Raw genomic sequence first — 65774 nt, forward strand, 5'->3', positions numbered from 1 at the left:
TCAAACGGGGCAAAGATATCCTTAAAACTGTGATGAACTTTGTAAACAAGAAAGAAATATAGTTGGATAGTCTTGTGTCTGTATGTACAGATGCTGCACCTAGCATGGCTGGCAAATTAAGGGGTCAGAACAGCTGAACTGACTGTTTTTGAACTTTCATTGCATTGTGCATCAGGAGGCACTTTGTGTGCATTCTTGTGGAACCAAGCTCAGAAATGTAATGGGACTGGTTGTTCACCCTGTCAACTGGATTCCCGCCCAAGCCCTTAATCACCATCAATTTCAGTCACTGCTCGAAGTAAATTCCAAATACCATGATCTACTAATGCACAGTGCTCACTGGTTATCTCGTGACAACATTTTGTCTTGTTTTGCCGCCTGCATTAATGAGATTGAGTCTTTTTTTGATATGAAGGATGTCAGACACACTGGGCTTTCAGACTGCGACTGGTTGCTCAAGTTTTACTATCTCGTCGACATTACCAGTCATTTGAATTAGTTGAACCTTAAGCTACAAGGGCAAGGAAATATAGTCCTGACTCTGAAACAAACAGGTAGTGTTTGGATTTCAGTCAAAATTGACGGGCTTCATCAAAAATATATAGATGGGAAGACTTGCACGTTTTGAAAGTTTATTAATGTTTTGTAATTCCTATCAGAGTGAGAATCCAAATAACAGCGTGGATTTGCAGCAGCATGCCAGGTTTGTTTCTGAGCTCCTGATAGCAGTCAAGTCTTGTTTTGTTGACTGTTATAAACACAGTGCTCTGTTTATGTTTGTGATTCATCCACATATAGAGTCCATTGAAGACCTGGATTTGACAGTCATTCAGGCATCTCAGTCAGTAATTTGGAAATGGAATTAGCAGATTTCAAGGGTTCAGATATCTGAGTGGAAAAATTCATCATGCTGAATTCTGATTTAGAATGCTTTGCTTGACTACATGCAGAATTGGCAAAACTGCACAATTGAGCTGACATGAAATTGCAACACAAGGATAATCTGATTCTACAAACTTGGAGAGAACTTCCTATCACATACAGCACCATGCAGAATGGCCTTACTGTCAATGTTTGGCTCCACCTATATGTGTGAGCAGGCTTTCTATCATTTGAATTGCATCAAAGGTAATTTGTGCTCAAGAATGACAGAAGACAGCCTGAATGAGTGCATGAAGTTGAATTTGACCAGTTATGACATACATTTCAAAGAAATGTGCAAAAAAAGTGCAGTAGCAGAAGAACCATAAAATAAAGTTCTTAAGTACAATGGACTATTATTTATTTATTTATATTATTAATCATCATCGTCATCATGCCAATTATTAGTAGCATTAGCTTGTATATATTTTCAGTAAGGCAAATGGACATTCTTATACAGCTCTTTGTTGACCACTTGTTCTGAATTGGTTCTTTGGTTTGAAACGGTTGCCAAGCCGTGGATTAGAGCAAGATCCTAGGAGCCAGAACTTCTGAACACTAGTTCAGACTCTACTACTGACTTGCTATATAAGATTGATTGAACAAGTCACTTATCCCGTTCTCTACCTCCCCATATGGAAAATGGGCAGAATAACACCACACAGTGATGCTGAGAGGCTGAATTAATTAATGTTTTGTAAATTAGTTCAGTGTTTATAAGTGTTCATGTTAAATTTGTGAGGGAAACAGAATTTCTAGTTTATAGAAACTTCTAAACTCATTTAATTACAAATGGGAATAAGGGTCAATCAAAATGTTTCATTCTGATTTTTATTTTATATTATAATTTAAAATGTAAAATAAATTTTGAAACAAAAACCCTAAAATGTTAAAATCCAAAAAATGTCAGAAAAGTTTAATCATTATCAAAATATTTTGTTTCAATCTTTTTTGCCTCAAGATAAAATTTTGTGAAAATTGACATTCCCTCGAAAGTTTTGAATGAGAGGAAATGGCTTTTGCCAAGAGAAAAATATTTTTTCTGAACATTTTTTGATCAGCCCCGTTTCTGATTAAATGATGACAGGCTCTACAGAACTCAATTATTATGATTGAGTCATGCATGGTAAAACTGCACCTTTACATAAGATAAAAGAGAAGATCTAATACCTGAGCAAGTACATCTCTAGCTTTGCCAATAGATGCTGTTTTTCTGAATTGATATGACACTTTCCTATATAGTAAGACTTTCTGGTTACAGATAAATAACCAGGAAGCTTAGCACTCAGGACGATCCTCTGTGCCAATGTGATATCACCATGTGCTTATGCAGATAAACATACTGCACCTATGTGCCTCCTTGATTAATGCTGAATCTCTTTCAGCATAGAAATAAAATGTGCCCAATTATTATGTACAACGTGTCATACTATATGCGTGTGTCATTTTATAACTATAAAAATAAAATACAGTCTTTGTACTAGAAAGCTTACATTTTGATTTATACAGAAATCCAAAGATGGGACTTTTAACTATGAAAGGGCTGCTGAATTGTGACTACTCTCAGGAGCTCTACCCTGATTGGTAATTGCATTGGATTAATCATGACATCACAGGACATCATCACCTGATCTCAGAAAAAGAGGAATCATAGAGCCAAATATGTATTCCACTCATCCATTCAAGAATGATAGGCTCAGTTGCATGCCAGTTCCTCATTTAGGAGTCACAGCCAGCCATAAGAGCAAAGAGGTTTTAAAAAGATGTTAAAAATCAGTTATATTTTACCCCGGTGTTCTACAGACAGGCGCTGCTCTTCAGTTACTGGTGCTTAGGTTTCTTAGTTACTCTTACAAAACACTGGCAAGATCTGTTTTTATTCCAGAGTCTGATTACCCTTGTGGGCCATATTCAATACAACCCTTTATTCTATTCCTCATGCAAAACCATATAAGGATGGGAATCAGCCCTTGCAAGCTCAGCTATACAGACTGTCTGCTTAAAGGGAAGTTGTTCTATTGAAAAACTGACTTTGCTGCAACATGATTCTACAGCACACTAAAATAAAAGAGGAAGGTTGCTTTAAGCAGGAAAAAGTGAGGGTTTTCCTAATTAGGTAAGGCATGTTGTCACAATGAGATGTTATTGCTGTTACTGTGCTGGTCTCAATCTGCTATTCAGTGAAAGGCTGGACACAAACTTCAAAACAAGACCACCCGTATGAATTATGGGAAAGATGGGCATGTTTGTCCCACATTGTAAATTTGCCTGTCCTGGAGATTTGGGACTGATTCTTCTACCTCTGGCCCTATTTTTTTTTTAATTCAAAATCAGAAGCTGACCTGTGAGTTGAAAAGCAGACATTAAATTACTGCAAAAGTGACAAAGACCTACTTCATCAGATGCATGTACGTGGGTCTTTGCCCACGAAAGCTTATGCTCAATACATCTGTTAGTCTATAAGGTGCCATAGGACTCCTTGTCGCTTTTGCAGATCCAGACTAATATGACTACCCCTCTGATATTAAATTACTGGGCCCTCAAAAGAGCAGAATGCTTATTTTGTATATAAACCTAGCTCTGGTTCAAAGTGACTCCCAGCATATTGGAACTAGGGATGCTTACGGGGTAACAGTTAACCAGTGATTGGGAGCAGCCTCACCAAGTCCTTCAGTGGGATTCCTTTTAATCAGTTAGACCTAATGTTCAATCAGTTAACTAATTGAACAGAACTTTACATCCCTAATCAGAACCATTCAAGGAGCTAGGATCTGTGCCAAAGAAGCGTTCTTTCCTCATGATGGAAGAGTGGCTGACACCCAAAACAACTTTTTTGTGTGAAAAGTTACTGAAAAGACTCAGTGAGTGATACTACATGTTCCACCAGATGCATGCACTTCTGGAGTCAGAAGTAAACCACTCAGCTGTCAAAAACTACCCCAGGTTGGAATGGAAAACATACATACAACGCCAGGAATTGAGACAGTGAATATACAATGCTGGCTAAGAGACTGGGATAGGTGAACACATTTCTAGCTTTCTTTGCCCCCGAGGGGCCTTTTTTTAATATTGTGCTCAAATTACTCTAAGATCAGCTGTCTGGGTCAATTCTGAATGGTTTACTAATGGCTTCCAGGAGGAATGCAAGCACACATCAGTAAAACAGTGATAGCAATAATTCAGTTAAACAGTATGCCTAATGTACCCAAACTCTGTAGTTCACTAGCTTGAAAAAACAGATACATACAAAGAACGTAAAATAGAGGTGAACACTTTTCTATTTCTTATTTTGACCTCCTAGTGACAGCAGAAATATATGGCATGGCAGTCTCTTCCAATGAAAGAGATTCATTTGTAAAATGTCACAATGAGCAGCAAATCTCCCATAGCTGGATCCTCCTTCCCGCATCTGCGCACACCAGCAGCTCCACTACTTGAGTATTAAGCTAAAACCAAAACAGGACATATCAGGATATGCCCCCATTCCCCATGAATTCGTAAAGTATCTGCTGCCCTAGTGCTTGCTTCATAAAACAGAAAGTGCCCAGGGATAACACAAACTGGATCACTGTAGCAATCTTAAAACTATTAAACTAAAAACCTTTATTCAGGCACTGGAGGCCTTTCAAAGGAAGGTATGATTATAGCTCAGACAGGCATACCAGTGTAGTTGTATCTAACTAGGTTAAAGAGTAGCAGTGCAGACATGGCACCATGAGCTTCAACAAAGGCAAACATTCAGAGTACCTATCTAAACCCCAGACAGGCTTGTACTTGGGCACCTAATTCACACTAATCCCGCTCGAGCCCTTGGGTGCTTCCTGGGGTAGCTAGCCTAGGCCACCTAAGCCACCAAAGCCATGCATGTCTACACGAGCTAGGAATTATACCTCCCAGCTGCTGTGTGTAGACATACCCTTACAGTAGCTTCCCCAACGCGGTCAACTGGTTGCTCCAAAGGCCAGAATAACAGGAATGCACAATGCTCTGCTCACTCTCCCTCTAACAGCAGCAGAAACAGGAGGTCCCATTGATGACTGGGGGGGGGGGGGGAGATCAAGACTCAAGGCAGTCCTAATGAGCAGAGCGGTAGAAAAGGAGGTCCTAGAAGGAGAAGGTCTAAGATGGCAGCAAATTATCATTAGATTCCACCTGCCTTGGACACATTTTAGTATGCCCCATGCCACTACACTCAGGGTGGCATGGGGAATTGGCACACTGCCACAATGCTGGAAATAGTCTTAGATCTGCTTTTGCCATCTTTAAGGCCCCTTTAAGCTACCAGAGCAGCATTGACGGGTTTTAGCAGGTGAAGGACCTAACTTCCTATCCTATATGGTCTGCTGCAAAAACACACCTGGCTAAATCTGCCTGCAATGGATCTCTGATGGAATGGAGGACCAGTGAGGGCTCATGAGGAATGGGGAGGGTGTGCAAATAACTGCTTGACATGACAGAGAGTCTAAGCAGTTGTGGCTAATTCAACAACAGCGGCTTATGGAAGGCTCATTGAGGACTACTGTACACTGTAAATCTCAACCACTTTGGCAGAATTTCACTCTGCAAGTCTGAAGCCACTTCTTGACTCTCAACCACCAACAAAGGTGTTTTTGAATATTCATCAATATTTAGCAGTGAAATGTTTTTTCACTCTCTTTATAGCTAATCTAAGCCATCTCCAAAGACTGATGTAAGGTACCAATTGTATTATAATCTCAGACACTCCAAATTAGTAATCATAACAGCAAACAGCAATTAAATCTTCTTTATATACACAGCACTGACATGTTCAAGATTATATGGGGTATTCAGCATTACATTTTCTGGCTGCCGATCCACCATACAGGATTGCTTTCGCAGTTGCCTTTGCTCATTAGGCTAATATTTATTGTACAGCAGTGTCAAATGGTAATTCTCAGACACAGCAGCAGTATCTAAATGATAAAGTCACAGCTCTTCCTCTCCCCTCTTTCCTTTGCGGAGTTTCCTCCGGAGAGTGGGGAACAAGCGGGCTTCTCACTCTTGTCACATGAAACAGTTCAGAGAGCTCTGGTGTTTTTCACCAGCGTTTCAGCCTCAAACACTAAAACTGAATTTCCTTTTTCTAGCCAGGAAGGGCACCGAATGGCTCTCCCTCTCCCCTTAGTCTTTGCTGTGTGCCCTCTTCTTACCTTCAGCAGCAGAAGAAATACATGTTGCAGCTTTTTCTTGAGCAGCAGTAGCAGCTCTATGGCAACCACAGCTTGGAGGCAGAAATCCGTTGCACCTCTCACTTTCACTCTCCTCATTCAGTATACAGAAGCATGATGTGTTTGCCCAGTACATTAGCAAATGCAATTTCCATCTGCATTTTGCAAGTGATTTTGTTATTTAGGATTCCCAAGATGTATTTCCCGCTAGCTAGATGATGGTCTCACTACAAAGCATTAAAGGACATCAGAAAATTCCTTTAACTTACTCAGAATAAACCATGTATAATCTTCATTTGTGATACATATGGGCTTTCCCAGATTTAGTCAGACACATATGAAAAATAAAATTCTAGTAGCTTTGGGTCAATGGCCAATAGATAACATATCATGTCCAAGTGAGGTCCTTAAATGTTTTAAATATTTTGTGTATAAACTGAATGAGCCTTTGTTCACTGAGACACCTGTACGAGAGCAGTGATTTAGTTGTGACATTCCTGGAGGAAGAAAAGGAGTAAAGCCAGGCAAAGGTCCTCTAATTTCAGACCAAGGTTAATTGAGCATCAGAGTATATTTGGAAATAATAAGACAAGCTACAGAACAGTACTTAGCAGAGAAACCAACTATTTCATGACTGGGAAGTTAGGGTACGTCTACACTTGCTCCCTAGTTCGAGCTAGGAATGCAAATGTAGGAGACCGAAATTGCTAATGAAGCGGGGACTTATGTATTCCACGCTTCATTAGCATGATCTCGCCGGCACGTTACTCTGCTCAAAAGCTGTTTCTAAAGTGAAAGTGCGCGTCGGGACGCGTTAGTTCGAACCAAATCCCTTGGTTCGAACTAACGTTACTCCTCATTTTAGTAACGTTAGTTGAAACCAAGGGGTTTGGTTCGAACTAACGCGTCCCGGCGCGCACTTTCACTTTTGAAACAGCTGTTGAGCGGAGTAACACGCCGGCGAGATCATGCTAATGAAGCGCGCGATATTTAAATCCCCGCTTCATTAGCAATTTCGGTTGCCTACATTTGCATCCCTAGCTCGAACTAGGGAGCAAGTGTAGACGTACCCTTACTGAATATCTACTATCAAGAAAAGAAACAGATTGGTTAGAAAGGACATTTCCCACGTTCCCTCACTTACATATTAATCAAAGAATGGAGTGCAATTAAATACCAAATATGATAGCAAATAAATCACTATATGAGACTCGGAAACATACATCATGAGAGGCTTTTAATGAAAGTGCTGTGACAAGCACACAGGAGATAAAGTAATCAATATACAGGCAGTCCCCGACTTACGCGGATCCGACTTCCGCAGTTACGAACGCGGCTTTTCTCGCCCCGGAGGACACGGACTGCGGGACCTCACAGTCCCGCCGCCCATGTACTCCGGGGCGAGAAAAGCTGCTCCGCGTCTCCCTGGTCTACAGACCAGGAAGACGCGGAGCAAAGCCGCAGAGGGGCTCGGGCAGCGGAGCAGCCCAGGCGCACCTGGGCTGCCCCCCTGCCGGCTTCCCCCGAGGCTTTGCAAAGCCGCGGAGGGGCTCCGCTGCCCAAGCCCCTCCGCGGCTTTGCAAAGCCTTGGGGGAAGCCGGCAGCGGGGCAGCCCAGACGTGCCGCGGTTGTCCCGCTGCCGGGTCCTCAGAGGCTTTGCTCCCTGTCTCCCTGGTCTGCTGGTCTCCAGCAGACCAGGGAGACGTGGAGCAAAGCCGCGGAGGACCCGGGCGGCGGGACCGGGGTGCGTCTCGATCTGCCGCCCGTGTCTTCCTGGTCTGCTGGAGGGGGGGGGGCGCAGCTAGTACGCCCCCCCCCCCCCCCAGCAGACTAGGCTTTTCTCCAGACGCCTGTGGCAGAGCAGCTGGGGTGCTGCCAGTTGGTCCCGCAGTGCCGCTCTGGGCGCTACTGGACCAACCCGGCAGCACCCCAGCTGCTCTGCCCCAGGCGTCCCCAAGTCAGCTGCTGCTGAAACTGACCAGCGCTGACTACAGGAAGCCCGAGGCAGAGTTGCTCTGCCCTGGGCTTCCTGGAATCAGCCACTGATCAGTTTCAGCAGCAGCTGACTTGGGGATGCTTGGGGTTCTTAAGTTGATTCTGTATGTAAGTCGGAACTGGGGGGTCAGTTTCAGCAGCGGCTGAATCTGGACGCCAGTTCCGACTTACATACAGATTCAACTTAAGAACAAACCTACAGTCCCTATCTTGTACATAACCCGGGGACTGCCTGTACTTCTGTAGTCCAATGAGAATTGTCATTTCTGGTTCCTGCTGTGTAAGGAACAAAGGCTACGGCTACTGCTGATTGCTCTGACATCTTGTGCTAAAGTGCATGCCCTGGTTAGCACTAATAATTACCAGTGTAACTACTTGCTAACTCCTTAATTTGCTGCACCACTCAGATCATTTTATGCATAAGGTTCTGCACATTACAATAAGACTACACCTTCTAATTTGCATTGTAGCAGAGGGAGTTTGGTAGACTGCTGGTTTTTCAGTTTTGTTTCCCTGACATCAAAGAGATATTTGGCATGTGACTATATAAAACAGGAAAAAGTTTAAAATTATTGGATGGCGATTGTGGTCCAAAACTGAGACATCAGAGCAGTTTATTATTTGAGTGATGCCAAGCCCTTGTGCTGTGCTTTGGTAATTAATTTGTGAAACTGCCTTCTGAATCATTTACAACAAGCACTGCTATAAACACTGTTGTGTGCAAATGGCAGCTTTTTCCACAACATAACCCTATGACAGCCATGTTCATGTATCCGCACCTATCACACTGCTGAGTCTGTATAAGTGCATTCTAAGGAAATCTGGGAAGCAGGTATTACCTAGTGCCTGAGCTACAGACAGAGAGACTGACTGTCCATCACCTTGCATCTCATGTAATATTTACATCTCTTTGTCTGTGGACAGTCAGGATCATTGTGCTCAGAGGCCATGCACATAGTGTGGCACAAGCAGCCCTCTAGGAAGTCCTACCACACAGACAGCTGGAAAGGATGTCACATTCCACAAAAACATCCCATAAACTGTACGTTAGCAAGTTACATAAGACAATTAGTGAAAGCTTAGCTGAAACACTCTTTGCTCTGTGGGCACACTTATCACCTAAACCACTAACCAGTTTTAAAAGATACAATACATAGAGAGCGTTAGATAGCAACAGTTTCATCCAAAGATCTCAAAGAGTTTTTATAAACCTCAGATAATTAAGCCCACAATGTCTCTTGTTATTTATTAATATTTAGATCATGGTATTACTGAACGGCCCCACTCAGAACTGGGTGCTCCATTGGGGCAGACAGCATAAGAACACACACAACCAAAACATGATTTCTGCCCTGAACTCACAATCTAGGAAAACCCTGTGAGATAGGAAAGGATTGTTAGTCCTATTTTATAAGCCAAGGGAAACTGAGGCATAGTTATAATTACTCACCCACAGTAAGTGTAATCTCCTTGTAATTGTCATTTGATGTGCTGAAATACCACAGCGCCTACTTTCCTGTCCTCCTGGATGTGCCTCAACTCTGTTCTGCTGAGCCAGATCCTCCAGCCTCCACCAGTATGGACACAGAGCTGGGATGACAGCCCTGGCAGTATAATACAAACACTGAGGTCAGATCAGCTCTGGAAGGATACGTCTACACAGCAGCATTGTTTTGGAATAACTGACATTATTCCAAAATAACATAGTGTACATCTACACTACAAGCCTTTGTTTCAAAATAATGTGGAGCTGGAGGACTTCTTACTGCAACTCATGGTAAACCTCATTTCACGAGGAGTAAAGGAAGAGTGATCTTCCTTTAATTTCCTGCTGTGTAGAAAGCACCAAAAGCCACATTAAGCTATTTTGACTTCAGCTGCTAAGCAATTGACATGGCTGAAGTTGCATAGCTTAATTAGATTTGGCCCTGCTGTGCAGAAGGATCAGCCAAAAGGTCTTGTCTCAGCAACCAAAAGTACAGTTTGAATGGGGTCTGAACACCAAATAATAAATCTTTTTTATTCTGTATAAAGTTTTATACAGAATAAGCTCAGGTTCTTTGCCCTCTTTCTCAGAGAAAAGACTTGAGAGAAATGCACAGACTCCTTGCCCCCACCCTAGATAACAATTACTTAGTCTGGATTTATTAATAAATAAAAATAGTTTATTATTTTAAAAAGTATAAAAAGTAGGATTTAAGTTGGGATAAGGAACCTTTTTTTGGATCGGGGGTCACTGACCCACATAAAAATAAATTGGGGGCCACACACAAGTGAAAAGCAATAAATTAATTAATTTTAAAAACTCACTGACCTGGCCCCCAAGCGAGGAGAAAAAAAATCTTCACAGACGTGGCCGCCAATTGAGAAGCAAAAAATAAAAGGGGCTCAGGGCTTACTCCCAGCATCTGATTAATGCTTCTGGGGCCTGGAGCTAGTAGATTCTGTAAGGCCCCCTTGGACTCTAGGGTGGGGCCAAAAAGGGGAGGGAGTTCAGTTTGTGGGAGAAGGCTGCTAGGGTGAGGGCTGGGAGTGGGGGATGTGGGATCTGGGCATGAGGTAAGGTGCAGGAGCAACTGGAGTGGAGGTGAAAGGGTGGAGGAGCAGGCTGAGGCTGTGTCTACACTACAAAGTTCTATCGGAAAAAGATACGCAAATTGCAAACCGCAATTTGCGTATCTTTTTCTGCCTTTCTTCTGAAAGAGATTTTTCCAACAATTGGCCCATCTACACTAGGCCAAATGCTGGGAAACAAGCCTCTTTCAGAACTTCCCTTCTTCCTCATAGAACGAGGTTTACAGAGATGCCAAAAAAAGTGTCTGCTTTTCTGAAATTTTTTTGGAAAAGCAGACTGGTCCTTGGATGCGACAGAGCTTTTCAAAAAATACTGCAGTTTAAACGTACCCTCCGAGTGTGGGGTCTAGGTGGGAGGAGAGGTGTAGGAGGGGACAGGGGATTGGGACACTTACCTGGTACAGCTCCCCTGGTGGCATAAGTAGCTCCATACTGCCCTTCGCTTGCAGGCACTGCTCATGTTGCTCTCATTGGCTACAATTCCTAGCCAATGGGAGTGATATGTTCAGTTTATACATTTTCTCCCATTTAGTAGAAAAGTACAGCCTCCAAGATGGGTCTCAGCAGCAGGTGACATGGCAACATGTCTTGGAAGGACCAGCCATAACTCTTGTTTTCTTGCCAATGGGCAATCAAGATACTATTAATGGTCCACTTAGCAACAACACAGGTTTATACTCAATATTTCTAACTTCACATACAAATATGATACATGCATACAAATGGGAAAACCACATTTAATAGATTACCTTACATGAAGCATTTTGCAGAAAGCCTATTCCAGTTATGTCATATTCATAAGCATGTTTTCATACAGCATATGGAATTTCCTGTGACAGTGAGTCTGTAACAGTGTTGGGAACAGAATTCAGGAGTTCTGATCTTCAGTTCCCTACTCTCACAACTACACCACATTTTGTCAGAAAAATAAAGGCTCAACAGAAAATTTTGATCCTGTAGAAATAAATGTAGGTTAGCCCATGATGACAGTGCATGTTTGGGCTTTGAATATAGTGTTTATGGTTAAGGATGCAGTGATCTGACTTTGTTGTTAACCATTACTAGTTGTGATAGGTTGTTTAAATGCTACAAAATACTCAGTGAGGGAAGTAAAAATGTCCTAGGGACTGGAAACTTTTGCCTTAGTTGGCTGACATATGAAGAGCAGAACAAGCAAAAAGCAACTTACAATTCCGACAAGTGAATACCTCGTGTCATTTCTTTTCTGGTGGTTATGAAGCTAATTTTTTTAATGTTCTGACAATAAAAGTCTGGAAAGTCCGTTAAACCCTGATCTTTTCTGAACAGTGTTTTACCAATTGATAAAAACCTAGTCAGTTGTTACTTTTAGCCTGACAGTAGCCTGATTAAACCACTCACGCATATGTTGTTACTTTTTTAGCACCATAGTTAGTGAGACACTTGTAAGTTGAGTTATTTTGCCTTCACCTAAAACAGCAAAGTTATCTATTATTATTTTATGGTGTAAATATATATTATTATGGTGTAAATAATTTTAAGAGCACACTATTTTATAGGTTTGATTTCATAATTAATGTTGGGTGTATAATCTACTGCAACCAGAAGTCACACAAAAATTAAACTTCATAGTATACAGTAATGTAACAAGATTTCTTTTCTTCACTCAACAGTTGCCATCAATTTTGTATCTACAGACAGGCCTGCTAAGGGAGCATTGGAGGTAATTGCCCCAGGGCCTGCCGATTCAAAAGGGCCCAGGTCTCATAGTCTCTGCTGCTTCTGCGGAGAGAACAGTGGTTGTTTGAGCCCCAGGCCCTTTAAATCACCATTGGAGGCCCTGCCCCTTCTGAGGGCATGGAACCAGTCCCCCCGTCCTTGCCCAGGGGCCCAGAGAATCTGTCAGTCCCCCAATGAAGTCTTGTACAATTTAAATTATTATAATTCTAATTACCAATGAATAATCAATAGATTTTACCAATAGTAGGACAGATTTGTATGGCTGCAGAACAAACAAAAGACCCCAAAAGGAATCAACATTGTGAGCAGGCCCAACGGTAGCAGTTGTTAGATAAGTAGTAGTCTATGTGACTACTTTGGTACAAACTGAAGTTAATTTAATTTGGCAATTATTAATTCAAATATCATCTGTCAACACCAAATTGAACAAACATGAGAATAAATATGTTACGTGAAGGATTAAATTGTACTGAGGAAAAAAACAAGTCAATGTCAAGATTGTGCTCAAGTTAATATATATGTTCAAATGTACCTTTTCTTGGAATTTTTGAGGCAAACACCACTCTTATTTTTTGCAGACTGCTTCTGACAAATGCACACGTAGCACACTAGGGTAGTGCAGAAGTCTTCCTTGGCCTGCAAAAACAGATGTAAATGCAGTACTCTTTCCAAATACTATCAGCAGTCGCTTAATTTTTCTAGCTTTCTTTCCTCTTGCATTGCAGTCTAAAGGACAAACTCTGCCTTCAGACACATGCACACAACTCCCATTAACTAATTATATTTTGCACTCTAAAATATCTTACAATTAAGGATCTCAACATTCTTCACAAACATTTAATTTGCCCTCACAAAACCCCTGTGATGGAAGTATTGGTATTCCCACATTACAGATGAGGAAACTACAGTGCAGAGTAGACAAAGAGCTGATCCTGGTTCCATTGAAACCAATGACAAAACTAAGGATGTTAAGTAGCGAGTAAATGACTAATCATATACTCAATCCAAACATGTACTCGATACAATTTGGATCAAGTACACAATTAGCTGATAAGGGTCTGCTGTGGCTCTGCAATTTAAGTGCAATAGTAGCTGAGTGTGCAGGCAGCCCAGTTTCTACTACATTTAACTGCACAGCCACAGCAGGGGTACATCCGGGACCTGGCGTGAGCCAGGATTGAAGCAGTCCGGGTCTGGACTACTGTGCCGCTGCCTTTTAAATGCAGTAATAGCCACACAGCTCTTACTACATTGAACAGGCAGAGCTGCAGCACCACTACACCTCTGCCTCCCCTGCCAGCCCCGCTCACACACTGCAGAGACAGTGCTGGGGAACCAGCTTTTAGGCCAGTTCTCTCCAGCACCAGCTCCTGCTTCCCCACCCCTTTGCTGCCTCTGATATAGAGGCAGAAAGGGGGAGAGGAAATGTGAATAGTTGACTTGACTACCCAATAAGCCTATGCTTATGGGTAGTTGACTCATCGGCTACTCTTTTATACAGCTGCTCCCCAAGTTGCGAACGGTCGAGTTACGACCGTTCACACTTACGACCAAAGCTCCCATGGAGCGGTCATAAAGGTGGTCCCTGAGTTACGAATGTGACCCGTGCTTACAAACAGCGCAGTCGCATGTAACTCAATGGGATCCGAGTTACGAACAGCTCGAGTTACGGTCAAGTGTTTGGTCCGTAGCTTGTTCGTAACTCGGAAAGAGGCTGTATTCCTAGACAAAACCACTGACTTCAATGTCAGGTTTCAGAGCTGTGTTAGTTTGCAGCAAAACAACAAAGAATCCAGTGGCACCTTAAAAACTAACAATTTTATCATGGCATGAGCCTTTGTGAACTGTAACTCAGTTCCTCAGATGAATGAAGTTAAAGACAAAGGAAACAGATAATAGACACACAGACTCCAATTCGTCTGATGAAGTGGGTTTTACCCATGAAAGCTTATACCCAAGTAAATATTAGTCTTTAAGATACTACAGGACTCCTTTTTTTTTAAGAGATGGGAGCATTACAACAGAGATAACTCAATCAGGATAGATGTGGATAAGAAGGTGAGACTATCTAAAATGGAAAATTACTTTATAGTAGAAGCAAAATGCAGGACTATGTAGCACTTTAAAGACTAACAAAGATGGTCTTTAAAATGCTACATAGTCCTGTATTTTGCTTCAGCTACACTAGACTAACACGGCTACATTTCTATTACTACTTTATAGTAATGAGTGAGCCATTCCCAGGCCCTGCTCAGACCTATTCTGATTATGTGAAACTTGCATATGAAATCCAGCTCAACAGTTTCATGTTGCAGCTTTTTTTTTTTTTTTTTTTTTTTTTTTTTTTTTTAAGTTTTTAGCTTGAGGGTGACAACTTTCAAGTCTGTAACTGCATCCAGAGATGTCAAAATATTCTCCCACCAGTTTTTGTATGTTGCCATTTTTGTCTGATTTGTGTCCATTTATCCTGTTGCATGGAGATAGTCTGTTTTCTCCAATATACATGGCAGAGGGGCATTGCTAGAACATGATGGCATATATTACATTAGCAGATGTGCAGGTGAACAAACCTTTCATGGTAGGGTTGATGTGATTAGTATAATCCTATGATGTATGGGCAGAGTTGGCAACAGGTTTATTGCAGGGACTGGTTCCTGTGTAAGTGTTTCTGTTGTGGGGCATGAGGCTGATGGCTGAGTAGATGTTTCCGGTTTGGGGTGCTGTCCATAAGAGAGGACGAGTTGCTGTGCTTTGTGACTTTGTTCTCACCCACAATCATTTCAGATTTGGGGACAATTTATCATTTCAAGTCAGCAGCACTACTATAGGTACCTTTATGGCCCCACAGTATTCCAACATTTTTATGGCTGACATAGAGCAAAGCTTCCTAGCTCTTGTCCCCAAGTGTCCCACTTCTGCTTGTGCTGCCTAACATTGGTAGCACAGGAAAAACAATTATTTAGTGACTCTTTTATATCCCTTCTGCCTGCTGATGTCTTTCATTCTGTCTTTAGGCAAGAGGTTTTTGAGATGTGTGAGGTCTAGAATGATTATTAAGGTTTAAAGTTGTCTGGTAGGAATAGGTAAGAATTATATAGCGTTAACAATAAATCCTAATGGACGTCTAAGACAGGTGACAATAACTGACCTGTTGGCACATTCCTATGTGATAACTGATCAAGAGAATACTGTAAATACATATAATCCCCAGGCAAGCCATGTGTGCTACGTAGCATTTTTTTAAAAAAAACATTCAGATCAGATATCAGACAAAAAGAGAAACTGGCTGTGCTGTTCTCCCTACAACTAGGGACATTGCTCAAACACAATAATAATAGCAACACGTTCTATAGTGCATTGTCAGTTACCTTTCTATAAAAGAGACAGAATGGTTACCAAAGTGACAATCCTGAACTTTCTTTGGGTTGTGTCCCAGAGATGCAAAATGGCTTGAGAATCTCCTTTTTATTAATTTGCACATCATGGAAATTAGTCTCTTCCCCCCTCTCATTTGGTGAAATTAAGTCAATGGATTTTTTGGCAGGAAAGATTGGATTCCCCGCTACATATCTTTCTGACAAAGAGGGTTTCTTTGAGAAGGGAACAGAGAGTTTGTTTGTTTTATAAATCTAGCCTTGTAGTCCCATCATAAAAAGCTCAGGATACATCTGTGGACAGCAATGACCATCCAAGCTGATGTAGTGAGAAAGACTGTTTTCATTCTCTGGAAGTTCTCACCGACTCATTCGGTTTAGGATTTTACTGCAAACAGGTAGGCATCTGAAAAATTAAGGACTACATCATCTGTAGGTAATGTATGCATAGGTGACTCATGACAGCACTTAGAGGTGCACTGATCTCCTATGCCCCCATCAAAATTCTAATGGCTAACTTGGGTGACCCTTCATGCCCCCTCCCTGTTCCTCTGCATGGCCCTCCCTGCAGCCCCTCCCTTCCAGGCACCTGTTGCCTATGTATACATGCCAAGAACAACCATAGCAAATATCTTATGCTTGTGGCTGCTTGCAGTCTACAGGGACCTTATAACCTATGTGGCAATGCTCTGGCCCCCATGGATCCCCATGGATCCTGCATGTCTAGGCAGTTATTGTATGCCTCAGAGGCTCGCTGTGGTCCTCCACACTGCCTTTTATCTTTGCTTGAGGCCAGAGTCACAGCTTACTGAACCATTCTCATCATTGGCAGTCAAAGAAATGGGAGGAATCCCTCTTCTAATCCTGGCCTCCTTTACCCAGGAACAGACTTTTTTTAGTAGTTTGCGGAGGTTTGGGGGAACCCGGGCCTGCCTGCCCACTACTCCAGGCTCCAGCCCAGGGATCCTACATAGCAGCCATTGTCAGGCTATGTCTACACTCGCGGCTTCTTGCAAGAAATATGCAAATTAAGCGAAGCGTGGAATATCACCGAGCCTCATTTGCATACCTAATGAGCCACCATTTTTGCATAAGAGGCTTTTGCTCCAGAAGGAATTGTCTACACTGCTCCTTCTTGTGCAAGAAAAACCCTCTTGCGCAATGCAGTTATTCCTGAAAATAATCGGCGTAATGGCATTGTGCAAGAGGATTTTTCTTGTGCAAGAAGGGGCAGTGTAGACAGCTCCTTCTGGCGCAATAGCCTCTAAAAATGGTGGCTCATTAAATATGCAAATGAGGCTCCACAATATTCTACACTTAGCCTCATTTGCATATTTCTCACATAAGAAGCCACGAGTGTAGACATAGCCTCAGGGTTTTTCCCCCTACCACCAATATAGCAGCCTTTTCCCTGGGCTATTTCCCCAAACGCTCCACTGATACCTGAGCAAATCTTTCCTGCTTCAACCCAAATATTCTCACTGTTTTGTACTCTCTAGCCACCCCCTTCCTCCTCTCAGTCCTCCACTCTTCTCCTTCCCCCTCCCTTACCTGCGGAAGAATCCTTTTAAAATAGCCCAGCAGGCCTTAATTTGCTGCAGGTGCCCACTTAGTTTGCTACTTCAGGCAATCTCTTAAATAGACTCAAGTGCCTGCCTGCAGTCTCTGGCAGTTTATTTAGACAACAGAAAACCATTCACCCAGCTACCCTCCACCAAACTACTGTAGCCAACTTCCCTGGGTATATTACACCTATGAATGTACCAAAAGGTAGTTGAGTCCAATGGTGCTCCGTTCAAATGAGAAATAAATCACCAAATCATATAATAAATCAAAATAGTCATGCAAATAGCTAGTGTATGGGTCTGCGCATGTTGGAGCCATGCTGCCAAATCCTGCTCTCCCTGAAATCAATAGGAAAAAAAACACTCTGACATCAGTTGGAAGTGGATTGGGTCAAGTGCTCTCATAGGAGCAAAACTAGAACATAACTATCCATATTCAAAATTAATAACTTTGCTTATTTACACCTATTTTTCAAAATATAGCCAGTGCATGAGCTTTCAAAGAAGTTTAATTATCAGGAAAGTTTAAGGCACATGAGGTAAAGGCAGACACAAAGGTTCTGATTATTGCCTGGAATCATTTTTTTTTTTAATTACAAATTAAATTATGCAGAAAATGATGACTTAGTTCCTTGCACCTCCTGCCTTCCACAGAAATCTTCCCATTTACCTATGGATTTTTAGTCCTCATTATCTCTTTCTATATAAAATGTTTTTCATGCCAGGTGACAGAATGACATTATTTCACTCTCAGGCCATGAAAGCAGTCAGAAAGAGGAGGGGTTGGTAAGCGTAGTGAGCATGGGGCACAGCCTGCTAGTAACATTAAAATATACAGTTTTGTGGTTTCCTTACAACATAAAGGTACACTCTGTATATTTGGATTTATCTAACTAAACAGAAAGAAATGGCGTGTTCACTATCTTTTAGCTTTATCTAAGAGTCCATTAGCTCTAACTAGAAATCTAATTGTGCCAGTGTGACCTTTTGGCGTTCAACCCAGACCCGTAAGAGGTTGCCACCACTTGTCCTGTAACCCCAAGTGCTGTGACTCACAGCCTGAACACCCACAGTCAGCAGGTAAGCATGCAGTTTCCTGAGTATCTGTGTGCTAGAACTCCAGCAGCCAGCCTACACTACCACAACCCTACACTGGTCTCCATCTGCGTTGTTTACTACTTTCAGGTTAACCCCAACACACACCAAGTTCTGAAATTTCCCCAAACTGTGCCAAAAGTATCCAGCCCTCTCCTGGAATACTCAGAAGCAATAAGATTTGTTTTCCTTTAAAGAAACAAAAGCACAACTCATTATTTTACCTAGAACTAATAACCACTTCAGTTCAAATTAAGGTTGTCAGCTTTTCCAGTAGGACAGACCAGATGCCATTGCCATGAATGGCATCTAATCTGTCTGGTCAGGAATGTTGGCAACCCTAATTCTGGGCTGAGTTAGATTATGTAACAAAATGTAATAAAAAAGTGATAGGTCTTATGTGAGTTCAATTACAAGAGATAAAGAAACGATTACAAGAAAATAAAAGCAAAAATAAGCTTTCTAGAGATGAAAACTTAAACTACAATCTTTGTTCAAGGTAGATTTCTTACCCATGTTTCTTCTTTCCAGACATAGTTGATTTTCTCTTTGTCAGGGCCTTTTACGGAACTACAGGACTTTGCTTTTCTTCCTATGCGAAAGATAACTTGGGATTCTTTGCCCCTCTCTTTTACAGTCCAGTGAACTTTAGAAATGTATCTTTCTCAAAGAAAAGTGCAATTAATCTAATGGAGAGGTTCCATGCTGGATTCTTTCTCACTGGTGCTTTCTATAATACAAATTGATGGGTCCCTCCAACCTCTGTTATGTCAATGTCTGCCAAATGTCTGCAACTGAACTTGGATGGAGCCATCAGCTTTTCCTTTGCTTGGAAAAACAATGTTTACCAACTTTCCCAGACTTTTCTGGTCCAAACACATTTTAATCACATATTTCTTTCATATTTGTGCAGTCATTTGGGTCTCACACACATAAGTGATGCAGGATTCAGTCTGTCAGTGGGTTTTCTAATATTATCTTACACAACAGATGCAGATTATAACATATCTTACATTAATTGGGATATACTGAACTGGTCAGGCCAGCTGAAACTCACTACCCCATTTCCCCTGCAATTTGTTCTCTGAGATGCTTCCACACGGGGTTCTACAGCTTCTCCTTCCCCTTGTCTTGCTCCAGTATTGCCAAAGCCATGCATTCAAAACTATCAATCAACCCACCCCAAAGACACCACAAGATTGATTTAAAAATATCAAAAGATTTTTTTTCTTTCAATTCTTTTTGGGGTTCTTTGGCTGCTGGTCTCATTTTGAAGACTTTCAGAGGATGGTTTTCCAGCCTTTCCCCACAAGGGGTAGACTTTGGTGGGTGGGAGGAGGGAGATAAATGAATGCCTAGAGTCTCCCATAATCCCATGACTCCTGGAGCTCGGGCTTGGCACCAGCATTATAAGACTGGTGATAAAATCCTGTCATGTGGGCCTTCCCCACTGCTGATGCTCAGGCTTTGACCCATTAATCCTTCTCAGCAAGTGCCACGTTCCCCCTCTCCTCCTGGGACCCACATACCCTCCACCCCCAGATCCCTTCCTCTTTCTTTGCCCCTTTCTCTAGGACTCAGCTACCCCGCTCCTCTTTCCCCCCTCCCCCACTCTCGCTCTCCTCCCCCTCCCGCTCTGAGGCTGTCTGCAGCACGGGCGGCCAAAGAAACCCCGTGCTCAAGCGGTGGGGGCACGAGCAGGATGAGGAAGGAGTGAGACACTGTCACAGCGCCAACTGCTGCAATATCCTTCCGCCTTCGCGTCACACAAAAGAGTCCCCATCTCCGCCCGATCTTTTGGCCGTTGCAGCCTCACGAACCCCACGAGAAATATCATACTCCGTGGTCGTGGGGCTATCCGTGACACAGGTAAACTCTAAACGGGGCATGTATATGGCTCGGGCTGTGTGACGATAGACATATGCCTCCGCTGTGAAGGGCGGAACGAGTTCCGGCAGCTGGATGGCTATATAAAGCCGGCGCCGGGAAGGCGCTGCCTTTTCAGTTGAGGGCAGAACAGACGTGGGGGCTGGAGACCGGAACATGTCAGGTGGTACTACGGATTATAGCAGGTATTCCTGGGTTTGGGGGGCGAGTTCGTGTCTTATTTTCGTTCTGAGGTGATTTTAAAAGGAAGGCGGGGGAGGAGGAAGCGTGTGCGATGTCGGCTCGCTGCCGTTGGTGGGAAGTGCCAGCCCCGGTGGGTCCCTCTCGCGCTCGTCTGATCGGCCAGTTCTTCCCGCAGCTTGTCCGTTGCGGGGACCCGCCTCTCCACAACCCCCACTCCTGTGGCCCGACCTCATTCGACTTCGAAGGAAGCCGGCCATGGCGTTTCGGCTTGCAACCCCTTCTCCCGCCCCTTTTGGTTCATTCCGGCGCTTCCTGAACCCGGCTTCGGGCGAGTTCATTTTCACGCAGAGGGGGAGGGGCGCGGCCCTCCGGGCGCGTTCCTCCGCCTGCGTAGTGAGTCGGATTTGCGCAATCCCCGGGGGTGGGTGGAGCTCTCGCGAGAGTTGGCCGGTGGTGGCTGAGCAAGGCGGGGTGCCGCGGGAAACTCTTTGCTCTGGGTTCTACAGACGAGCTGGCCCAGGCGCGGGCCGCTCTTGCCTCCACCCTCGCCAGGCGGGTGCTGCAGCGCTCAGAGCAGATCCCGCCATTAGGGTGGGAGTGCTGGGGGGGGGGGCGCACCCTCTGCCACGTGCCGCTTCCGCGGCGAGGGAGGTGCTGCACGTTGGGGCCTGCTAGCTCTGCGTGCCGTACTGCCCTTTGGGGTGTGCCGCACCTAGAAATATATAGGTGATCTTACACCAGCGATGGGCAGCCTAAGCCTATGATTGGCCCTCCATCTCCGTGGGGGCTGCAAGATTTTTGGAACCAAGACAGTTTCCTGGGATAGGATAGTTTTGCTAATTTCGTATGTGTCTGTAATTTGCAGGGTGTATCCCTCAAACCATAGCAGTGCCTCAGATGAATGCAGAGGGAGTGTATGGCGGTCTCAGGCAATGTGTGCAATCAGCATGAATCTCACTTTAGTAATACCAGTAGGAAAAAACCTGCACAGGGCAGCCCCTGGCTGCGGGCGACAGTGGAGACTTGGGGTAATGGCATACATATGAATGAGGTGCAAAGGAGATGTAGTTTCCAGGCTGGCAAAATGCTAAAGCATTTGCTAGCATAATCAATCAATCAATCAATCACTGGTTTAAGTTCTAATGGAGTGAGAAATGCTAGTGGTATCCAAGCAAAATGCAGGACAATGTAGCACTTTAAAGACTAACAAGATGGTTTATTAGATGATTAGTGGTATCCAAGATATAGAGATCCTGTCCTACATGGCATTTGTTAGCTGCAAAGAGTGTTAACAGCCTGCTTTTTTGGCAACAGAGACCATGGCGGCCCAGAGGGAATGGACCCTGATGGTGTCATTGAGGTGAGCAGCAGCATAATAGCCTTTAGACCCAAATTCAGTATGGACATAGGTAATAGAGTAATAATCTGCCTCTTTTCCTTCTTACAGAGCAATTGGAATGAAATTGTTGACAATTTTGATGATATGAATTTAAAAGAATCCCTTCTCAGGGGTATTTATGCTTATGGTTTTGAAAAGCCTTCAGCTATTCAGCAGAGAGCTATTATTCCATGTATTAAAGGTAGGCAAGCACAAAAAAATCTTATGTCTGGTCATCAATAGCAGATATACATGTTAGAAAATAGGTCCTTTTTAAATGTATGTACTTTATGCACTTGTATTTAAGTGTGGTGATGGCATACTACTTTTAATTCTTGCTTGATCAAGGGAGATGAATGGAGAGGTCTTAATTGCTGATCACTTACTTCAAAAGGAATAGAATTAAACTAAATATGAATTACTTGTGGGAGGAGTAAATATATATCCTACTTTTTTTAGGGTATGATGTGATTGCTCAAGCTCAGTCAGGTACTGGCAAGACAGCCACATTTGCTATTTCCATCCTGCAGCAATTGGAGATTGATCTCAAGGAGACCCAAGCACTAGTATTGGCCCCTACCAGAGAACTGGCTCAACAGGTATTGATAGTGTAGTTAAAAAAAGCTGCTTGCGCGTTGCATAGGTTTCGGGTTTCACAACTGTGAAGGACAGTTAACAGATCTTTTTAAAGGAATCTGTAACTCTAATATCCATTCAGAATCCTTGTTGCTTTGAGTGTAATGGGGAAACAGACTAGCTTCTGTTTTAGGTTTTCCCTATCCACGTAAAGAGGGAGTTAAGATGTGACTTCGGGAGATGATGCTGGGACATGGTGCAGGTAACAGCTGATATGCTGTGTAGTTCTGAATGGGCATCTCCCAGCAAATGGCGAAATCTTAAAAATGATATGATAAAGTGATAAATTTTTTAATATTTGTATTTTTTTATTGTTTTTGTAAGCCGCCTTGAATATTTTAAATGGAAAGGCGGGGTAAAAATATTTAAATAAGCAATATGTTCTGAGTGGAAACAATGCATTTGAGTGTGCAGTTGTGCAACATGAAAACTGCAGTGCACATATGATCATTGTCTTGTGGTGTCTGTCCCATGCTTCCTCGCATGTTTACTTCACCCTCAAAAGATTCAAGTAACTTATTCATCTTAAAGTGGAGCTGTTTCGTGGCTCTCCAGATTAAAATTACAGGATTCAATGTTAAATGGTTCTAAGAATCCATTGATTCATGGTTTAGTGATACAAGTGAAAGTATAAATAGCAATCTTAAAACCAAATTGCAGACCATTTTATACAACACAAAAAATTTGCTTAGCACTCAAGTGAGGATATCTTTGGCTTCCTCAGATCAAAGATCAGAGTTTTGCTATGCTTGGATAGTTGTCCAAAGATGATTCTAAACCCCAAATTGATCAAAGTCTAAAAGATATTGAGGAAAAATTATGGTGCTAGATTAGTCAGTTTAGTGGATATCTCTCATTAGATTGTTCACTAATATTTTTACTCTGCCACTGCCTTCACAAAATGAGACTAACTAGAACTGGGTATTTTGCAGGTGCTGCTACCTGCATCATTTGGCCTTAACACTGAGGGTCTTGTTTGCCTAACAAAGCAATGAGTTTACCACATAGCTGAGTAGATTGTCTGACCAAAAACAAGTCTCGGCTTGGCTGGCAAGCTGTTCTGCTAGTGCATGTCACCAGAGATGGCTTTCTCAACTCTGTTGGAACTTTGCAGTTTGGCTTGTATGAAAGAAAATTCCTTATCGTATCTGAAGGAAAAGTTCTAGGGTGCAGTTGATAATAGAACTGTGTTGGTAAGAAAATAACTAGTATAAATTCATCCCAAGAAACTAACATGTTGATTATGCCTTTGGTGGTACTCTTGAATTAATATTTTAAATACATTTTGGGGAGTTTAGTACTAACTCTGACTAAGTTACCATACCAGGCAAGTGCATGATACTTGTTCAGAACTGAATAGTGAATTATAGGAATCCGTTTTGGAACCTAGAGAAAGTTAACACATTGGAAGTACTGACTTCAAGGTTTTTATTTTAGATACAAAAAGTAATTCTGGCTCTTGGTGACTATATGGGCGCAACATGCCATGCTTGTATTGGTGGCACAAATGTTCGCAATGAGATGCAGAAGCTTCAGGCTGAGGCTCCACACATTGTTGTTGGAACTCCTGGTCGTGTGTTTGATATGTTAAACAGACGATATCTTTGTAAGTACTGAATTTAGTTTCACTTTTGCAACCAGTATATTCACATGCGGGGGTTCCTGATAGTTTCAATTGACAATACAAAGAAAGCAGGCTTTAATTTCTGGGGTTCAATTTCACAAGTAAATAATTGTGGAACTACTGCTCATTAAAGGCAGTAGATGTATACCTGAATATTCCTTTAAAAATATTCCTATTCAACAGTTTGGAGAAAGTTAATGTTTGAAACTACATGAGTTACACAACCAGCAGGGTGTGAAAATTGAGTGAAGTGATGTTTTACCATCTTTCGGGACTGACTTAGAAATGATGATAAAAGTTTATACTGATCGCTCACTTCAGGAGAGAGATTATAATTCACAGCCATTTCAGATGCACTGAACATTCTCCCTTTCTCCTAGCACCTAAATGGATAAAAATGTTTGTCTTGGATGAAGCAGATGAAATGCTGAGCCGTGGATTTAAAGATCAAATTTATGAAATTTTTCAAAAGCTAAGCACAAATATTCAGGTAAAATCAGAGTTCATTTCTAACTAAGATGAGCAGCTTGTGTTGGGAAATGCAGGATAAGTTACAATGTAGCTGTGAAGTGCTGTATTGTCGTTCCCCCTGCTCAAATAAATTGTTTCATACTATACCTGTCTGCCTAGATCTCTCAGTAGACAGGAACGCTTGGTCTCATACATGTAATGTCTTTACTTTCCAGTGTTAAGATTAATATTAATCAATTGATAAGACTTAGCGATCTGTTTTCTTTTGTGTGCTCATATTGCACAAATTGCCCTCTTGTATATTGGTGTTGATGGTATCATTAGAATTAGTGTTTCTGATTAGTGTAGTTTCTGAATATTGGTATTTCCCTGATGGTGGAAATGGAGGAGAGAGGCTTCTAAAATTGTATTTCTTAGGTTGTATTGCTGTCGGCCACAATGCCAATGGATGTGTTGGAAGTGACCAAAAAGTTCATGAGAGATCCTATACGTATTCTGGTGAAGAAAGAAGAATTGACCCTGGAGGGTATCAAACAATTCTATATTAATGTTGAAAGAGAGGTAGGTGCTCACTTCATTTCCTTAGCCTGGCAGTATTTAGAACTCTTGTCCTTTCACCTTCTTGTTCAAGCACTGTGCTAAAATTACAGAAACCAGGGCTGAGCCTTAGTTTTTGTAGTAATGCTAGCAGAGTACACATAAGAAGAAGAATAAATGCACTAGATCCAAAATGACTTGGGTGGACCTCTTTCTTAATGTCCAGTGTCCTAGGTCTTAAGATTTGGTGCAATATCTATGTGGACACTTAAGTATAAACTGGTTTCATATGTTGTAGCTGCATAATTCTACATACTGAAATACTGTAATTGGTTTTTCTGTACTTCTTGCCTTCCCAAAACCCAGTTTAAGAAAAATCTCACAGGGTTTCAAATTAAATTCTGTCCTAAATGTATATAAAATTCATTTAGGAATGGAAGCTGGATACTCTCTGTGACTTGTATGAGACACTGACCATTACACAGGCTGTTATTTTCCTGAATACAAGGAGAAAAGTGGATTGGCTTACAGAGAAAATGCATGCAAGGGACTTCACGGTCTCTGCTCTGGTAAGAGTTGATGTTTTGCTTAATCTTAAGACATCTTGTGCTTTTGTGTCCTCCTTAGGACTGCTTTAAATATATTGATCTCCACTTCACTCGTGTAATCAAACAATTCCTACTAAAACAGGGATGGGGAACTGGCTTGCTGGATCCATCCCCCAAGGCTAAGGGCTCCCCCCACAGAGCTGGAGTGCACAATCTAGCACAGTGCCCTGTAGGTGCTGGTGTGCAAGACAAATGTGGGAGAGTGTCTCTCCTTCTCAATAAGGGACCACATCAGTAAGGTGTGGTTGGTTTCAGGTTTTTTCGCTTCCCACTTGTGTGGCCTGACCTTTTTTCTTCCACATACCACCCCCCCACCCCATGGGTCTGTAGCCTCAAGCTAAAGGTTCCCTGCACTAAAGTGCTGAACAGATGGATTCAGACTCTGGGCATCAAAACTAGTGCTGTTTAAATGAGAAGCAGGTTAAGTTACAATGTAGCTGTGAAGTGCTGTATTGTCGTTCCCCCTGCTCAAAGCAAAATGTTTCATACTATCCCTGCCTGTCTTAATCCCATAGCAGATGGGGACGCTTGGTCTCATACATATTAAAATAAGTAAACAGACTTACCTGTTATGGAATATTGGAATTGTAAAAGTATGTTTTTAAATTTCTCCAGCATGGTGACATGGACCAGAAGGAACGAGATGTTATCATGAGAGAGTTTAGATCAGGATCAAGCCGTGTCTTGATCACTACTGACTTGTTGGTAAATATCAATCTTTTAGCATATGTACAATGTACTTCAGGTGGCACATGACTAGGATTCATCATTGAATTTGATCCACTGCTTGATTATTACATCTGCCATGGAGGAATGTGATGTGAATCCTAATCCATGTCCCCCAATATATTAGTTACTTGAATACTGCACCTGTCCAGTGTCTTTTAGTTCAGCATGTGCACACTTGCTGCCAAAAGCTTCTGAATTTGGTGAAGGTTACTGTGACCAAACCACTCAAGCTCTTGGAAGAGTAAAGACTACACTCCACTATGCACTACACAGTTGTAGTTCATCACTATAATGTGGTCAACAAAACAGACTAAATTATTTAACTGTGAAGTGTATAGGCTTGTATTAAGAATCTGTATTGGCTTCTAGGCTCGTGGCATTGATGTGCAACAGGTTTCGTTAGTTATAAACTACGACCTGCCGACCAATCGTGAAAACTACATTCACAGGTTAGTAGCTGCAGCACTGCATCACTTAATGATTCTCGTATTTTCATTGCTTCACATTTTTTTTACATGTTATCTGCATAACTTGGGCAACATCTACCACTCTTGGTTTTCTTGGCTCACTCAATGGGTGCAAAATTGGAATAGTGTGTGTGTATCCAGCCATACCAGAAAGGGCATACCTATCTGTGCTTTAATGTTTAGCTGTTTCCGTAATTCTGAAATGGGGGTGGGGCAGAGCTTCTTGGTTAGTCGATGAAACAAAGCAGTGGGAAAACTTAGATGTCTTAGCATTGTTACCAGATCCATTAATTGCTGAGGTCTAGTCCAATTGGCATCTGCTGCTGAATTATCTTGTGGAGTTGCAGATATTGTAACAAAATAACTAGACTTGGCATGAATGAACACTATTAGAAAAGTTTGTCCACCACATCTTACTGTATAAGTCTTAGCTAACTTCCTGTGTTGCTGCTGTTCAGCTAGTAGGCTTCCATATTAGCAACTTCAGTTAGTATATGTTGAATTCCTGAGAGGTCTAATTGTGCTGTTTTGTGACTACATTGTTTGTTCTTGGTGGTTCCTCTTATAGTGGGATTATTTCCTCTGTGATGGTTCTTTTTCCGGTAGAAATTTTTGTTTCCGTAGGCTTAGCTAAATACTTCTAGTGGCTTTGTCCTTAAATGAAGTAAACTGTGCTCTGTTACTTGATGTAAAAAAATACAGGAGTCGATAGCAGCAGTTGATGACACAAGATGGTGCTCAGAAACGGCGTTGACCTAATTTAGGACGTGGATTCGTAAACGGCACACTGTTTGAATAAAGAGCGAGTTGGTATTTATATTTGTTTTTCTTTTGTCATGATTATTCACTTTAAGTTTTGTCATGAGCCATTCTTGTGCATTTTAGTTATTACGGAAAAGGTGTTTCACATTGTCCAGTTTTTTTCATGATGGAAGGCAGAACTGTGGTGGGCTGTGAACTAACTAAAACTAATGTGGTGTAATATCTCTTAAAACTGTTACACAAAAGCTATGATTTTTTTTGTTTAGGTTTGTCAAACTATTAAGTTTTCCCACTGAAAACAGCATCTTAAATCCTAAAAAAAGTTTTTGCTATGAAATAGTACCTACTGTTCTGCATTACAGAACATAATTGGAGTAAATCTGATGGAATGGTACTTAAATCTTGTTGATTTTTAATGTTCTTGAATTATTGATCTGTGTGCTAGGCTGACCAAGCTCTGCCCATGCTTGGGAAATGAATGAGTGGCTGGAGAGTGACTGGCTGTGTAAGTCTTATTGCAAGCCATTCTCAAAAGTGCAAGAGTGGGGAGTTGAAATAATTTTGCACTTGGATGTCCACAACATCAAGAAGAGCTACACCATTATGTTGCAGCCAAAACAGTAATCTTTCTCTACTGTGTTCTTCATAGGTTGGATATTTCTAACAAGGTGTTGGCACTAACTGCTAACTTTTTAGCCAAATATAACTTTGATTGGCAACTAGCACTGCAAATAAGGATACACTGGCCTTTGGCAGATAAGGATCTTAGCATTTTGAACATAAGTGGATTGAGGCTGTTACAAATATGTTCAATAGATTACTGGGCATACAGGGGGGGACCATTGTGATCATCTAGTCTGATCTCTCTATAATGGACATAAATCTCTCAAATTCCTATAAGAGGGTATCTCCTTAGAAATGTCTTAATATCTTCTGTTCTGTGCAGAATTGGACGAGGTGGTCGTTTTGGCAGGAAAGGTGTGGCTATAAATTTTGTCACTGAAGAGGACAAAAGAATACTTCGGGATATTGAGACTTTCTACAATACTACAGTGGAGGAGATGCCAATGAATGTGGCTGATCTCATTTAATCCCTGGGATAAGAGGTTTTTTGAATGCAGTGCTCGCTGTTGCTGAATAGGCGATTCACAACGTGCATTGTGCTTTCTTTGGGGATATATTGAATCTTGTCTCAATGCTCATAACGTATCAGAAATACAGATTTTTGATAAGCGAAGCGACATTGTCGTGAGCTCTTGTGGAGAAAGCCATTGGCTTTATCCACTTTAGGGTTAGACTGTTGGGGTTGGGTGGAAAGTCATGGGGTCTGTAAATTTTTCCTTTCTTAGAAATTTATTTCCTAGTTCAATAGAAGTGGTTGTGTTAGATGTTCTTTATCATTTGATAATTTACTTATGGACTAAAAGATATAAGTGCTGTATCAAATCAGCCAATTATGTTAAACTAGCATACCTTCTGTTATTGTATGTTTTACTTATACTTTAGATTGAATTGGAAAGGCCTTTAAAATATATAACTTTTTATAAAGAGTATTAAAATGCATTATTGTTTGGTATGTATTTATTCAATAAAGTATTTAAATAGTGGTAAGTGATCTGGACCCTGTTGAAGCCCCAGCAAGCAATCATATTGTCTAAGTTAGGGTTAAACCCAGTAAAATTGCCATATTGCACATGTCTTAATGAAGTTTGAATGTTCAATAAAATGCTTCTATATTCACTTTAAGTGTAAAATGTTTGACTGACAGTGACTTCCATTGTGGGACTAATGCTTATCACTCTTAGGGTGTTACACTGATCTTATTTCTCAAGTTGGGTGTGTGAATAGTAACCAGTACTAGCTGTCCTTAACCTTTCCTTCTCCAGCTCTGAGGGGGCTGCAGAAATGGCCTGAGAACCAAATGTAAAAAATGCAACTAGTTTCACCCAGAAAGTAAGTAAAGCTTCATTAATCACCCAAGAACAGTTAAGCCAATAACAAGCCTTCAAGCCCAGCTCATACTGTCAGGAGTCCAGTGACAACTGCAAGGAGTGGGTTTTGCCCACAAGCTTGATACCATCTGTTTGTTAGTCTGGAAGGCACTACTAGTGTATTTAGGTTTTTCCTGTTCACTTCAGAGGGGTAGCTGAGTTAGTCTATGGGATGTCTAACTGCTTTAAATAGACTAGAGGTGGCTAACCTGTGGCTCCTTACCAAGTCCAGGGCTGCAGCCTCCAGTGACAGTTTTCCACTGGGCTGGAGGATGCTTGCTGTTCAACCTCCAGCTCTGCCCTAGGTGCTGTCCTGGTCTACCCTTTCCCCCTAGGATCCTGCCACTTTCTACCTTCTCCACTGAGCCTGTCACACCCCTGCTTTCCCCTCAAGAGTCTCTCTGGAGAACTTTTCCTCCTGCCCACTAATCAGGAGGCAGCACAGACTGGTGGAGCTGCCAGTGGCCAGGATGTGCTGAGAATGGTGGTGAGATCAGTGCTAGTGACAGAACTGTTGCTCTCTGGCAATGTGCATTGGTAAATTCTGGCTCAGGTTTAGGTTGGCCACCCCAACAGACTTGTTTTCTTCCCTACGGGGTGGGGGGAGAAAAAAGCTTGACTTTTCTACAAGCATATCCATGTAAAATGCTTGCTTGTATGTAATGCAACACTACCATAATTTAAATAGCTTGCACTAGTGTTAATTAGTGTTCTGCAAAGTGGATACTATGGTGGGAAATAAAACTAGTTTAGACAAATCAGGAGTAATAGACCTCCTTGAATCTCAGTGTGGGGTCTTGATCCCCAGCTTGGACTGGTCTAAGGTATATAAAAAAAATTATCCTAAAGAGTAGACAGCTTGAATGCAACTGAGGCCCTGTTTAAAATAGTTGAAAGGGCTGCTGTTACTTGCTGGAGCTAAGCCCAAAACAAGCATGCTGGTACTCCTAATACTCCCTATATTCCATACTCTGTAGGCAAGAAGTTGAGGGTAGCTGAGTTAGTCTAACAGGGAAAAGACTTAAACTAAGTAGCACCTTAGACTAACAAAACAGATAGTATCTTAAGCTTTCATGGGTGCAGCCTGCTTCTTCAGAGGACTGGAGCATTAGAAGTCCAGCTTCAAGAACAAGGGGCTGATGAGAACTAGTACCTTCACAGTAAATCATTAGGATGTGGAAGGCAGTGTGCAGCCAGTGGCTGTCCCTGTTCATACCATTTGCATAAACTAATTGCAGTATAGGAATTCTATTCCTTAGTGTTGATGGCTAACTCAGCCAGATGGGGAAAAGCCACACATTGACAGGTGGGGGCAATAGGCCCCTGGCTGTAGAACACTACAGGCCAGGGCAAATCAACCTGAAGTTGTGGACTTAGGTCCACAGATACTTAATTTGAAGGTGGTAAGATTAGCTGCTAGCTTTGACACTTTAGTACTCAGTTTCACTCCTCACCCCCATGCTCTTCTCACTAATAAACATCACAAGTCTGAACTAATAGTTACAATAACAGTCACCTCTAAGCACTTCAAGGCAGACAGGCTGTAAACCTACAGATCTGCTTTATAGCTACAAGTAGCTGTACTACATTTTCTGGGGATTCAGGCTAGAGCACCCCATTCTTAACACTATTCCCATCCCTGAAACACCCCAACTTTGTGCTAGCTATGCACCATTGTTTACCTACTCAAGATCTAACTTCCTATTGTCATTCTACACCCACTCTTATTTCAGGTGCTTTTATGGAATTGATGATTACCCTGAAGAATGATACTACAGAGGGAATCTTTTATTGGACCAGCTTCTGGTGGTGAGATGCTTTTGAGCTTACCAAGAGACCAGAATACTTCTATAGTAACCTCACAAGCTCATGAATCACCAGCAAAGTTGATCCAAAAAGATACTTCACCCTGTTGTCTTTAAGTTTAAAATGGAGTTTACATGTAAAACTATAGCAGATTTTGTTCCCTCTGTCATCCATGTGCAGAATCTGCATAAGTAAGCTATTATGGAAGATGAGCATCCTCTTGTGCCTTGATAACTAGCTAAGATAGGAAACAGGAATAGTCAGTTTTCAGAAGGCAGAGATGCAACTAGTAGAGACCCATAGGGATCATACTGGGACCAATCCTAATCAAATGATTGAGAGGACTAAACAGGTGCCAAAATTTGCAGAGGATATAAGACTGAAGAGCTTGAAAAGGATCTTAACTAGGTGAGGGAGCAAGCAACATAATGGCAAATGAATATTAATGCTGATAAATGCAGAGTCAACAGGGTGATGATCCCATTTTGTTCATTCCCTCTAGGCACTTGGCATTTGCAGTCAGCACAGAGGCTACTGAGCTAATGGACCAGTTCTTATAGCATGTGTAGGTGTGCACTCTGAGCTAGACAGCACCTGAATCCCACCTGACTGGGTGCTGGCTGCTCAGTTTACAGGGAACAGTGGGTTTGTAAGGCTTTATCAGAGCAAGACAATTTGAAAAGCCTCCTGGCAGGTAGATGCACCTGTCAGTACTTACACTTTAAGAGCCAGCCCATACTCCCTCTGAATTAACACTTGCTAGTGTACAGTTAGGTTTATAACCTAAAGCACATGTCAGTAAAAGAAAATCAGATTTTTTAAAAGATTCATATAGATGTCTGCTTAGTACAGAGCAGTTGTGTAGCCTCAAGTTTAACAAAACCAGCACTTTATTAAAAGTATTTTTATAAAAGACAAGTAAGTTATCAGGTCTTCACAACCACTAAAGCAGCATCTACTCCCTTCATTTTGCAGGATTCTTACACAACATGTCAGAGAAAGATTAGTCATCTCTCAACATTTAAAATCTTTGTTCCAGTCACTGGTGGTAAACAGTTTGCAAACTCCTAAAATGATACTTAGTGGTGGGTTAGAACACCACTCCATAATGAGATTAAATCTTCACAGGTGACTGATTTAATATGCTAGCATCTAGAGATGCTGTAGAGCAGGGGTGGGCACAATCCAGATTTGGCACACCAGCACTTAGAGCAGCTGCAGCCACTTTAAAAGCAGTCTGGACAGGGAGGAGAAAGCTGTGTGCACTCCCTGCCCCCATCAAAATCCCTGTTTCTAGCCAATAGGACAGTCCCCAACCTTTAGAGGCTCCCAGGCACCCACAGGGTGGGGCCATGCTTCCTGGGGCATGCCAGGGGCAGGGATTCCTTTGCACCCAGCACTGGCATGTGACCCAGGCCTGGGGCTGCCCAAATGCCACATACCAGGCACCATGGTGCCCACAGGCACTGCATTGGGGACCACTGCAATAGGAGAGGAGAAAATTTTGCTGAAGGCAGGGGCATTGAATGAAGCCAGAGGTGCTGGCTGGGAGCCTCCTAGCCAGATCCTGCCTCTAGAGCCCCCCCCCCCGGTCACAACTGCCTTCCCAATCCTGCACCCCAGTCTATCCCAGACCCTATGCCCCCTCCACAAAGTGCAGCCCTTGACCACTTTACCAAAATCTTAAAGAGTGGCCCCCATTAAAAATTATTGCCCACCCCTGCTGTGGAATGACAAATCTGCACTTGGATGCACTATTTTCTGAACACTGTTTCTTTCAAGCTCTATGAATTGTTAGGTATTGCTACAATTGTGGCTTGTGAATGAAGTATGTCAAAACAGCAAGTGTTAGATTCCAAGAATGAGTTTTTCAGTTGCAGGGCAGTTTATTACAAAACCACACAATAAATGTACAGATCACTGGTCTCAGAAAAGTAACACAGCAAATAAAAAAATCTTGGGTGTTCACACTGAAGTCAGCTGGTACGATTTCTCCCCAAATAACTAGCTGTTCTGTGTTAATTGCTGCATCACAATGGCACAGAGACTGATCAGCTGCAAGTACTCATCTGCACCATCTGTCAAGCATTTGTCTACCTCCTGCAAAATAAACACACATTAAAACAACCCCTTTAAATTGGAAAGAGGTTTTCAGTACTTTGACAACAATTAAGATTGAAAAGGTAGTAACTATGCAAAAAGATAAGTTTTCCCACAGAGCTGGCATTTCTATTGTAATTCATAAAACTGAAGAGAGGCAGCTGCCAGGGGCATTTGCTGCACCATCCCACCCCGCAGGCAGACAGGAGTTATACACATCTTGGAAACGTTTCCATGTGGTCTGCACTTTACTGTTGAACATTAATGAACAAGAGATTCTCCATGAGCCTTGCAACTTCAACTGATAAACAGTGACTACTCATAAATATTAGCTGCTCGTACTTGAAACAGTTCTATAACCATCATCACTGAATTTAGCAAGCACACCTCCATGCATATGCCATATTTATTCAACTTTTTGGTCGAAACAAAATGCCTATAGAACATTTTAGGAAGTTATAGTCCTAGTTCAAAGTTTGTTAAAATAAACATATGAATAAGTAAACGTTGGATTGGAGCATTCAAATGGGAATTATAAAATCTAGGTTTCAATTATAGTTGTGCAGACTGATCTTTGGTATCTCCCTGTCTGTTCCCTCAGTTCTGGGTGCCTTTCCTATCAACTGTAGAAAGGTGCCTACCTTTATCAGTAGTGTTGAGAAACTTAAACTTAATTTGTAAAGCTTTGAGATCTGTAGAAGATGCCAACAACCTCAGCACTCCCTCTTGTCCCTTACAGTGAAGAACTTTTTAAAAAATTATCAAAAAAGCCCTTAGTACAACTCAAAGATTGTCCCCACTCCTCCATAGGTGTCTCTTCAACTGCAGCTAAGGGAACAAAAACCTGAACTCATGCAGGATTCCCTGTTTGAGCAAGTCACAACTTGTGTGTTTTCTGGGAAATTGATGCAAGTTAGACAATCCAAGGGAAAAGGCATTTGGTCCAAAACAAAGCACTTTTTTTTAAATAAAAAGACACCCTCTACCTTGATTTCTTATTATCTACTGTAAAAAGAAATTTCCATCTAAGGAATTCTCAATGGGTATATTTCAAAAAATGATTTACTCAATATTTGAGAAGTAGTTTAGCTTTTTAATAACCTTGTGCCTCCTTTTGATCTCAAGTTGCCATAAAGGGAAGTCTCTTGTTCATTTACATTCCTATAGAGATGGCTACTAAACATGCACTTTTATGTCTTAATGCATATTTAAACACCACAAGCTTTAAGGAAGTGTAGCTGTTAGGCCCAGATTAAAAATTAATCTGCATAGCCAGCACCTCAACTCCTTTTCTGCCTAATGCAACTGGGAAAGCTGCACGCTGACAATACCAATGTAGAACATGAAACTGAATGACACAAGCAGCTTGGTGAACACAAAAATCAACCTAGAGTTAAGTATTTTGTGGGAGGGGTGGGAGAAAGGAATCATGGGTAGATGTATCACCTTTAGGTAATGACTAGCTAACACGACAACAAGTTAATGGAGACTTACAGCAAGCTTCTCTGCAATAATAGATTTCTGCTTGTCAGTGAGATCTTCTCTCTCAACAATATCATCATGAAGCTGGTTTACAAGCAAAGCAACAGCATACCCTTCATTTATCAGATTCTGTAATGTATGGAAAAAGGGAACAAGGTAGCATTAATCTGAATTTAAAGTTTATAAATGTAGTAGTAGACATCAGGGTGGGGGCGAGTAATATTTAAAGTGACACTATCAAGTTCAAGACTACTTAGGAAGCTTAGAAAATATCAACAATGCCTAACCAGTGCAGTGATGTTTGTTTGTAGTAGCTCTGGGACACAAACTGTTCCATGTGCCTCTGTGTGCTGTTAACACCAAGCCTCACAATTGTGGAAGGCCATGCCAATGGAACTCAAAAGTGCAGAAGGCTCACCTACACTGCCTTTCCTGAGATGAGAGGGGACATTCCCTCCCACTATTTCTGCCATTCCTATGACAACTTCCTCCCCACCAAGTCATGAACTGCCTAGTGACTGGGTCCCCTATGAATGTCCCAGAGGGAATGAACAGAGCAGGGAATCAAGTGACCATCCTGTCACCCATTCCCAGCTTTGGACAAAAAGGTCTAGGGACACTTCAAACCATTACCCCTTTTGCATACAGTATTCAGCAACCTGTGGTGTCTCAGGAGGCCCAAGACGATCTGAGTGCGCATCACAAAAATTCTTCTGCTCCATAATTCAACAGGACAGCTTCATCTATTGTCAACTTAACTCAGGAGAAGTCCATACTCAAATTAACAGGGAAAGATTTCTTCTCACTTTAAAAAAGTGCTCTCCTTCAGATCCAGGCTAAGGTCACTGAACTGATTAATGTCAAGCAGCTTGTATTACATTTGCACCATAAATGACCTTAGCAGTCTTCAATTTCAACCTGCTACTAGGAGTGTTAGTGTACCCCCTACAACTAGCTCAGAGCCAAGAGCATGGCATTTTAAAACCAAAACCTCACACTTAAATTGTTTTGAATTTACATGACAGCACGAGAGAAAACATGCAAGCATTTCTACCTTTGCTACTGTTTCCAGTTTTTCAAAAGAGCCACTTTGACAGGCAGAGAGCAGGCCATCAATTGTTTCCTTAGGGACAATCTACAACAAAAGAAGTGACATTTACAAAGCATGCACATACTGTCCCAAGTTTCTGGATGTATTTACAACTTAAGTCAATTATTAAGTTTTAAACTCAATAACTGACTTAACTAGCACCCAAATTCACCACCAGAAAATATAGATTCAAACAATAGTTCTGGAAAATAGTTGTGGTGTTCTTATATAAATAACACTCTTCCCCTGCACTCCCAACAGCTTTTCGTAGGAAAAGGTTGAACAAATAGGCTTGATATTAAGATCATATGAAATGGAAATAGGTATGCATTAATTAGAATTGTTATTGATATTAGGAACGGAGTATGAAACCAGGCTATTTTTGCATGACAAGGAGCACCTACTTTAATAAATGGATCAGTCTTTATACCATTTTGTAGTTTCCACCATGTATGTGTGAAAACAAACAATTCAGGTTAGCCTGAAGCAACTAGACGATCAACCAGCAAATAAGAGATTGTTACAAAGTGTTAAGCCATTTAACTTAGAAAAACACTGTTAGCTTTTGCTTTGGACACATTATTCCTGCAAACAGCACACTTCTCTTCACTCATGAATTTTTTTTTTTTTTTTTTAAAGTCTCCAGTACTAAAGGCTACCACTAGTCTGTAATAGTAACATACAAGGAAGATCTTAAATATATCACCTAGATGCAGATTAAGTTCCTCTGCTTTTTAGCTGATCATATTGAAACCGAAGCTTGTTGTTCACCAGAGCACGGATATTAATTGGAGGCTCTTTCCCTATAATTACAATATTTTGTTTTCACATTCTTCCATTTCAACTGGAAGTTATTGTGAAAATTCAGCCTTTTACACATAGAAGAGGATTAGTTTTCACATTTTCAGCTAAGAAATTAAACGGTAGGAGGGGGTGGGGGAGGATTTAAGTTTGATTTTAAGAATATGCAAGGGAATCAGTTCTGTTCTCTTCCTCTCAAACAAGAAATCATGACCCCAGAAGAGGTAATGAAACTGGCTCTGAGGGTAGCACATATAACCCAAATACTCTGTGTCCAATACGTATGTCCTACTGCTCAGCTTTTCCCCACTCTTATTCCAAGGTTTCTTGCTTGAGGAGTAAGTATCATTTTGCCTTAGCAACACTTTCATAATGAAGTTTTAGTAAGCTGGTCTTCCCTCAGGTTTCTACTGTTCCTATCAGCATTACCTACCTAGAGAAGTAACAGTTACACTGCTACTGAGCAAAAGCCACACAGGTACTTATAGGGACATGGTCAGCTTGTGTAAAGTTAAATAAGAACTAGAATGGTCCTTCGAGCTATTCTCTGGCTGCAGTTCCAAATCAAAGTTTGCAACACTGCTACTGAGCAAAAGCCACACAGGTACTTATAGGGACATGGTCAGCTTGTGTAAAGTTAAATAAGAACTAGAATGGTCCTTCGAGCTATTCTCTGGCTGCAGTTCCAAACCAAAGTTTGCAGCACTGTGTTAATGCAGGAGAACCTAAAGGTGCAATTAATTCAAATGTTCAACCTAAAGGATGTGGAAAATTTGAAGTGCAGAATTGATTAGAATGATTGTACTTTAAAATGTTTTAATACAGGTTAAGGGGTTTGACAGACTTTACCTGTGTTGCATATTTCCTGTTTTGCACAATATCCTTGAAGTTAATGCTAAATGCAGATGCCTTTCGTTTGACAACTGCAGACATAAGAATATTGCAACATTCTTCAAAATTAAATTAATTTTGCATATTAAGTAACAGGTTATGTAAGGGACAAATAGGAGTAAAAGAAGTTATTGAAATCAGCAAGCAACTCAGATTCAGGGAAGAGATGTACTGCATAAGAGCATGAAGTGTTCACATTATCACAGGAGAAACTAAACAAAATCATGTATTGCCATGAAAGCCTACCCCTGCAATTTCAGTGACAATCTTCTCCGTGATCTCTTTCCCACCTGTTAATCGAGTAGCACTTTGAAGAAATGTGATTGCTTTTCTTAAGTCTCCTTCTGACACTTGAACAAGACAAGATATTGCCTGAGAAATAGCGAGAAAAGATGACAAATGATATTTTAACTAGAACATTTACCCAGCATTGCTCAGATCTTTAACTCAAACAAGTTTTTTTCTTCATTGAAATATTATTCTGAGAAAGAGGGGTTCAGTATGCAGGCTGGCCCAGGAAGAAAGAACTACCACCTCAGCCCTCTCTTACTGCAATGACTTGGGGCCAGGTCAGAAGGGCTTGCTCACGGCTGCTGCAGCAGGTACAGCCGGGGAAAGGGTGCCCGGCTGGGAAACAGAAACTCTTTCAAATATATAGGTTGCCTGTTTTGGAGCACGTTAGCTGCTGCACACACTTCCCCCAGAGTAGTCAAACCAAGTCCAGTACCTATTCCAGACATTTTCACCTCAAACATACGCGTCTATACACAGATGAAGCAAGCATGACATGAGCTGCCTATGTAGTCAGATTCAGCAGAAAGACAGCGTTGAATCAAGTGTGCTTATTATACCAGGCAATTGGTTCTTTAGATTCTAAAACTGTATAGTTCTGCACAGAGCCTTCCCTAGAGGACAGCAAGGGCTGAGGAAATCCCCTCAATGCCCTAGGCCCAGCACACACCCCCCTGCCACAGGCCCCACCCCTCTCTTGGACCACCCTTCTCCTCTCCCCAAGTCCTGCCCTGGCTGTGCCCCTGCTCCACTCCCTTGCTCCTGCCCACCCCCACTCATGGGACACAAACCAGGGTCCCGGCACAGGGTGGCCCTCCTCCCTCACAACATGGTGGCGGGAGCCAGAACAGCCCGCAAACCACTCAGCTCTGCCCTGCCACCCTCTCCCGGCACACTGCACTCCGCTTCTCAGCGGTGGCAGGAAGCAGAGCAACAGGGCAAAGAGGAGCAGGCTGCCAGACTGCTCTGGTTCCTGCTGCTCTGGTGAGCGCAGGGGGGCGAGCCCTGCTGCTGCCCTGCACCACACCCTCAAGTATGGATGGGACTCAAGGGATTACAACAGTTGAGGTGGCCACTGCAGGGCCACCCAAAGTGCAGGCCCTAGAGCAGCCACCCTGAACTGTCTGTCCGATGGATGGGGCAACTCTGGTTCTGCATGAATTTAAGTGATTTTAGAGTTCTCATTTTGAAGTAAGTTTATGAATGTTTCTACATCTAGAAAGATAAAAAAAAGCAGCAATTCTTTGAATGGTACCTGGTATTTAAAAAAAAAAAAAATCATCCCAAAGAAACCCACACCACAACACACGAGAGATACAGAAAGCTGGGTATGAAATCCAGGATGTATACATCAATACAAGCTCAGGCTGTATTTTCTATTTAAAGTTAACTTCATACTGACAGCATGGCTATTTTAGGTTGTAACATGGCTTCACTTTAGCAAACAGAGGCTAAAGCCAGAAACAGACTGTTCCAACCCTTGTTCTGACAAACTTTTTTCTGGTCTTTGTCATTGAAACGGTTATCTCCTCTGTGTAGTTAAGATAATATTTAAAATTAGTTCATGGACTGTTTAGCAAGAAAGTAAAATGAGTATAGGTAATGCCTATTTGCCTCTTTCACTGCAATATGATCACACTCCTGATCAAGATGTGAACCTATACAGTGACCATGAAGCTTACCTCATTGCTAACTTTCACATTCTCCTTTTCAGAAAGGGTCAGGAGTCTCTGCCGCTGGATTTTATCTGTCAGGGGCTTGAAACGGAATTTAGAGCATCGAGATGTTAAGGGTTCAATTATCCTAGAAGAGAGGAATGAAAAAGTGTTCAATCTGTGCAGAGAACTCCTCAGGAATCTATCAGCTTAGATTAGAGCAATAAAACAAGAGGACTTCAAATTGCAAAGACTTAGTGATAAAAAATGAAACAGTTTTAACCTTTCAGATTTGTTAGATGTATTTCCGCAGCTAGAGAGCTAATTATTCTCAAACTACAAGTTAAAATCGAAAGGTTTGTGCTAGCAAAGACAATACAAACCTGCTGATGTAATTACAAATAAGGCAGAAGCGTGTAGTTTTAGATTCTCTCTCCATAGTACGTCTTAAGGCTGCCTGAGCTGCTGAAGTCATAGAGTCTGCTTCATCCAAGATTACAATCTTAAAAGGAGGACAAATCTTACCGCTAAAAAATAAATGCCCATCATCCAATTAAAACAGAGTTCATTGTTTTCAAATATAACATGCAGTAATATTTAAAAGTCAAAACTTGATGCACAGTACTACCATTATCTACAGGCAATATTCCAATATTCAAAGAGCAGAAGTGAAGTAGTGTGCATTAACTTTTGCTCATCTACCATTTGCCAAAGGACTAGCAGTTGTAAGAGGGGCAATTAATTTATCTCCAAGCCTGACACTTGAACACCACAAGATTTGTTTGCGAAATTCTTATTAATGCTTTCAACTACTTCCTATAATACTCAATGCAATTTTTTTTTGCAGGATTCCTAAATCCCTATGGGATATTCTAAAATTTAGAGATGGCAGGCTGATCTCAGTATGTGAGATGGGACAATTACTCCTTCCAGTTAGTCTTGGGCTTCTGTTACCTCTAGTCAGTCACTCTCACTTCTGCTCCCTCATCCACATAGGCCTCTCCACAGCCCCAGAATCCCTTTAGCCAATTATACCAAGTCTTTTTCAATTGATGAGACCCTGTATCTAGTGTTCATAATACAATGGGTTTTTGTTTAAATCACAAGCTATGAAATTTGTTCCCAGTCTAACTAGTCACTCATTCAAAATTTGCTGTCATGTACACTGAATTACCAAATCTACAAGACTACTTTTTTTTGGAATCTCATACAAATTCTCCCCAGTGACATAAGTGCAATTTGCACTTGAGTATCAAGGGGAAGTCCCCTTGACCTGCATTTTTGTTCTAACTTCAATTATTCTATACTGACGTGAAGCTTAAGTTTGCAATTTAATTTAATTAAAAGTAACCAAAATAAATCTATGACACACTTCATTGAGAAATACAATCCATCATATAGTTGGCTTTGATCTCTTGCTTACTCTGGGCGATTTCCAGATACAGTTAACTGAGCAAAAGCCTTCACTTTCTCTCGAATCACTTGTATTCCACGTTCATCAGAAGCATTTAACTCAAGCACCCTCTGTCGGAACAATTCAGGCCTGTGAAAAATTCAAAATGTTGCATGAGCCACTAAACCTTATTAACAAGCAAATGACTCAGAGTTTCTAGGCATCTTCATGGGAAATATTTAACCACTGACTTAATTCAGAGAAAGGTGTAACAATCTAATGGCTGGAAGTTGAAGCTACACAAGTTCAGACTGGAAATAAGAGTATACATTTTTAATGGTGAGTAATTAACCATTGGAACAATTTTCCAACTGTTGTGATGAATTCTACATGGATTTTTGAAATCAAGATGGATGTTCTTCTAAAATGTTTTCTCTTAGAATTATTTTGGGGGAGTTATATGTCTTCTGTTATATTATATAGGTGGTCAGACAAGATGATCACAGTGATCTCTTCTGGCATTAGAGTCTATAAATTATCAAGTAATCATGGGCAGCAGGTGAAATCCTGCTTTAGGAAGGCTACCACACTGATCCTGCCCTTTCCACTCAAGGTCCTCCACCCTTTAATTGGAGGAGCCCATCGCCAGGGCAAGCTACCATCTCCCTCCTCTGAAGGCCCACTGGGGGCAGTGGAAGACTTACTAGCAGGCAGCAGCAGGCAATGCAGCCCTGAAGGAAGGGGTAGGGCCAGGGTGGCCCAGGTGTCTGGGAGAGGGTTGATGGCTTGGCCATCCCTGGCCTATTATACCTGCCCCCATGTGAGTGGGATTTTGTTTGTAGTATAATTCTTATTAATGCTGATTTATAGTAACTATTTTGTTAATGGTAGAGTATGTGTTAAGTTTATTAAAATTCCAGTCCTGAGACCATCTAAACTTACATAATCTAGTTTACATCAAAGGCTTCTGATTTTCAGTTTTAACAAATACCAATAAACTCCATCCCCCCCATATTAAAAAATAAATAAAATCTGTTTACACAGTAAACATCAAAACTCACCTGAAATGGTCATTTGCATGTAGACAAGACCTTGGATACAACTGCAACAAGGACTGGATTGTGATTTCTAAAGCACACTAATGTGTGACACAGATTGGTCAGTCCCTGCTGGAGTGCAGTAAAGGTTCCCTACTGCATTTTAACATAATGCTGTTTGAAACACTACTACATTAACGCACACTAAGGGATATTACAAAGATTCTCATTACAGGCCCCTGACCTGAATTTTATATAGATGTCTAGAAAGCACAAATAGCTAATTACTGGCTTGCCCCAATCTTGAAACAGAAGCCCTATTTATAGCAAGAACCTTGACCCCTGGGCTTTGGAAAAATTGAAACCTGCAAGTTACACCATTGCTCTAGGCAAAAACATTAAGCAAGCAAGCAAAGCCAAAGACCCTTGATTTCTTTGCTATTGCTATTTCTATTTCCACAACTACTCTGCAAATCAAGTTGCATAATAACTTGTAAAATCATCTGTTGTAGCCATCAACAGTACTCTGCAGTTGATGTGTTTTCAGGAGCTATGCTGCTAAAAGATTTAACTGGATACAAAAAGAACCTGCAGGGCATTAGTCACCACAGGCCATTTGAGCCAAGAAAGATTAACAGTTTTATGTTTCCAGAACCTGAAACATCTGCTTCAGAAAGAATTGGAATTGGAAAAACCTCCTCATTAGTAGCTTTAACTTAAAACTAGGAATAATCTCTCCCCTCAAACACCTTGGAACTTAGGTAAGTAAAGAAAACAAAAAGATATCCTAACTCACAGAAGAAGTCTAACTAGTTAAGATTCCCATGGCATTAGATTTGAATGCAGGTCAGCCAAGTCTATTTTAGTTGTAACCCTTTGAAAAGTCTGATCAAACAAAAGACACACACAATAATAAATGCACACTGTATTATTGGCTATATCACACGTTTTTAAAGAGTTCAGATGCAATTGTTCTCTTCCTCCACCCTCAAAACTCCCTCAGTGTCACCCCTTTAAGAGTTTAGTTCAATAAAAGCTTCATACCATCCTATGATATAAGCAGGGAAGTCGAAGGCAGTCCAGTGGTTCAGTAACTGGGAATCAATAGACCTGGGTGCTGTTATCACCTCAGATTCCTTCAGGCAAGCCACAACCTGCACTCTTAGTTTCACCACTTGTATAACGGTAAGAATGATACTTACCCATTTTTGTGAAGTGCATTGAGGTCTACGGATAAAACACCCTGCACATTCTAAATGCTAAGGATTTGAGTTTTACCATTATGTATAAACATTTTTTTTTTTTATAATCAGTCTTCTGTTTTATGCATAATATTAAATCAGAAAACAGTCAAATGAAGAAGCCACATAAATTCACCACTGCGGAAGGGGGCTTGGTTGCGTGATTCAAATCACAGCACTGACTGAGATTTCATAGTTAAGAGTCCAATGACATGACCTGGTATGAACTAAGTGGTGTAACAAACAAGTGTAAACAGGTATCAGTCTTTCATTGAGGAGGATTTCCAGATAGAGGTGGGATCACCACAAAAGACTCCCAGCCCCACTTTCTCCCTTAACAACTTCAGATGTTTTACTTAAGTGGTTTGCTGTGAACAGATTGCCCTCCTCAGGAGCATTATATTTGTCACCAAGCAATACAACTAGGCTGCTTGAGTATTCCAAAGAGAAAGCTCAACTTCGCATTAGATTCTTATAGATCAGAACACCCCAAAAATTAGAGCAGGCAGTGAGTGAGAGTCACAGGCCAATCTCCCTCTTGGGTGCACCCTTGCGCAAAAAGAACTTTAGTCTCACCCATCTCTTTAGCAGAGCCACACAGCCGTGTATGCGCAGCTCTGTATTCACGATCCTACCAGTGAATGGTGAAGCTGGTGGTGGGCTTGATGAGGGTGTAGGGGCTGAACCGGGCACTTTCTTCTGTATCAGACTCCCTAGAGCTGGAGTTGGGGTCAGGGCCACGTAGTGGCTGTTCAGCTGCTCCCAGGGTAGGGCAGCTGCCTGTCACGCAGCCCTATGTGCTGGCACTGTGGTGAGGCTGCTCCTGGGAATGGGGCCCACCTGCATGTCTGTTCCACCCCCTTCCCTACACCTCTCACTGCCCTCTGGCTCTCAGAGCCCCCTGCCAGCTCTGCCCCCGCCTGGCTCCACACACGTTGCTGCCCCACCCCTTTCCCCCAATCCCATCTCCCCCACTCCCTCACTCCCTGCAAACCCTGGGGGCTAGCAGCAGCTTTCCTCTGCCCCAGGCAGGGACTCGCAGCCAGCCCCTGCCCTGCACACAGGCTGCCCTGGGAGCAGTGCTCTCTGGTGTGGCTGGCTGAGTGTCCCTGCCTGGAGTTGGGAGGGGAGGGGGGGCCTTACCTTCTCCTCACAGAGCAGGCTTATGGTCCCAGCAAGAGGGGGGCCAGACTGGGGCTCTGCACTGGGAGAGTCTTTTGGGGAACAGCAGAGATATTCCCCTCACTAGGAGCCTCACCTGCCCACAGCCAGGGCTCAGGGGACCCCAGCAACAGCAGTCGATGTCCAGGGGATGCAAGGAGCATGGGTTCCCGACCCCAATTCCCTGCCTGTGGCTAGGCTGTGCGAACAGGGCTGGCTCCACCTGGTACCCCATGGGTCCAGGTATACTGGATGGCCTGAGGCTGGTCTGGGTGTGCCTGGCTGGAATTGTTCTGTATGGCATCACCATCCCCAGGTCCGCCAATGGGTGCAAGGAGGCAGAGGGGTCAATTGCCCAGGGACCCAGTGATTTAAAAGCTCCAGATGATGGGTCAGATACAGTTTTTGCAGTATTAATTTTCTTTATTTGATTTCATATTAACATTTAAAGTCATGCACCTCGTTAATTATCACTTGTAGTATTTTCTTCATTAGCATTTTAAATATATATATTTGTTAACCTGGGTGCCTGGATGGCACATTTGAACAAGTGCACATGACCTCAATATTGGTGCACAAAACAAAACTCACTCCGCTCATATATGGAAAATGTTGAGGGGAACTGGTCACAGGGCTAGTAAGCTTTCGGAACGTTCAGTTATGTAAATGCAGTTAGATTACAACTTACCCATAGAGTTCTCTGGCTAATGCCAAAATGGTGGAAGTCTTTCCAGTTCCAGGTGGACCATAAAATAAGAGATTGGGAAGCTGTAGTAGCAGAAAAGGGATATTTTACAACACAAGTTATTAACTCAAAATATTTAATATACAGAACTTCCACATCACCCTTACTCTAGGAAGGAACTCCCACTACAGCATGAAGGGAAATGGAACTGAATGACTGTACAGTACAAAGCCTTTCAACATGTGGGTCATCAGGCACTGTAGGTTCCATAGATGCCAATCAAAGTAAGAACTCAAACCAATCTCTGTTGCTGACATGCCAAATTCTTCACATGGCCTTTTTATGGATATGAACACAAAGGTCTATTCAAACTGATATGCCCACTCAGGAAGGTTCGTGGATATACTGTCTCCAGGCCAGGATTGAGACACATGGCTACAAGACCATGGTGGAGTTTTGCAATGGCTCTACCCACAATGTACATGGGTTGCTTGTTATGCACTTCTGCATTTTGTGGGGGGGGGGAGGGGGGGGGGGGAGACAACAACCCTAGGACACAAAAATCCCTTCCAGCCTATAGCAAACAAAAAAGACTGAGCTTCTCAGTCAGACTTGAAATTTATAGTCCTAAATAAATTTTCTATTTTTAAAAGATAGATGCTGTTAAAAAAAGAAATCTAATTCTATAGAGCTACCTAAAGTATTTAATAATTAAAGATTAGGATTCCCCTCCCTAAAGTATAGCAGCTAATGCACATAGAAAGGGAACAAAAAAAAAAAAAAATGCAAAGCAGCAATGAAAATGTATAGGGTAATTAAGTATTCCAGATAAATACCAAGCAGGATTTGGCAAGCACGCTTTGTAACTGTCATTTATCCCTATCTATTGAGAGTGCAATAAGTACATAGCAAGTATTCCATTAAATTATAATGGATTTACACAGTAAAACCATACTTTAAATACAAATATTTATATAAACTAGGGGCTATGTTCCATGCTCATTATGCTTGCTAACCCCCCCTCTGCCCGCTTTCACAGCCAGAGAGCCTGATGATGTCATTCTGTCATGCGGCAAGAAAACCTTTTTTTATAAATAGAGAAAATTATATATGGGGGGGGGGGGGGGGAGGAGAAGAGACAGAGAGAGAATGAACTTCAAGCATTTAAGTGTACATGAAAACATTGACCTGAACTGAATGTGTGGGTTGAATTCAGATATCACATTTAAAAAAGCTTCCCCTTCTGAAAAATGTTAAGATATAGTAAATTTTTATATATTAATAAAACTGAGCATGAAACATGCAAGCCCTCATGTCCTCTAAAAAGACCTTTATCTAGAAGTTATGCCTTTGATGGATTTCAAAGGTTATATATAAACAAAATACATTTAAGGTAATTAACAGATTAAGTTTAGCTCAAATTTAAAATTACACACAATTTTTATATGTTTGATCAGCTACCATAATTGTCAACATCCTCCAGAATGTTTAGGACAAGACTAAAAAGGAGAAACATTATGCGTTTTAGTTCTCATAGCAAATGGCTGAAGAGCTATTAGACAAGAGCACTGTATCAGCAAGCTGACACATTGCAGATTTTGTGGTGAGACATACACAATAACTTGACCCCAAACCATTAATCCACTCCCTGCTAGTTCTCTGAATAGGCTTTAGCAAGAGTTTATAGAGATTAAACACTCTACTAATTCCACTTAAATATACTAAATCCACACTCAGGCTGTTTGCGCTTCCAATTTCACATCAAAATTATCACCAAAATTTACACTGCTATCTTACAAAGCATATCCTAATCCTTTATATAACTTAATGGCAGTATTTATAGCAGAACTGTAACCTGATCCAGCCACGCAGTTTTCAATGCTTGCCAGTGGAAAGCTATACCTGTAGGCATCTTACCCAGACTATGGGAAGGTTAACACTACTAGCAAGTTAAATACCATAATACTATAAGTCAGTTTAGAGCGTTTCAGACACCAGGGACATAACATTTAGATTAACTGGCTAATCAAATAGTCGATGCAATCTGCATCAATTAATTGATAATGACACCTCTGCCTTTGAAGTGTAGTAAGAGCTGTGGGGCTCTTGCTACACTTCAAAGGTGAAAGTGCTGTGGGAAGCATGGGGCCAGTGGGGGACTCAAGCAGTCCCCCACTGGCTCCATGCTCCCCATAGCATTTCAAAGTGGCATTGCTACATGGAGCATGGGGTCAGTGGGGGAGTCCCTAATCGGCCCTGCGTTGCATGCAGCGTTTCAAAGCAGACCTCAAGCTCCACACAGCGCTGCCACTCCTCTTTCCTTTCCCCCCTTGCTGCCTCTTTCTGATAGAGGCAGCATGGGGGAGGAAGCGACTAGTGTGTCGACTATCCGATAAACATTTCCTTATCAGATAATTGACTTGTTCACCTCCCTATCAGACATTGCATGTTCTAAAGAGCTTGACAAGAGATGGAAGCTGAAATGGCAGCTTCCAGAGACCCAGCTAGAGCACTGATTGTGCCAGAGTATTAAGACTTAAATTAATTATTCTTAGCAAGGTCAAGCACTGCAATCATGGCAAAGAAACTACTAAAGTCTTTGAAGTCCCAATGGTAACAGTCTCAGAAATACTGCCAGTTCCACACACAGGGCCAGGTAGGCAGACAGAGCTTCAAAGTCTCAATGCGCGCATGAGGTGATGGTGTAGAGAGGAGGGGGTTAGATTTATTAGGAACTGGGGAAACTTTTGGGATAAGGAAAGCATATACAGGAAAGATGGGCTCCACCTAAGCCAAAAATGGAACCAGACTGCTGGTACTTATCAAAAAGGTTGTAGAGCAGTTTTTAAACTAAGGGCTGGGGGAAAGCAGACAGGTGCGGAAAAGCACATGGATCGGACAGAGACATCTATTAGGGGAGATTCTATTAATAGAGATGCTCTATGTTCTAGTCAGGAGGAGAGGATGGAAGTATGGTCAGATCAGATGAGACAATCAAAAGAAAGAGTCTAACATCAAGAAATGGCAGACAAACAGTGACAAATTATTCAAGTGCTTATACACAAATGCTAGAAGTCTAAATAATAAAATGGGTGAACTAGAGTACCTAGTTTTAAAGGAGAATATTGATATAATAGGCATCACAGAAACTTGGTGGAATGAGGACAAACAATGGGACAGTCATACCAAGGTACAAAATATATTGGAAGGACAGAACAGGTCGTACTGGTGGGGGAGTGACACTATACAAAAAAGTGTAGAATCAAATGAAGTAAAAATCTTAAATGAGCCAAAGTGTTCCATAGAATCTCTATGGATAGCAATTCCATGCTCCAATAAGAATATAGCAGTAGGGATATATTATCAACCACCTGATTAAGACAATGATAGTGACTATGAAATGCTAAGGGAGATTAGAGGGGCTATAACATTTAAAAAGTCGATAATAGTGGGGGATTTCAGCTATCCCCATATGGACTGGATACACATCACCTCAGAACAGGATGCAGAGATAAAATTTCTTGATACCTTAAATGACTGCTGCTTGGAGCAGCTGGTTCTGGAACACACCAGGGGAGAGGCTATTCTTAATTTAGTCTTAAGTGGAGTGCAGGATCTGGTTCAAGAGGTAAATATAACTGGACTGCTTGGAAATAGTGACCATAATATAATAAAATTTAAACATCTCTGTGGTGGAAAAACACACCTCAGCAGCCCAAGACGGTGGCATTTAACTTCAAAAATGCAAACTACACAAAAATGAGGAAGTTAAACAAATTAAAAGGTACAGTGACGAAAGAAAACTCTGAAAGATTCCTGGAAAATTTTCAAAGACACCATAACAGAGGCCCAACTTAACCTGTATACCCCAAACTAAAACACACAGTAAGAGAGTCAAAAAAGTGCCACCATGGCTTAACCAGGTAAAAGAAGCAGTGACAGAAAAAAAGAGACATCTTTTAAAAAGTGGAAATCAAATCCTAGTGAGGAAAATAGAAAGGATCATAAACTTTGTAAAATTAAGTGTAAATTAGAAGAAGAAAAGGCAAAAAGAAGTTTGAAGAACAGCTAGCCAAAACTCAAAAAGTAATAGTAAAATGTTTAAGTACATCAGAAGCAGGAAGCTGACTAAACAACCAATGGGAGAAGCTAAGTGAATTCTTTGCTTCAGTCTTCACAGCTGAGGATATTGGGGAGATTCCCAAACCTGAGCCATTCTTTTTAGGGGACAAATCTGAGGAAATGTCCCAGATTGAGGTGTTAGAGGAGGTTTTGGAACAAACTGATAAACTTAACAGTAACAAGTCACCGGGACCAGGTGGCATTCACCCAAGAACTCAAATGGGAAAACTGCAGAACTATTAACTGTGGTTTGTAAACTATCCTTTAAATCAGCTTCTGTACCTAATGACTGGAAGATAGCTAACGTGGCACCAATATTTAAAAAGGGCTCTAGAGGTGATCCTGGCAATTACAGACCAGTAAGTTTAACATTAGCACCGGGCAAATTAGTTCAAAGTATAGCGAAGAATAAAATTGTCAGATACACGGATGAGTATCATTTGTTGGGGGAAGTCAACATGGTTTCTGTAAAGGGAAGTCATGCCTTACTAATCTATTAGAGTTCTCTGAGGGGGTCAACAAACATGTGGACAAGGGAAATCCATGGATATAGTATACTTAGATTTCCAGAAAGTCTTTGACAAGGTCCCTCACCAAAGGCTCTTAAGTAAAGTAAGCTGGCATGGGAGAAGAGGGAAGGTCCTTTTATGGTTTGGTAACTAGTTAAGAGACAGGAAACAAAGGATAGGAATAAATAAGTTCTCTTAGTGGAGAAAGGTAACTAGTGGGTCTGTCCTAGTACCCATCCTATTCAACTTATTTATAAATGATCTACAGAAAGTGATAAACAGTGAGGTGGCAAAATTTGCAGATGATACCAAACCGCTCAAGATAGTTAAGACCAAAGACTATGAAGAGCTTCAAAAAGATCTCACCAAACTAAGTGACTGCGCAACAAAATGGCAAATTAAATTTAATATTGATAAATGTGCCTGCACCACAACTAGGTGGGCTCAACCCTCTTCATGCTGGGGGAGATCTGTCCCACTTAGCTCTTATATGGGTTCAGGGATCACTAGTAGTCCATGAAATGCTAGCCAGCCACCTGGTGCCCATTCTCATTATCTGAAGTACCACCATAGTATTTGGGGAAGTATTCAGCTTTACCACTGATTATGTTACATGACAGCAGGTGGGAAGAGAAGTGGCCCACAATACTGTTTTGTTGTTTAGATGCAGTCCACACTAAATGTCAGGACTCCTGATCAAATTATTCTTGAATCCACCACATAGCATTACTGACTCTCTCTATCCCATGCTACTAGTAACAGAGCAAGTATGTGGCCAGGAAAGTCATTTGAGAGGCATGCCTCCAAATTCACTGGGATCCAGCCTGCAACAAATATAAGCAGTCTTGGGCTTTGGTTCAAATAGTTCAGAAGAGCCTTTCATTGCAGTGTGCAGTTTAAGGTAAGAATTAATAAAACCTGATACTTCTTACAACTAAAACTACTTTATTTTGTCCTCTAATGGTTTCCTGATTTTGAGCAGCATAACCCAACAAAATATATACCTATAAATATAAATAGGAGTTATTTCAGCCTTTCAACTCAGGAGACAGAAAGTCAACAGTGATGTAGTAGGATCATAATCCCAGAAACCTAGCTGGTCAAAAAGCCATAAAGGATTTAAATAGCATTGCTCAAAATAGAATGCCTAACCCACCACCTAAGTAGTAATATGCACTGCAGTACTAGTGTTATAAGAGTGTTATAATGAGAAATGCTTTCACTTAACATTAATAAGTTCTAAATAACATTACTAACAATTGTTTCGAGTCTATTTATCAAAATGACAGCATTGCTGTTAGATTTTAAGGGCATTAACTATACTGACCTGAAAGTAGGAGTTACTGATGTATTTAGAGAACAGTCCTTTAATCTATTACACTGGTTTCGCACAACTGTAAAGCAAATTAAGCAGCACTGTTTACTGTGTGCTTTTTTCCCCAAAACATGGGAGATCATGTGTGGTAAGGATTAAATTGATACTTTCAGCAATCTAAACTTATTATAAAAGGAGAGATGACCATCACGCCATCCGTCACAGAGAACATGTGAGAATGCACTGGGAATAGGCTCTGCATGTGACTATCCAGACCAACTTCTACGGGTAAGGATCCCCCCCTTGTAGCTACAGGGCCTGGGCATCACCCAACCACGCTGATATAGAGCCTCAGGGGACAGACGGACGGACACATACACACACACTGGTCCCCACTGGTGTGTGGCGATTCCCCCTACTGTGAGGCTCCTATGGGGCCTAGCAATTTCCCTCTACGCCCACCCCATCTGCCTCCCCAGAATGTCAGCATTCCCTCCCCCGCCTCCTCACAGGACCTGGGGTTTCCTTTCTCACTCATTCACCTGCGGGTTCCCTTCTCCCTCCCCTCACAGAGCCAGACTGCTTCTTCTTTTGCTCCCCAACAAAACCCAATCAATCATTTCCTGAGTTACACCGCCAAGCAATGCCAGGGAAATCTGCTAGTGTTTATAAATTGGACAAGAATGGAATTCTAGACAGTGAAGGGGATTGAAATATGATATAAAAAGCTTTCACCTCTAAGTTGTCAATTCAAGTAGTGCCCAAGGGAGAAGTCATTACAATTCAAAACCTTTTTAAAAATATGGAAAATGTACTTAATTCAGTACAATTCCTAGTGGATGTGTCCACATAAGTCACCTTCAAAACAATACCCATGTCAGTCATTGCAGAATTATTTAGTGGATCATAAAAATGAAGTTATCCTCAATTCTAGGTGATCTTTATCTAGAACTTGACTGAGACAGAAGAGGTTGTGTGGAAGGTGAGACTATCCTAGACACAATGCAAAAACATAGCCCCCTGCTGGCTACACTTTCATACGAGTCTTACTTGTTACTTCAAACACTAGGTAGAAGAAAAAAAGGCAATTATTCCTCATAGGGGAATTTTGCATCACTGTATGCACAGAATTAATGCCCTCTACTGATGTATTTGCTTCCCTGCAGAAAAATGACTTCTGATGGGGAAGGGATGGCATAAGAGCCTTCACAAGTCTCTCCCTAAAAGTGCAGGCAGGTTGATTTGAGCACCCAGAATAGCTTAGAGAGACATAAAAGCACTGCTGGGTTGGGAAGCAAGACAATCACACATGCGAGAGGAAAAAAAGCCACATATAAACACACAGTGCTTTTGGCATGCTCATCATAGACAGGGCATTGGAATGTTTCTGAGCAGCTAAGTGCAGGGCAAGCAGAGTAGAACTAGCAGCCTGCCTGCCTAGTAAATTGTTCTCATTGGCCTTAGTGGAATTCCCCCAAGAGTTTAAAACAGGCACAAAAATTTTAAGACTCCTTTACATTGCCAGACATCCTTTACATTGGTGTAAAGAGCCTTACTGTAAAAGACAATATAGCTTTACAAATACTTATGGTACTTCAGTAACTAGAACTGGTCTACATTTTTGGATTGAAAAAATTCCTATTAGGATATGCTCCATGAACTGTTAGCTACTGACCTTTTGTAGATGGTCAATCAATATAAAATGTGGATTTGAGTCCCTAGTAGGGATGTAATATCCTGTTTAATCCGTTAACTGTTATGTCTAATTGGTTAACAGGTTAAGCAGGGGTGAGCCAGGTGGCTGCTCTTACCAGGTCTACTATGCCACACTGCAGGCAGAGGGCTGCTCCAGCTAGTTAACTGGTAAGAATCACATAATAGAGTGATGCTTACTGTTAACCATTACATCCCTAAGTTCCCAGTCATTTGCTCTTCAGTTGTCTATGAAGAAACACCAAGCATATAGCTGCATATATTTGTTGACAAATAACTAGAAGTAAAAGATCATTACTAGCTACATTACCTTATAGATTTCCTTCAATTCTCCACATCTCATCATCCAACCAGTATGATTATATAAATATGCAAGTTGTACAAAACAATACATTGTACAAAACTTAATTTTTTGGAGAAGAATTTCCCCAAGAACAAGTAACTGTTCATACAGAACATCACAACATTTTGTAGCTATCCTCAGCCATGTGACAAACATGCAAATTCAGATTGGTATTCTTCACAGCATCTTACAAGTTTTCTGTTTTAGAGATGTAAAATCCCATTTAATCAGTTAACCGGTTAAACAATGTTTAACTAGTTAACATCTTAAACAGGGGGTGGGTGAGATGGAGCACCCCTGCCCTCCACCATTGACGGGCTGCTCCAGCCGGGCTGGAGTGCTCTACACCTGTGACGCGCCCTGCTGGGCTAGAGCAACTTCCTGCCCACAGAGTGGGCGCTGCTCCGCCCACCAGTCAACTGTAACCAGTAAACACTGTTCAGTAAGGATGATGATGCTTATGGTTAACCATTCACATCCCTATTCTGTTTATTTCTATTTTTTTTAAAAAAAAACCTCAGGAACGGCTCAGTCTTTTCTATTTCAGAGCTATACTTCAGTAAGATGTCAATACTTTCAGCTTCCTTTGCTATGCCAACTGATTAAGTAAAATTGTACTTAATGCTTCTATAGGGAGGTTAATAAATTAAAAATAATTAGACTCATATTACTTAATTACTCAAGAACTGCCTTTTTTCCCCTGTAGCAAATTTTTCAAACGTAACTGTCAAAAGTATAGGCTACATCTTAGTAAGAACCCCAGGATAGAAGGTTCTTCCAATCTTGTATGATTACAGAAAAGCACCAATCATTAAAAAGCTTCCAAGCTACAAAGCTGTTGATTTTAGAATTATTGGAATGCTGGAAATGTCAAACATAGCATAAAAATAGAGTGGAAAGGGACCTCAAGAAGCCATTCAGTTTAGACCCTTAAGCTGTGGCAGGAGTACGGATGTAAAATCCCATTTAATTAATTAACTGGTTAAACAATTAAGGGGAAGCAGACTAGAGCTGCCCTCCTACTGCAAGCAGTGGTTGCTCCAGCCCAGCCAGTGCAGCCCCTGTCCACAGTGGACCTCACAGAGCTGGAGCAACCCCCTGCCCATGGTGGGCAGGGAGCTGCTCCAGCCCCCACTGGTTAACTGAAATCAGTAAGCATCACCCTTAATGGTGATCATCATTAACCATCCTTATCCCTAGGAAGGACCAAGTAAATCTACACCACTCCCAACTCGTGTTGTCTGTTTTTAATGTCTTTCAGTGATGTGGAGCAGTGGTATGCAACCCGTGGTCGTGGAGGTCTTCCTGGGGGTTGCTGCGCTGCTACCAACAGCCAGGCCCAGCCCCCGGTCTTCCGGATCTAAGCACCACGTCGAACGGCTGGGCCCAGCCCCTGGCAGCCTGGATCTAAGCACCATGCCACACGGCTGCTGGTCAGGCCCAGATACGGGGGGCGTGGTTGAAAAAAGGTTGTGTACCACTGATGTAAAGAATGCAACCTCCCTTGAAAGCAGGGATGTAAAATCCAGTTTAATTGGTTAAGGGTTAAACAATATTTAACTGCTTAAACAATTAAACCGACCTAAGCAGCTCACTGCACAGCAGGCCCACAGGGCTGGAGGAGCCCCAAGAGTCAACCATAACCAGTAAGCCTCACCTGTTGAGATTTGCCAGTTATCCCTAATAAGGATGTGAATGTTTAACCAGTTAACACGCAGTCAACTAAACGATTAACCGATAAGCCTGGGGGGGGGGGGAGGAAGCCTGGGGCCCCCTCACTGGAGCCGGTATCCATGAAGAGCCAGCTGCCCACAAGCACAGATCCCACAGAGCTACTTGCCCCACCACTGCCTCTAATAGAGGCAGCAGGGTAGGGGAGCAATAGAGCAGGGAAGGCTGCCGTGGAGTCCCAGGCTTGCCATAGACAGAGGCTGCTCTGTGCGATGCCAGCACAGCCTCCCCTACCATGGGGTGGCCAGGTGCTCCCCGGGAGCAAGGCTGGGAGTGCACTGGCTGCCGGTCCTTCACCCTGGAGACTATCAAATAATCATGTAATTGCTAATATTTGATGCAGTTACATGATTATTCAATTACTCAATGTCTAACATCCCTAATCCCTACTTGGAAGCCTGTTTCAGAGCTTTAATTATCCTTAGACATTTTCCCCCTAATATCTAACCTCAATCTCCCTTACTTCTTATCCTGTCTTCACAGAACAAAACTGAAGATAGTCCTCTTTGTAATACTGGAAGAATAATCAGATTCCTTCTTCCCTCCCCCAACCTCTCTTAAAACTGAACTTGCCCACTTTTTAACCTTTCCTCTAGGGATTAAAGAGTAATTATTCGACTACTCACTCCCCCTGCCTCTTGCTGCCTAGGCTTATCAGGCAGGTGAGTCAAATACTCACTCCACCTGCCCCTTGCTGCCTCTTAAAAGCTGGTTCCCCCCAGCACCATCTCCATGGTGCGAAGAGAGGACAGGGAAGGCAGAGGCACAAGGGTCTAGGTCGCAGACCTACTCCACAGCAGCTCTGCCTTTTAAAGGCAGCAAGAGCCATCCAGGGTTTGCCAAGACCTGGCTCACACCAGGTCTGGGACCTACACCCGCTGTAGCTCTGCAGTTTACATGTAGTAGGAGTTGGGCTGCCTGCATGGGGCCACAGTGGGGCCCTTAACTGACTAATCGTGTCCTTGATACAATTTGTATCAAATACATGATTAGTTAATTACTTGCTTTTTAACAGCCTTACTTTCCCACACAGGTCAGCTTTTATCTTTTGTTGTTTATCTTGTTTATCTCCTCTGGATTCTTTCCTTCTTGTCCACATCTTTCCTAAAAACTCTGGTGCTCAGCTGGGGCCTTACCAGTGCCACATACAGCAGGACAACTCCCTCCTGTATCTTACATACAACAATCTTGCTAATACACCCCAGAATCCTATTAGCCCCTTTTACAGCTGCATCACATTAACATTTATATTCAGTTTGTGGCCCACTATAACTCCCAAGATCTGTTTCAACAGTACTAACATTTAGACATGTGGTTCCCCATCTTGTAGCTGGGCATTTGATTTTTTTCTTCTAATTGAAGTATTGCACACTTGTCGACAGTCAATAGCTTGTCATTTTGAATTTAAATCCATCCTCCAAAGTGCTCATAACCCCTCCCAGCTTGGTGGCATCCTCAAATATTATGATTACTCTACTCCAGTGATTCTCAAAGTTTTTTGTATTGGTGATTCCTTTCACACAGTAAGCCTCTGAATTCAAGTCCCACCTCCCCACTAGATACAGTTTTACAGCAGACTACAGATAACTACTCTGAGTATCATACTCATAGGACAGTAGCACATAAAGTTAGTTCTCTGCTGCTATGGAACCATTAGATTGTTTTCTTGAACATGCTATGACTGCGTATCTGTGTTACACTCACATCAGCTCCTTCTAAGGATTTTTTCAGCACAGCAACGACTTCCTCTTGGAATGCAACTTCATCCACACATTTTGGACGACTAGATGAAAAGACAGATATGTGCATTTTAACATCTACTAAAAATTCTCAATATCATTTTCATCCAAAAATTAATGTTTTCCTTATATATACCACTTTGTAAAATGAATGACTAAGAAATTTTGTGCAATGCCACTAAACCGCATAGCATCTTGCACAAAAATGCTAAGTGAGGTAACTTTTTCACAGGAATGTGCCAGTCTAGCTATAAACTGAAGTACTTTCAGAAGCACTGCTACATTTTAGAGTTGGCTTTATTGCCTGGATGGCTGGTGCAAAATCTTGTATCACAGGTTGATTAGTTCGTGTCTTGATAAAATGCATTTGTGATAAACGAGTGCACATGCAAAAAAAATGCTCACTTTACATCATATTGCTGCTCTGTGTATTAAAGACACTGAGTGTAGTGACAAAACACTTCACAGTACAACTATCAGCCTTCCACAGATCTACACATGCAGACATAGGCAACTGGCACCTGCTGAATGAAAGAGGTTGGGAGGGCCAAGGAGAGGGACAGATGCCTCTCAGAGAGGGCAGCAGTGCGGAAGGTGAGGGGGGCAGGCGGGAGCCAATACGTGGGGATACATCATAAAAAGCCGGTTCCTCTCAGCACCAGCTCCCCGGTGCCGCCTGTCCCTCCCTGCACTGCTTCCTGTATCAGAAGTAGGGGGAAGGGAACAGGGGAGGCTGCTGTGAAGCAGCCTCTATCCACAGCAGCCCAAGCTTGCTGTGGCAGCGACTGGTCTGCGGCAGCAGCTTCTGTCCGTGTGGTGAGGGGGGGAGACTGAGCTCCCAGCGGACAGAGGCTGCTGCCACGGACCACTCTCTTTCCGTAGGGAGCTTGGACCCCCCCCCGCAGATGTGCTGCTGCCACGGACCAGCCTCTGTCCATGAGGAACTCGGACTCCTGTGGACAGGGGCTGCTGCCATCCCATGCTACTGCCTCTATCAGAGGCAGCAGTGCAGCAGACAGCTGGTCTACCTAGGGCATTGGTTTTCAAATAGTACTCCCCTGACAGCCGCTTCTGCCTGCCACCCTGTACTGTTTCCTCTCTATCTGAGGCAGCAGGGTGGGATAGCAAGGGGCTCCCTGGGACTGGGGCCAGGAGTGCACTAGCTCTAAATAGTTGTGTAACTGCTACAATTTCATGCAGTTACACAACTATTCAATTACATGATAGCTAACATTCCTAATAAGGGGACACCTGATTAGCAATTATATTTTTGGCAGGGGGCACAGGAAGCCAGTGCCTCTCCCGAGTGCCACCACAAGTCATCTATGCTTGCAGATGGGCAAGGTGGATTCTACCAAGTCATTCATGAGTCAGACTGAAAAAGTTTCCGAAGAGTTGAAAAAAAGGACAGAGACACGGACTCGATCGGCAACTTGCAAAACTGCGGACGTTTTCCCACGAATGTCACTAGGTAGGGAAGAATGAAGAGATTACAAGATTTTTCCAGTCCCCACCCCCACGTGCAGATGCCTCAAGGCTACATCGCCCCCCTCCCACCCAACACAATAGCACCACACTCAGCGAGGCCCACATCTGGAGGGGGGGGGGCGCGAGGCCCACATCTGGAGGGGGGGGGGGCGCGAGGCCCACATCTGGAGGGGGGGGGGGCGCGAGGCCCACATCTGGAGGGGGGGGGGGCGCGAGGCCCTCTCCCGTAGGCAGAAGCGACTGGCCGCTTCACCCGCCACCCCCCCGGCAGAAGCGCTCTTACTATTTCTCCACCCAGGGGACGGGTCTGGGTCTCTTGCCCTCGCCACTGCCTCCGGCCGCGCCCCGCTCCTTGGCTGCGGGCGCCTTGGTGCTGATGGCGGACGGGCCTTTCAGGAACGCCTGCATCGCTGCCGCCCTGCGGAGAGACAGACACCGCGTCGCCAACAGGCCCGGGCCGCGCCCCCAGGGAGGGCGCCCAGCCCCCCGCCTCCTACCGCCCAGCGCGCCTACCTTCCAGCAGCTCTCACGAGCTCCCCGCTCTTTTTTTATACCTGGGCGGGGCCACTGTCACTTCCGCTTCCGCCTGGCAGCACCGGCCATAGAGTGCCGGGAGGCGTCGCCATAGAGACCGAGCTCCAACCTGCCCGCCGAGGTAGTAGGAGCGACGCGGACAGGCCACGTGACCGGGCGGCCTTACGCGCGGTCCCATCTTGCCCGCCGACAACATGGCGGAAGGCAGCGTCGGCGTCTACAATGCGCATGCGCCGACCAATACGCGCCATGGCGGAAGTAAGCGGGAGTTTTGTGCCTTTGTCTGAAGCCGACGTAGCAGTGGGGGCGGGGTCTAGCCTTGCCCTGCAGGTATGTTGGTGTGCGCCTGGGCGAGGCGCTTCCCACGTGCGGGGCTCCACAGTGTGGCTAGGGCAGGGGCAGCCTGCATCACTTTTTTGGGGGGGGGAGGGGAGGCACTCCAAGAGTTTGGTCCAGGGCTGCAGGCGAGGTCTGGGATGGGGGTTGGGTGCAGGAAGTAGCTCAGGGCAGGAGTTTGGGGTGCAGGAGGGGGTGTAGGGTCTGGGAGGGAGGCTGGATGCAGGAGTGGGGGTCTGGGCTGGGGAGGGGTACAGGAGGGGGTGCAGGAGGGGGTGTAGGGTCTGGGAGGGAGGCTGGATGCAGGAGTGGGGGTCTGGGCTGGGGAGGGGTACAGGAGGGGGTGTAGGGTCTGGGAGGGAGGCTGGATGCAGGAGTGGGGGTCTGGGCTGGGGAGGGGTGCAGGAGGGGGTGTAGGGTCTGGGAGGGAGGCTGGATGCAGGAGTGGGGGTCTGGGCTGGGGGGGAGGGGACACAGGAGGGGGTGGGGGTAGGGGTGCAGGAGGGGGTGTAGGGTCTGGGAGGGAGGCTGGATGCAGGAGTGGGGGTCTGGGCTGGGGAGGGGTACAGGAGGGGGTGTAGGGTCTGGGAGGGAGGCTGGATGCAGGAGTGGGGGTCTGGGCTGGGGAGGGGTACAGGAGGGGGTGTAGGGTCTGGGAGGGAGGCTGGATGCAGGAGTGGGGGTCTGGGCTGGGGAGGGGTACAGGAGGGGGTGTAGGGTCTGGGAGGGAGGCTGGATGCAGGAGTGGGGGTCTGGGCTGGGGAGGGGTGCAGGAGGGGGTGTAGGGTCTGGGAGGGAGGCTGGATGCAGGAGTGGGTTGGGGTTGCCAGGTGTCCGGTTTTGAACCGGACAGCCCAGTACTTGAGCTTTCTGTTTGGGAAACAAATTGAGACAATAGAAATGTCCGGTGTTTTCTATATAAGAGGTAATGTAGGTTGTGATGTAATATCAAGGATGTCCGGTATTTTTGTATCTGGCAACCCTAGTTGGGGGTGTAGGCTCTGGCTGGGAGGTCGCCTGCCGCACACTGCTCAAAGCAGCAGGCTGCTGAGGTCAGCTTGTGCGTCTTTGTGTGGTGTGCTGTGGGGTTCCACCAGCTACCCACTCCTGCAGGCACAGCCCAGGCAGTTCCCATTGGCTGGTCTCCTGCCTATAGGAGCTGTAAGGATTGTGTAGGGGACGCCCTTCTCCTACCCCTCCCCAGTCTGTGTGCTGTGAAGAGATGCACAGGCTGGGCCCAACAGCCAGTCGCTTTGAGTGGTGTGTGGTAGGCAATGAGCCTGCTTCAGGATCCTGCTGGGCCGTGGGCCACTGGTGGCTTGGAGGACTGCGGCAGATCAGATCTGAAGCTTTCACTGGCTGAATTTGGCCTGTTGGCTGTATTTTGACTGCCCTGAGTTAGAGAGATGAGGTGGGTGAGGTAATGCTTTTTTATTAGCCCAATTTCTGTTAAGACAAGCTTTAGTGTTTGCTAGGCACTAAAAGAGACTCTAGATTTGTGGCACATCATAACAATATCATAATACCTCTGCAGTCGTAGCACAAAAAAGGGTTTAACAGCCCATTCTGCCTTGCGTCAGCCCTTTGAATGTGGGCTGTTTATACAAAACAATCTGCTGCACTGTTTGTTTAGTTGTGATGCTGGGAATACCTTTCCCAGATCTGAAGAAGAGCTCTGTGTGGTTCAAGAGTTTCTTTCTGGCTAACAGAGGAGCCAATAAAACGGGCGGGGAACCTTTTTTTGGTCGAGTGCCACTGACCCACAGAAAAATCAGTCGGGTGTCGAACACCAGTAAGAAGCATAATTTTAAAAAAACCCTCAGTGAAGCGGCTCCCGACTGAGAAGGAGAGACACTCCCCACATTCCCTTCTCATACCAGAGCTTAGGGGGACTCAGGCTAGTAGATTTTGTGGGCTCCAGCCTTGTGGAGGCTGGATCTAGGCAAGCCAGGGGTCATATCTGGCCCCTGAGCCTTAGGTTCCCCACCCCTGTAATAAAAGATACCTCTCCCATCTTGTCTCTACTATAAGAGAGAGGCATTATTATTCCATGAGCAGTGTTTGATCAATAGGCCATCAATCACATCCATCTTGTTACAACAAAGGTATATGTTTCTGCAATGCCACACAGCAGCCCACAGTAAGGACACACTCCTACTTGTGTCTGCAGTGGACCCAGCTTCCCCTAGAAGGATGTTTTGTCTTCACATACCATGATGGTGCCATGCTTCAGTGAGCCTGAAGCAGAACACAAAGACTCATGCCCACGTCATTCTGAAACATTGCTACCCCAGCCTTGGCACAAAGGGACACTTCTGCATACTACTAGAATGTTGCCACAGAGTGGTGGTGCATCCTCTCATAATGTAAGGGTAAGACCTGGCTTGTGACACAGGCTACGTCTACACTGGCATGATCTTGTGCAAAAGTTCTTTAGCGCAAGAGTTCTTGCGTTAAAGTAGTTGTGAAAGAGAGCGTCTACACTGGCATGTGCTTTTGCGCAAGAGCACCCATGGCAGTGTGGACGCTCTTGCGCAAGAAAGCTCTGATGGCCATTTTAACCATAGGGCTTTCTTGTGCAAGAAATTCATGTTGCCTGTCTACACTGGCCTCTTGCGCAAGAACAGTTGTGCAAAAGGGCTTATTCCTGAGTGGGAGCATCATAGTTCTTGCGCAAGAAGCCCTGATTTCATACATTAGAACGTCAGTTTACTTGTGCAAGAACACGCGGCCAGTGTAGACATGCAGCAAGTTTTTGCTCAAGACTGGCCGCTTTGGCACAAGATCGCGCCAGTGTAGACACAGCCTAATTGTTTTTCCAATGGGAGCATATTTCAAAAGTGGGGGACCTGCTATGGAGAAAGTTGTATAGTGCATTGCATTCTGTATTGTGGATCCTGTTTTGATGTACACTATCAAAGCATTCATAATAAACATATGATCAAAATTTACTACAAGTGGAATATCACTTTTTGCCAAGAATAATTTCTGTATTTCAACTCCAACTCATCCAATGAAGTGGGTTTTACCCACAAAAGGTCATAATCCTATACCTTTGTTAGTCTCTAAGGCTACGTCTACACTGCAGGCTTCTTGCGCAAGAAGCCTTTTGTGCAAGAATTTTTCACAAAAAACCTCCTGTGCAAGAGCACGTCTACACCTCAAAGCGCATTGCAAAAGTGATATGTTTTTATGCAAGAGAGCATCTACATTGCATGGATGTTCTTGTGCAAGAAAGCTCTGATTGCCATTCACAGAATGGCCATTAGAACACCTGTGCTTTTTCCCATAGGGGTTTCTTGCACAAACACCCCCACAGAGGACTTTTGCCAGTGTAGGTAAACTTCCTTCTACGAGGCATAACTCCCTTTTGTGCTACAGCTATTGTGCAAAAAGGTAAGTGTGGACACTCCAGAGGGGTTTCTTGCACAAGAACATTACTTATTTTGAGTTTTGGGTGCCATGTAGACACACTCTAAGATGCCACAGAACTAATCATTCTTTTTGCAGTTTCTGAAAAAGCAACTCTAATTTTAATTAAAAAGGACAATATCAGTTGTAAAAATAAAATGTAAACATGAACTACCCAGGAGTACAAAAAGCTTGAAGGACCCTGCTTTTTTTTTTTTTTTTTTTTTTTTAAGTGGTAAGTAATTGAGTGCTGGGATTGGAAGGTGTGGGAGGGTCTTAACTGATGAGTTCAGTTTTCCCTCACTGCAACTATTATGGTGGTGAACTCTGTTCATTTAATGAAAGTAAGCTAAAATTGATTTTAGGTCTCATGCCTGTTCCTGTGTGCCTTTGATTGTGATTTTATAATATTTTTTTTAAAACATTTCTTCTATACTTCTCATTTGTGAAACACGCACACAGATAACAGTGAAAAGTCATCAGATCTCACATACAGTGCTACCAAATGCTCAAAACAAACTGTCAATTTAAAAAAAAAATCACTTTCAGATTACAAAAACTATGACAAAATTAGGAGGAAAACTTAAATAATTTGTAAATTGATATGACAGTGCCCCTTTAAGGACAAAGATGCATCCCAGCATGCTTGTTAGTCTTTCCATACACCTACATTTTGGTGCTGTTGACAACTATATTTTATGTTTCCATTTATCTGAGTTGTGCCTATATTGATCAACCAAAGCAGCTGTTATATATTGATTAGCCCATAGCCTGTGATATATTATACCTAGAGAGTTGGTTGCTGTTGTGATTGAATGAGAGGCTTTAAGGTCGATTGTAGATGTACTGTTTTACTACTTACACCAAGACACTGCTGAAAACAAGGCAGCAAGTGGCCTGGATGACAACAAGAATAATCATTCTGATTTGGAACTCTACAAATGAGGAAAGTAGACGTGGAAACAGTCTCTATGGCAACTAAGAACAGATATTAGAAAGGACACTGCAGGAAAGACATTAAACTGAAAGTGCTTCATTCTACTGAGGAAAGAAGGCTATAATTTTGTTTGGGCAATTTTAAATGAATTGCTTCCTGTTATCTGGCACAGTAGCTGCATCCACTATTTAAATCAGTTGAAATCCAGATCACGGCACTGCTAACGATAGTCGTATTGGTAACAAATGAGGTTGCTTAGTGTTTCTGAGCTGGTTAACATTGTCTTTTTTTTCCTACCGAAAGTAAGAATAGTGTTCTTCATTATATCCATGTGATGATTATATTTGATACCTTGACACTAACATAAAAGCACGTTTAAAATGCCCTAAATGCATAACGAAGTTACTATATTCATTTAGTTTTCTTTCTGTAACTATACAAAGCTGCATTCATTTTGCTCCTCCTTGCAGGATCTTTTGGGCACAATCTTGACCCCAAGCCATTCCCTTTCCCCCTTTGCTGTGAATTAGGTAACTTTTGCTGTATTCAGTCTTGGACCCATCACATGACTATCTTAAGGTCCAGAGTTAAAGACCAGAGAGCTGACTCCTAAGATTTCTGGTAATATAGACAACATTTTTATCTAGTCCTGTCAGCACATACAGTTACATACAACCCAGAGGTATAGAAAAACTAGGTTAGAAGAATTATAAATTCTCATTATTTCATCAGGCTCTAGCATGTGTGGGACTTGTTCACTAAGGCAGTGCACATTTTTATAAAGACATGTAAGACAATGTGGTAGTGAATATTGATGTTAATTGTGTGTGAACAGACAGCCAAACACAATTGAAGGCAAACTACATGCCAGTCTGGCTGTCCAGCCATGTTTGATATCCAATAGCTTCCAAACACTTGTATTTACCCAACTTGTACTCCTAAAAGCCCCAGCTGTCCTTTTTGTTTTTTCCTCTCCCCAGTTGGTCTCCTGAGGGGTTCATGAGCTGTAGCTGTCTCTGGCCTTTGTCTTTTAACCCTTACCTCTACCAAGAGAAGCCAGGAACTCTGGTTTCCCTCCTGAGTCTCATTTTCCTCCAGGTGTAGATGCAGCACTACTATCGGCACAAAGGAGTCTTTGGCTATGTCTACACTGGCGGCTTCTTGCGCAAGAACATCTTGCGCAAGGGCGCAAGAAGTCTTGCGCAAGAAAATGTCCACACTGCCATGTGCGAGCTGTGCTTTTGCGCAAGAGCTCCCATGGCAGTGTGGACGCTCTCTTGCGCAAGAAAGCTCTGATGGCCATTTTAACCATAGGGCTTTCTTGTGCAAGAAATCCCTGCCGAGAGTCCACACTGCCCTCTTGCGCAAGACCTCCTGCGCAAGAGGGCTTACACCTGATAAAAAATAGCATAACTCTTGCGCAAGGAGCCTTCTCTTACCACGCCATACTGTAAATTTCCTTGCGCAAGAGCGGGCGGGCAATGTGGACGTGCTGCAGATTCTTGTGCAAGAACGGCTGTACTTGCGCAAGAAGCCACGAGTGTAGACGTAGCCTTTAGGTCACAACTTACAGCTACTTTCTTCAGGGCGATCACCTATTACATTGAAGAAGTGGGATGCTCCAGTGATAAGGGTGCTGACACTTGGGAGACCTGTGTTAAATCCCCTGATCTTCAGGTAAGTCCACAGTCTCTTTGTGTCTCAGTTATAAATGGGGATAATATCACATCTTCACAATGCCTATGTGCCATGTTGTAGGGGTTCTACGAGTATCTAAGATAAATAGCACGATGGCTATGCTTTTAAAACTCAAGCTGGGCCTTAAAGTTAAAGCACTGTTTCTCAAAGTAGGCCTTGAGCCCACTTTGAGAGAGCTGCTAACAGGCTGCTCTGCTTTATTTACTTACTGGCTCCATAAGCACAGAATCTTGTGGCTCTCATTCACTGTTGGTCACCATTTACAACCAAAGGGATCTGCGGGAAGAGACCCGTTAGCAGCTTTTTCAGAGTGGACACTTTTCCAGAGTGGGCCCATGGTCCACTTTGAGAAACGCTGAATTAAGGGACACTGCTGTAGTTTCACCCAAAATTCAGCTTTGTCTCAAAAGAGGCTAAGAGATGGGGGTGAGAGTTTTGAAAAACTGAAGGAGGATAAAAAGGGTTATATAGAATTTTTAAATAATGTGTAATAAAACCAGGTTTATTTAGATTTAAATGACTCTCTGCACTGAAAACTAAGATTTGTCCACAACATGCTA

At 42.8% G+C, this 65774-nt stretch overlaps 2 protein-coding genes and 4 non-coding genes across 9 annotated transcripts; 5 read left to right on the forward strand and 1 right to left on the reverse strand.

Annotated features, from left to right (window-relative positions):
• Positions 1–20362: 20362 nt before the first annotated feature.
• Positions 20363–29454, forward strand: EIF4A2 (eukaryotic translation initiation factor 4A2). Of its 3 annotated transcripts, none has more exons than XR_333079.4 (12): positions 20363–20504; positions 21817–21862; positions 21950–22082; positions 22340–22479; positions 23954–24122; positions 24521–24630; positions 25029–25172; positions 25580–25717; positions 26372–26461; positions 26855–26934; positions 27655–27762; positions 28661–28695. XR_333079.4 is itself a non-coding variant. In XM_006138476.4 (11 exons), the coding sequence occupies exons 1-11, from the start codon at positions 20476–20478 to the stop codon at positions 28803–28805; spliced, it is 1224 nt and encodes a 407-aa protein (XP_006138538.1). In that variant the 5' UTR covers positions 20363–20475; the 3' UTR covers positions 28806–29454. The 3 variants fall into 3 exon arrangements, 1 of the variants encoding a protein (XP_006138538.1); XR_003087218.2 differs by having other exon boundaries at positions 27655–27758; XM_006138476.4 differs by lacking the exon at positions 27655–27762 and having other exon boundaries at positions 28661–29454.
• LOC112543935 (small nucleolar RNA SNORD2) lies at positions 24384–24454 on the forward strand. The gene has a single exon (XR_003087228.1). It is a non-coding gene; the product is annotated as a small nucleolar RNA SNORD2 (small nucleolar RNA).
• Positions 24680–24806, forward strand: LOC112543937 (small nucleolar RNA SNORA63). The gene has a single exon (XR_003087230.2). It is a non-coding gene; the product is annotated as a small nucleolar RNA SNORA63 (small nucleolar RNA).
• LOC112543934 (small nucleolar RNA SNORA81) lies at positions 25228–25406 on the forward strand. Its single transcript, XR_003087227.1, has one exon. It is a non-coding gene; the product is annotated as a small nucleolar RNA SNORA81 (small nucleolar RNA).
• LOC112543936 (small nucleolar RNA SNORA63) lies at positions 26171–26298 on the forward strand. Its single transcript, XR_003087229.1, has one exon. It is a non-coding gene; the product is annotated as a small nucleolar RNA SNORA63 (small nucleolar RNA).
• A 3919-nt stretch (positions 29455–33373) lies between the features above and the next one.
• RFC4 (replication factor C subunit 4) lies at positions 33374–58997 on the reverse strand. Of its 2 annotated transcripts, none has more exons than XM_075938061.2 (11): positions 58853–58997; positions 58582–58716; positions 56776–56854; positions 45342–45421; positions 41245–41364; positions 40205–40348; positions 39849–39969; positions 38122–38247; positions 36148–36228; positions 35106–35222; positions 33374–33611 (listed from the first exon to the last, which is right to left on the reverse strand). In XM_075938061.2, exons 2-11 carry the CDS (start codon positions 58704–58706, stop codon positions 33516–33518), a joined length of 1089 nt encoding a protein of 362 aa, XP_075794176.1. In that variant the 5' UTR covers positions 58707–58716; positions 58853–58997; the 3' UTR covers positions 33374–33515. The 2 variants fall into 2 exon arrangements, with proteins under 2 accessions (XP_075794176.1, XP_075794177.1); XM_075938062.2 differs by having other exon boundaries at positions 58812–58950.
• Between the last annotated feature and the right edge of the window lie 6777 nt (positions 58998–65774).

This window comes from Pelodiscus sinensis, chromosome 10 (genome assembly GCF_052426305.1).
Source record: "Pelodiscus sinensis isolate ZL-2025 chromosome 10, ASM5242630v1, whole genome shotgun sequence".
Classification (NCBI taxonomy): domain Eukaryota; kingdom Metazoa; phylum Chordata; order Testudines; family Trionychidae; genus Pelodiscus; species Pelodiscus sinensis.

Bases quoted from the DNA above. Each gene is read 5' to 3' on its own strand.
- EIF4A2 (XM_006138476.4), top strand. From the start codon at position 20,476: ATGTCAGGTGGTACTACGGATTATAGCAG. The intron at 21,863-21,949 runs GTGAGCAGCAGC...TCCTTCTTACAG, and splicing joins ACCCTGATGGTGTCATTGAG to AGCAATTGGAATGAAATTGT. The intron at 26,462-26,854 runs GTAAATATCAAT...ATTGGCTTCTAG, and splicing joins TGATCACTACTGACTTGTTG to GCTCGTGGCATTGATGTGCA.
- RFC4 (XM_075938061.2), bottom strand. From the start codon at position 58,706: ATGCAGGCGTTCCTGAAAGGCCCGTCCGCCATCAGCACCAAGGCGCCC. The intron at 40,349-41,244 runs GTAAGCAAGAGA...TTTATTTTTTAG, and splicing joins GTATCTGGAAATCGCCCAGA to CGGTAAGATTTGTCCTCCTT. The intron at 33,612-35,105 runs GTAAGTCTCCAT...TTTATTTTGCAG, and splicing joins TTATTGCAGAGAAGCTTGCT to GAGGTAGACAAATGCTTGAC.